General features: G+C 42.4%; 6 protein-coding genes across 6 annotated transcripts in view; 5 read left to right on the top strand and 1 right to left on the bottom strand.

Moving 5' to 3' along the window:
- Positions 1 to 27,972: 27,972 nt before the first annotated feature.
- LOC146551614 (interferon alpha-inducible protein 27-like protein 1) lies at positions 27,973 to 29,342 on the top strand. Its single transcript, XM_085256659.1, has 4 exons — positions 27,973 to 28,042; positions 28,153 to 28,176; positions 28,254 to 28,418; positions 28,739 to 29,342. Exons 1-4 carry the CDS (start codon positions 28,024 to 28,026, stop codon positions 28,852 to 28,854), a joined length of 324 nt encoding a protein of 107 aa, XP_085112785.1. The 5' UTR covers positions 27,973 to 28,023; the 3' UTR covers positions 28,855 to 29,342.
- A 1,529-nt stretch (positions 29,343 to 30,871) lies between these two features.
- LOC146551613 (interferon alpha-inducible protein 27-like protein 1) lies at positions 30,872 to 31,974 on the bottom strand. The gene is made up of 4 exons (XM_085256671.1): positions 31,856 to 31,974; positions 31,691 to 31,720; positions 31,401 to 31,562; positions 30,872 to 31,222 (listed from the first exon to the last, which is right to left on the bottom strand). Exons 1-4 carry the CDS (start codon positions 31,863 to 31,865, stop codon positions 31,140 to 31,142), a joined length of 285 nt encoding a protein of 94 aa, XP_085112797.1. The 5' UTR covers positions 31,866 to 31,974; the 3' UTR covers positions 30,872 to 31,139.
- Positions 31,975 to 33,496: 1,522 nt separating this feature from the next.
- LOC146551612 (uncharacterized) lies at positions 33,497 to 41,615 on the top strand. Its single transcript, XM_085257739.1, has 5 exons — positions 33,497 to 33,692; positions 35,115 to 35,273; positions 40,357 to 40,444; positions 41,008 to 41,015; positions 41,295 to 41,615. The coding sequence occupies exons 1-5, from the start codon at positions 33,549 to 33,551 to the stop codon at positions 41,613 to 41,615; spliced, it is 720 nt and encodes a 239-aa protein (XP_085113865.1). The 5' UTR covers positions 33,497 to 33,548.
- A 1,029-nt stretch (positions 41,616 to 42,644) lies between these two features.
- On the top strand, positions 42,645 to 46,499 carry LOC146551611 (cytosolic 5'-nucleotidase 1A-like). Its single transcript, XM_085257389.1, has 6 exons — positions 42,645 to 42,778; positions 44,629 to 44,724; positions 45,005 to 45,122; positions 45,487 to 45,615; positions 45,719 to 45,903; positions 46,118 to 46,499. Exons 1-6 carry the CDS (start codon positions 42,755 to 42,757, stop codon positions 46,436 to 46,438), a joined length of 873 nt encoding a protein of 290 aa, XP_085113515.1. The 5' UTR covers positions 42,645 to 42,754; the 3' UTR covers positions 46,439 to 46,499.
- Positions 46,500 to 46,727: 228 nt separating this feature from the next.
- LOC146551610 (cytosolic 5'-nucleotidase 1A-like) lies at positions 46,728 to 49,129 on the top strand. Its single transcript, XM_085258229.1, has 4 exons — positions 46,728 to 46,736; positions 48,225 to 48,342; positions 48,707 to 48,835; positions 48,939 to 49,129. The coding sequence occupies exons 1-4, from the start codon at positions 46,728 to 46,730 to the stop codon at positions 49,127 to 49,129; spliced, it is 447 nt and encodes a 148-aa protein (XP_085114355.1).
- Positions 49,130 to 56,678: 7,549 nt separating this feature from the next.
- LOC146551609 (interferon alpha-inducible protein 27-like protein 1) overlaps positions 56,679 to 57,648 on the top strand; it is a 5,149-nt gene continuing 4,179 nt past the window's right edge. Inside the window, exon 1 of the mRNA XM_085256668.1 lies at positions 56,679 to 56,839. The gene's annotated coding sequence lies outside the window, so the exon portion shown is untranslated. The remainder of the gene's footprint in view (positions 56,840 to 57,648) is intronic.

The following is a 57,648-nucleotide window of genomic DNA, read 5'->3' as shown; positions in this document are numbered from 1 at the left end:
GACAGAGAGTTGAGGAATGGCTGCAATCACAGTATTGTAAGATGGTGAAAGATGTACTCTTAGGCCCTCGTGAGAATTTGCCTTGAGGGCATCTTCTTTCTTACTTCAAAACAGGTTCTGTACTTTTAATTTGTCAAGGCAGGTTAGTTTGAGTGACCTGTTTTTTCTTTTGTTGTATGTTCTATTTGCTTAAGAGGAAATTCCTTCTTGCATTCTGTCAGTCTGCCCCAGGGCAGCTGTGGCTACAACTGTAGCTTGCCTCCACCAGTGTGTGAATGTGAGATTGAATGAATAGTGGAATTGTAAAGCGCTTTGAGGGCCCCGAAAAGCGCTATATAAATGCAATCCATTATTATTATTATTATTATTATTATTATTATTAAGAGCAGTGGGTTGGGTGATCTCAACTATGTGTAACGTGACTGTGAAATATGAAGATTTACAGGTTGAACAAACATACACTGGCCTACAAATGTTTCCTCCTGTGACAAATGTCAATGCACTGTATGAAAATTTTTTTTAGACCTTTAGTTCCTCCTACGCCGAGCGGCGCATCGGGCAGCTAGTGATCTCCATCGATGTCGGTCAGCAGCGACTGCTTCAGCTTCGTCCCAGGCAATGTCGACAGTTCTCAGGTCGTCCATAAATGTTCGAGTTTAGTATGAAAATATATACTATATAAATATATGGAAATGTCGCATGATTTGAGAATGAAGTTACAAAAATGTCTGATAACCTTTGTTGCTCACTTTTACCCATCATTTTGAAATAAAATATCATTGTAGAGGATGAAGATGTTTTATCTAATCCAAAGACTGATATGATGCTTCTGTTGTCTTCACAAATTTAATGTGACAAATAAAAACACGTGCAAAGTCCAGACCTTAACTTGACTGTGGTGGAACCTTAAAAGATGTGTGAGTCATCGGGACCACGAGACAAAAACTGCATCCTGTAACTCAACCAGGGTTGCTCTCATGGTCACTAATACAGCAAGTCATTTGGTAAAGGTTAGAAAATAGGGGAAAAAAACCTTTAGTGCTTAGTGGCTGGGACTAGTTTGGGGCACCAACAAAGGGATAGTTTAGTGCAAACTATAATTTCTCCCCATCAGTTTTAACCAATCAGATAAACACAAATTCTCATATAAAACTTTGGGCCAACCAAGAACTGTACAGGGAGTGCAGAATCATTAGACAAATGAGTATTTTGTCCACATCATCCTCTTCATGCATGTTGTCTTACTCCAAGCTGTATAGGCTCGAAAGCCTACTACCAATTAAGCATATTAGGTGATGTGCATCTCTGTAATGAGAAGGGGTGTGGTCTAATGACATCAACACCCTATATCAGGTGTGCATAATTATTAGGCAACGTCCTTTCCTTTGGCAAAATGGGTCAAAAGAAGGACTTGACAGGCACAGAAAAGTCAAAAATAGTGAGATATCTTGCAGAGGGATGCAGCAGTCTCAAAATTGCAAAGCTTCTGAAGCGTGATCATCGAATAATCAAGCGTTTCATTCAAAATAGTCAACAGGGTCGCAAGAAGCATGTGGAAAAACCAAGGCGCAAAATAACTGCCCATGAACTGAGAAAAGTCAAGCGTGCAGCTGCCAAGATGCCACTTGCCACCAGTTTGGCCATATTTCAGAGCTGCAACATCACTGGAGTGCCCAAAAGCACAAGGTGTGCAATACTCAGAGACATGGCCAAGGTAAGAAAGGCTGAAAGACGACCACCACTGAACAAGACACACAAGCTGAAACGTCAAGACTGGGCCAAGAAATATCTCAAGACTGGTTTTTCTAAGGTTTTATGGACTGATGACATGAGAGTGAGTCTTGATGGGCCAGATGGATGGGCCCGTGGCTGGATTGGTAAAGGGCAGAGAGCTCCAGTCCGACTCAGACGCCAGCAAGGTGGAGGTGGAGTACTGGTTTGGGCTGGTATCATCAAAGATGAGCTTGTGGGGCCTTTCCGGGTTGAGGATGGAGTCAAGCTCAACTCCCAGTCCTACTGCCAGTTTCTGGAAGACACCTTCTTCAAGCAGTGGTACAGGAAGAAGTCTGCATCATGCAGGACAATGCTCCATCACACGCGTCCAAGTACTCCACAGCGTGGCTGGCAAGAAAGGGTATAAAAATAGAAAAACTAATGACATGGCCACCTTGTTCACCTGATCTGAACCCCATTGAGAACCTGTGGTCCATCATCAAATGTGAGATTTACAAGGAGGGAAAACAGTACACCTCTCTGAACAGTGTCTGGGAGGCTGTGGTTGCTGCTGCACGCAATGTTGACGGTGAACAGATCAAAACAATGACAGAATCCATGGATGGCAGGCTTTTGAGTGTCCTTGCAAAGAAAGGTGGCTATATTGGTCACTGATTTGTTTTTGTTTTGTTTTTGAATGTCAGAAATGTATATTTGTGAATGTGGAGATGTTATATTGGTTTCACTGGTAAAAATAAATAATTGAAATGGGTATATATTTGTTTTTTGTTAAGTTGCCTAATAATTATGCACAGAGTCACCTGCACACACAGATATCCCCCTAAAATAGCTAAAACTAAAAACAAACTAAAAACTACTTCCAAAAACATTCAGCTTTGATATTAATGAGTTTTTTGGGTTCATTGAGAACATGGTTGTTGTTCAATAATAAAATTATTGCTCAAAAATACGACTTGCCTAATAATTCTGCACTCCCTGTATTGTCTTATGTAGTCTGGAAGATGAGTGGATGACGGGGTGGGTGCAGTTTTCTCTGTGGTGGGGTTGGGTGGACTGTCCCGGGCTCTGTGGGGCCGGGCGGCGCTGGTGCACTGGGCCCCGGCCCGGATGGACCTGGGCCCCCTTTCCCTGGCGGGTCGCGGAGTATGGGGGTGCCTACTGGGGTCAGCGGGGGAGCTGGCCCCAGGGAGGGGTCACTTGCCCCTCCCTTCCTTCCCTCCCCATCTCCAGCTACCTCCCTCTTCCCGCTCCACCACAACCACCCACACATGCAGGGCTTTGGAGTAGGGGTATGTCACCAGGGTGCAGGGGAGGCACCACCCCTCTGTGCCCTTCTGGCTGCCTCTGCCTCAATTTTATCCCACAACTTAGACATTCACATTACTCACACTCTCATTACACATACATGTGTATGTGTAATGACCCTTGGGGGTGGGCACGCTACACGGAATCCAAATTACCATCAGGGTGTACACCTCACCCCTGGCGTCGTTGCCCACCTCTCAATTTTAAATACACGTAGACATTGAGGGCTAGCAGGAGGGACTATGTGCTTACCTGCTGCTCTCTGGCAGGTAGCTCCATGCCCTCCTGGGTTTTAAATGCACCTTAGAACACACATGCATCAACACTACAATGAGCGGGTGGAGGGAGGTTTGGAGTCTTCACACACACCCGTTCTCTGTGACCTGCTGGAGCAGGGGGGGCTAGGAGGAGGAGTTGGGGTCTGGAGTGTGGGGCCTCCCTGCTGCTGCGGAGTCGGGGCGGTCTGCTTCTCCCCACCGCAGGGAAAAGGGTAACACCACCTGGGTCTGGGTGCAGTTCCCCCCTCCAGGGGCCGAGACCCGGTTCGTGAAGTACGCTTGGGGAGTGTGATCGTGTGTACAGCGTCTCTTTATGTCTGTCTCCACGTTGGTTGAGTGTGGAGTAGGTGCATATGAGAGCATGAGGGTGGGAATGGATGTTTGTATCTGTGTGTGCCTGTATGTCTGTGTCTATATGTCAGGTTGGGTATCAGACGCCACCTCTCTGGGGACATCTCAGGCCCTCCAAGGTTTGGAGGCCTATCTCCCCCTACCACCACTTCCCCTGCCAGTGGCGGACTCCCTCAGGTGTCGGTGCGTTGGTGGTTCTTTGTGTCCGGGGATGGGCGTCCAGGTACACACCGGCTCACTCCTTGGCGGCCGCTTATCGGGGCCTGGAGCCTGGGGCTTGCTCGGGCCACTCCGGAGGTGGGGTGCCCCCGGCCCCTCGGCCTGGGGCTCGGTCACTCAGGCGCAGCTGGCTGCCGGCGGAGCTCACGGGCGCGTCACTGCAACTCCCCCTGGCTTCTGCTCCACGGCTGCTGAGTGAGCCCTCATCTGGGACTCTCCTCAGCTCTTTCTGGGACAGTGGCGCAGCTGCCCCTCTGTTGGTCTTCCTTGGTCTCTTGTGTTCTGAGGGCCTCTGGATGTCTGGAGTCTTGATCTCCTCCATACCTGCTTCATGCCCTGGAGGACGGGGCTGTGGCCCCCCCACACTCCCTAGCAGATCGTTACATGGAGAAACCTTTGGAATGCAAGCATGCTGATCCACACAGGTATGCACACAGGTGTACACACGGGTATTCACAGACGCGGACTACAGCTTTCTTGGCTGCTGCCTCAAAGCACATTGTGCGCTGTCTATCTTGCGTGCTGCACAATATCGTTTATTACTTAGTATCTACTGATATCTACTGCTAGCTAGCAGATCATTACATGAAGGAACCTTTTAAATACAAGCGCGTCTTTTAAAAAAAAACAAGCGCGTCCATGCTCACAGGTGTACAAACGGGTGATCACACCCACAAACTACACCCTTTTTGGCTCCTACCTCAAAGCACACTGTGTTCTGTTGATCTTATGTGCTGCACAATAATGTTTAATATTTAGTATTTATTGTCATATTCCCATATATCATTGTTATGTTGTTTATTCTATTACTCTTGTTTTCTTCTGCTTGTTTTCTTTTTTCTTTCTCAACAGGTGATCCAGGTGATCGATATATGCATTTTTTTTCTCTGCTTAATCTGTTGGTTTTTGTCTTTTGCCCTTCTCCCCCGTCCCTCTTCTCAGCTGTTTCTCTTTCCCTCTTTCTTTCTCCCCTTCTTTCCCCCAGTCAAGTCTGTCCCGTATTCAGTAAATGAAAATAAAATAAACAATAAAAGGTGAATCAAATGGACCATTACGGCAAGGCTGGGATGGTCAATTTGGTAAAGTAAATCCGTTGGGCATCTTTCTTTGCCTTTAGACAATAATTCTGATGGCAAAAGGCCAAACGGGACAGGCAAAAAAAAAAGAAAAAAAAAAGAGAAACACAAATGAACTCAGAGACACAGACTGATGCGACAAAACAAGTTAGTAGGTGTACAGCGTAAACTGTAGTCTATAGCACACAGGAGTATTAGCGGGGTGATCGTGGCTCAAACAGTTGGCAGTTCGTCAGTCTTGGTCGTTGTGTCCTTGGGCAAGACACTTCACCTATTGCCTATTGTTGATGGCCAGAGGGGCCAATGGCACAATATGGCAGCCTCGCCTCTGTCAGTCTGCCCCAGGGCAGCTTTGCCTACAACTGTAGCTGCCTCCACCAGTGTGTGAATGTGAGAGTGAATGAATAGTGGAATTGTACAGCGCTTTGAGGGCCCGAAAAGCGCTATATAAATGCAATCCATTATTATGTACACGTTGATAAATTGTCTTATGGCAACTGACAAATTGAAACAAATGAGTGTGCTGTGTGTGTAACAGACATTACCTGTCCTTTTATTAACTGCGCAAGTAGTGCTGGTCATAACTGCTAGCTAACTGTGTAAGGCTGTAATGGGTCTGTAGCTCTGTCACCGTTTTAGTGAACATATTTAGTTTTAAAGTAAATTACGGGACTTTTCCTGCCTTTCTGGAGGGCTTATATTTCACTATGTCCACATAATTATGGATTATTATAATTATGATATTTAAACACACACTGTATTTTAATTAACATACCTTAAGAAACAGATTATATTAGATTTATATTTTAAATAAGACAAAATGCTTATTATACAGCAGCAATATTATTGTATTTCTACAGTTTAAACACTTAATAACCTTTCTGCCTGCACGGAGTGGATAGTCAAACATACAATATATATTTTTTTATTATTTTCTTTTTACTTAATTATTATAGCACTAGGAATAAATAATAAGGGAGGGATTCTGGATGAGCACCACGAGGGAAACTTGTGCCCATAGTATATACAGTATTGTGAAGAAGGTCAAAAATGTCACTGTGTGTGCGCTTGTGTGTTTTATGTATATAGATTTTTTTTAAATTATTACTCATGATATAACACAGTCCAGACATGCCTGGTAAGGATGTTTCTATAACATTTTCTATCATTACTTTATTATGGATTAGGTGCGAGAGTTATTAAGTGTGGACAATTAAATAATAGATTAATGCAATAGCAAATTGTGTCTTGTTCTCAGATAAGATAAGATAAGATAAGATAACCTTTATTAGTCCCACACGTGGGAAATTTGTTTTGTCACAGCAGGAAGTGGACAGTGCAAAAGTTATGAGGCAAAAATTAGAATACAATAAGAATAAATACAGTACACAACTGTACAGAATAGAATAAAATAAAATACTATATACAGTAGAATAAAATAAAATAAATATACAATAAGATAAAAATAGAATACAAATACAAATACTATATACAACTGAGTAAAAATACAACGATGACAGAAAGGATTATTGCACAGATGGACAGCATGTGGAGAGTTATACCGCAAATGAGGAGATGGAAGGAGGAAGAGAGGCAGAGTAAGTTTCTGGAGGATTTATATTTCACTAAAAACTTTCTAATATTCATGTCAAATTTCCCCTTGTGGGACAATTAAAGGGTTCTATTCTATTCTATTCTATTCTATTCTATTCTATTCTATGTCCACATAATTATGGATTATTAAAATTATGATATTTACACACACTGTATTTTAAACAACATACAGTAATAAACAGATTATATTAGATTAATATTTCAAATATGACAAAATGATGATTTTACAGCAGTACAATTATTGCATCTCTACAGTTTAAAAATTTAATAAGCTTTCTCCCTGCACAGTACTTTCTTTTTACTTAATTATTATAGCACTAGGAATAAATAATAAGGGAGGGATTCTGGATCAGCACCACGAGGGAAACTTGTGGCCATAGTATATACAGTATTGTGAAGAAGGTCTAAAATGTCACTGTATGTATGTGCGTGTGTGTGTTTATAGATTTTTCAAATTATTACTCATGATATAACATTGTCCAGACATGGCTGGTAAGGACATGAGGAGGAAACAGTAGGAGCTGTGTGAGGCTAAAGGCAGTGGGTCCCTCAGCAGCTGGATTACAAAGAGCACAGGTAACAATATCACATGTACCAGTTGTTGGAGATGTATTCCAGTATATAAATAATACTAAGCACAACTGGAATGTTTTGCTTCTATAACATTTTTCTGTCATCATTTTATTATAGATTAAGTGCAAAAGTTGTTGTGGATAACTAAATAATAGTTTATTGCAATAACAAACTGTGCCTTGTTCTCAGATGGACAGCAAGAGGAGAGTGATGGATGAGATGAGGAGATGAAGGAGGAAGAGAGGCAAAGAGTGATTCACAGGCAGAGCCAGCCGAGTTTATTTCTCACAGTTTTTTGTTGCCTTATGGTTTCAAGCACCGTCAACAATCTTTGCATTTTGTTATTATCTCATAACACTTGTTTAATCAGCTACCATCTCGCCTATGGAGTTTTTAATGTCTACAGTCTCAGATCAACACAGCCCTGGCCTTCAGCAATATCAGCAGCAGGAGCAGCAGAAACCCCTCAACAGCAACATTGTACCCTATCAGGTAAAACATAGGCTACGTTTGCTTTGCCTTGTCGCCACCTCACAACAGTGATATAGTATGAGGCGATCCCATATTAGATTCTTGATGAATGTGTGTTGTTGTTATTCAGCCTGGTTCAATGTGCCCCTCTTGAAATTCGAACCTTTAAACATCTTTGCACGGCCCTGCTGTGTGATACAGACTGTGGTGCTCTAACCTCCTTATCTGCAGACTTAAACATGGTATTATTTTAATAAAAAACACGATTAAAAAGCCGACTAAAGGGCACTTTACTGTGCTTTTCATAATGATTTCAAGTGTACTCAGAGCAGAGGTCTTTTACCCGAACTTGACTGCTGTGCCACAGTTCAGCTAAGATAAAAAAAAAAAAAACCACTTTACTGATGTTTACTGAGGATTATTGAGCATTTCATTTATTCCTTGCGAAGGCTGCCAGTCACTACAACAGAGATACGTGGCTGCATCTGTGCGTAGCAGATAGTTAAGGGAAAAACTTTGCCGTTTTTTCCGCTGCTTGGAAATGAAAGACGAGATCTGAGAGTTAAGTAAAAAGTCAAATTAAGCACAAACAAACAAACAAACATCTCCTCACACCCATATATGGCTTAACTTTAATGGTTCACTATATATAGCATAGGCGAGCCCCTAAATGGCTGGGAGTGAACATCCTTTACCAGATAAGGAAACCAGAATCTCACATGGAATGTACTTGCAGTTAAAGCTATTGCATACCCTACCTAGATGGTGGGAGGAACCGAAGAATATCTAAACATGCAGTTCAAGGCAAGGTTTACAAATTTAAGTACAATAATGGCAACATTTAACAATTCACTCCAACACTGCCAATCAGCAAATATCAACTGTCAGAAATTGACTTACTGTTTCTCATCTTCTGAGAGAGTATCATGGGTGTTGGATGCACTGTGAAAATTTATCAGTGTTTCTGAAACTGTTCCATGAGCCAGCTGGAAAGAAATGCCAACCACAAATCAGCAAAAAAGTTGAAACATTTAGCATTCCTGAGATGTTCATCTGTCACTGTTATCTTGGTCTTCTGGGTTGCTGTAACCATGATGATGATAATCTGTGAGGTGAAATTAAAAAGGCCAGTCTTCCTTTTAACTATAAACTAAAAGAGAGAAAAACTAAAGAGATGCCAGTTATGTTCAGTTCTGTCTGCAACCCTAAACATGTATTATCAGTCTTCCATCTTTAAAAACCTGTACAAAAAAATTGTCCGGTCCTTATATTGATGGTTAAGTTAGTATTATTAGAGTTGCAAAGTACAAAGTCAAAGCAAGTGGAAAAAAACGTGTTTTTCTTGGCTACGGTCAGTGGGCTAGCCAGTAATGATTTCCTCCCTACAAAGCTGTGGACAAACCACATTTACTCAGGGCTTTCTTGATGTAATAGTCTTCTCCTTCCTGCCAACCACTGTGTCTGTGCGGATCGTGTTCGCTCTGTGTTGTAGCGTCCTGATGACACCCAGTTTATGCTCCAGTGGATGATGAGACTCAAACCTTAAATACTAATCCATATGGGTAGGTTTACGGAAATCTCACAGTCTAAGAAGGCTTGGTGGTGTTCCAGGGTAGGATAACAAAGCCCTCTTTTCCACTTCTTTCATGTACAAGTTGGCCACGATGGGTAAAACTGGGGAGCCCAAGGCTCTGCCTGTAGAACTGACCCTTGAATGTGAAATAGGTGGAATGAAGACACAGTTCCTGTCACAATCTGGTAGTAGGAACTCAGAGCGGTAGGCGTCTCCAAAAAACATTTTATTTACAGCACCAGTGCACGATATATATAGTGAAGGGGAATCCAAACTCCAGGGGAAGCTCTCTCACACTCGCTCACGTCTTCTTGCCCAAACTCACACACGTTCACACGACTCAGGGTCACAGGTACGGGGAGGAAAGTCTGTCGCAGAAGAGAGGGAAGTCACACACAAATCACGAATCACAGGTTCACAAGAGCTGGGAGAAACACTAACGTCTGTAGTACAATCATCCAGCGACGAGAGGATCTGTGTTCCAGCCTCAAATAGTGCTCCTGGGTGATGACCGCTGATTGTTGACAGGTGTGTGGGCCAAGGGCGGGAGCCCACAGTGAGCTCCGCCCAGGCAGAGAAAGAGAGAGAGAGAAAACCAAACAACACATGTAGCCTTGTGGGGCCGGCCGGGCAGGCACGGAGACCATGACAGTTCGAAAAGCAAACACACTTGGTCGATGCTGAGAGTGGTCCTGTTGCTGAGGTTGGGGTCATCCTGTAATCTCTTACAAACTACCTCCAATGCTTCTGTGACCACTGAACGCTTCTGCTCAGGTGGTTCCTGTAATCCGCCATCTTGCGTGCTGTTTGCTCATACTGACGTACAAGCTTTAGGCAGTCCTTGCCAAAGTGGTTTAAAACCTCTTGATGCATGCTCAATCATCCAGGTAAGTAAATCCCCAAAAGTCGATTCTGTTCATTTACATAGATTACATTTGCATGATGACTGAAACTAGCACCACTGAAGGGACAATGGGCTGGGAGGTCAGTTCCTTCATCATGATTATGCAAATTCTCATGACCATTGATCAGCAACCATTGATCAAATCCCACTGATCATTGGCCATGAATACCATTGACAGAGAGTTGAGGAATGGCTGCAATCACAGTATTGTAAGATGGTGAAAGATGTACTCTTAGGCCCTCGTGAGAATTTGCCTTGAGGGCCTTTTCTTTCTTACTTCAAAACAGGTTCTGTACTTTTAATTTGTCAAGGCAGGTTAGTTTGAGTGACCTGTTTTTTCTTTTGTTGTATGTTCTGTTTGCTTAAGAGGAAATTCCTTCTTGCATTCTGTCAGTCTGCCCCAGGGCAGCTGTGGCTACAACTGTAGCTTGCCTCCACCAGTGTGTGAATGTGAGATTGAATGAATAGTGGAATTGTAAAGCGCTTTGAGTGCCCCGAAAAGCGCTATATAAATGCAATCCATTATTATTATTATTATTATTATTATTATTATTAAGAGCAGTGGGTTGGGTGATCTCAACTATGTGTAACGTGACTGTGAAATATGAAGATTTACAGGTTGAACAAACATACACTGGCCTACAAATGTTTCCTCCTGTGACAAATGTCAATGCACTGTATGAAAATTTTTTTTAGACCTTTAGTTCCTCCTACGCCGAGCGGCGCATCGGGCAGCTAGTGATCTCCATCGATGTCGGTCAGCAGCGACTGCTTCAGCTTCGTCCCAGGCAATGTCGACAGTTCTCAGGTCGTCCATAAATGTTCGAGTTTAGTATGAAAATATATACTATATAAATATATGGAAATGTCGCATGATTTGAGAATGAAGTTACAAAAATGTCTGATAACCTTTGTTGCTCACTTTTACCCATCATTTTGAAATAAAATATCATTGTAGAGGATGAAGATGTTTTATCTAATCCAAAGACTGATATGATGCTTCTGTTGTCTTCACAAATTTAATGTGACAAATAAAAACACGTGCAAAGTCCAGACCTTAACTTGACTGTGGTGGAACCTTAAAAGATGTGTGAGTCATCGGGACCACGAGACAAAAACTGCATCCTGTAACTCAACCAGGGTTGCTCTCATGGTCACTAATACAGCAAGTCATTTGGTAAAGGTTAGAAAATAGGGGAAAAAAACCTTTAGTGCTTAGTGGCTGGGACTAGTTTGGGGCACCAACAAAGGGATAGTTTAGTGCAAACTATAATTTCTCCCCATCAGTTTTAACCAATCAGATAAACACAAATTCTCATATAAAACTTTGGGCCAACCAAGAACTGTACAGGGAGTGCAGAATCATTAGACAAATGAGTATTTTGTCCACATCATCCTCTTCATGCATGTTGTCTTACTCCAAGCTGTATAGGCTCGAAAGCCTACTACCAATTAAGCATATTAGGTGATGTGCATCTCTGTAATGAGAAGGGGTGTGGTCTAATGACATCAACACCCTATATCAGGTGTGCATAATTATTAGGCAACGTCCTTTCCTTTGGCAAAATGGGTCAAAAGAAGGACTTGACAGGCACAGAAAAGTCAAAAATAGTGAGATATCTTGCAGAGGGATGCAGCAGTCTCAAAATTGCAAAGCTTCATCGAACAATCAAGCGTTTCATTCAAAATAGTCAACAGGGTCGCAAGAAGCGTGTGGAAAAACCAAGGCGCAAAATAACTGCCCATGAACTGAGAAAAGTCAAGCGTGCAGCTGCCAAGATGCCACTTGCCACCAGTTTGGCCATATTTCAGAGCTGCAACGTCACTGGAGTGCCCAAAAGCACAAGGTGTGCAATACTCAGAGACATGGCCAAGGTAAGAAAGGCTGAAAGACGACCACCACTGAACAAGACACACAAGCTGAAACGTCAAGACTGGGCCAAGAAATATCTCAAGACTGGTTTTTCTAAGGTTTTATGGACTGATGAAATGAGAGTGAGTCTTGATGGGCCAGATGGATGGGCCCGTGGCTGGATTGGTAAAGGGCAGAGAGCTCCAGTCCGACTCAGACGCCAGCAAGGTGGAGGTGGAGTACTGGTTTGGGCTGGTATCATCAAAGATGAGCTTGTGGGGCCTTTCCGGGTTGAGGATGGAGTCAAGCTCAACTCCCAGTCCTACTGCCAGTTTCTGGAAGACACCTTCTTCAAGCAGTGGTACAGGAAGAAGTCTGCATCATGCAGGACAATGCTCCATCACACACGTCCAAGTACTCCACAGCGTGGCTGGCAAGAAAGGGTATAAAAGAAGAAAAACTAATGACATGGCCACCTTGTTCACCTGATCTGAACCCCATTGAGAACCTGTGGTCCATCATCAAATGTGAGATTTACAAGGAGGGAAAACAGTGCACCTCTCTGAACAGTGTCTGGGAGGCTGTGGTTGCTGCTGCACGCAATGTTGATGGTGAACAGATCAAAACACTGACAGAATCCATGGATGGCAGGCTTTTGAGTGTCCTTGCAAAGAAAGGTGGCTATATTGGTCGCTGATTTGTTTTTGTTTTGTTTTTGAATGTCAGAAATGTATATTTGTGAATGTGGAGATGTTATATTGGTTTCACTGGTAAAAATAAATAATTGAAATGGGTATATATTTGTTTTTTGTTAAGTTGCCTAATAATTATGCACAGTAATAGTCACCTGCACACACAGATATCCCCCTAAAATAGCTAAAACTAAAAACAAACTAAAAACTACTTCCAAAAACATTCAGCTTTGATATTAATGAGTTTTTTGGGTTCATTGAGAACATGGTTGTTGTTCAATAATAAAATTATTCCTCAAAAATACAACTTGCCTAATAATTCTGCACTCCCTATATGGACTAAAGCTGGATCTCAAATCATGCGGCAGTTTTTCAAGCAACCTTGACACATGGGACCCAAATTCCTGCTCCACAGTTCCTTTCCTTCCTAATTGTGCAAGCATGCTGACCAGGGAGCGTACCTTTAGTGCAAACATCCTTAGGTTGCTCGAAGGACCACTTGTTATAGTGGACGCCCTGGACCACTATCTCTGAAACGTGATTCGGTACTGTTCCCTGGTAATAATGTCCGGTCAGAGACGGGGAATGATGTCAGAGTGGAAGAACTTTATTTGCCACGAGCCCACATCGAACACACACTATTGCCTAATAATTCTGCGCTCCCTGTAGTGTAAAATTAAATCGCCAACATGACTCATAGCTTGATTCTGGTTTGATTCCTGTTAAGGAAAATACTGAGAAACAGAAATAATCTGGGAAAGAATAAAGAGTTATCACAGCAGACACAAGAGCAGTAGGTGAGATGAGGTGACACACACACAGCAGGAAACACCACATAAATACAAGCAAGTACTTTTCTGAAACAGTTCTTTAGTTTCCACCTGAATAAACAGAAATTTTGGGGGATATATTGTGCTCTCAGGTTCTGCAGGCAGTGAATGCTAAACTTAAGTAGCATTACCCTGAGAGTGAAGAACGTGTAAGATTATACTCACTGATGACGGCCCATCAGAATCACTCAACGAAGTGATCAGAGAACACTGTGTTTGTGGGAGGGAGTGAAAAAGCTCCCACCCTTGAGAAGATCAGCCCTCACATCTTCTTTGATGACCACAAGAATCATATTAATGCTGCATTGGAGGCGTCCACAGTGGCAAAACAGAAGATAGTCATCGGAAGCGAGTCAGTTCATGTTCTCCAAATAGCCTGGTGTTGAAGGTTTTGTGATTTCAGCATTTAAAAGTGGTGTTAAAGAAAAACTGTGATATATCATTTATTGTGTCTTAACTCATCCTCAGTCAAAAGCAATTGAATTGTGTCTAGCACATGTTGAAGGACCATCGTAATCAGAGGGACGTGTCCTTAATCACGTCACAGCAAAAATGAGTGTAACACATTATACTGCATAGGACTTATGTTTAATATACTTTTTATAGAAAGAGTCAGCCAGCCTTTCTTAAGTCTTTAAACTCATTCGAAGTGTCCAATTATACAATTAGAAAATAAAAGGACTGTAACCCGGGAGTGTGATTATCAAAAAGTACATAAAGCTTCTTTTTTTTAAAACATCTCCGAGACTCTCAATCATCACTTCAAATGCCACATTACTCCAAAGGCAGAAAAGCTAAAGACTTGTTCAGCCTGTCTAACACTCCTTTAAAGCTCCATTCAGAACACTTGAGCCATTTTTTTTTTTTCAAAAGACTGTGTGATATAAACAGAGAAACAAGAATAGGAAAAAATGAGGAAACAGTCACAATCCAGTCTGGAGGTGAAAAGTGAAACTAACTAGTTGAGATGAGTTCTAATAAAAATCAGCCTTGTGGTGGTAAATGAGCCTGGACGACACAGGCCGGGTTGAGTCAAACGATGATTTTAATGTACACATGTGGCCGATGGACACTGTATGCAGACAGCATCAGATCTCAAAATGGTGGAGCATTGATCAAACTCTTATAGCCTCTAGTGGCCCCCCACCTAGTCATAAAAGCCTAAACATTCACATTCTTTCTCTCACACGGCGCCTAAGCTACAACCTTGGCTCCCTGTTTATCTGCTCCTGCTGAGATGGGGCAGTATGCTCTGTTCTCTTCTAATCAGACATCATAAAACAATATAATTCTTTCACAATAAATCAGCAGTCTAATGTAATGCAAATCAGTTTAACAAATGTAATAGTTATCAGCTTCTTCTAATTCAGGAGAATAATGCAAACTAAAACTACATAATAATTCACAATCTTTAATCAGGGGTATAACATGGCATAAGGTAATATTATAATCCCACACACGGATACATTTTGAAATGAATATTTCTAACTTGACTGATCAGCTTATTGAGGACCAGCTCACTATGGGAAAACCAGACCATTGCAGCTATCAGTTGGGCCTGACTGGGTGCCCTATTTTCATCTTTTGTGGACTTGTTCCACTTCTCATCAGCGTGTCCTGGTTCCTCAACATCTGAGCGGACCTTGTTAATCCGGGCAACGTCGAAGCCGGCATGGCTGTGGTATGTTATGAGTTCATATTTATGTCTCTCGCTCATAAACATGGAGACAGACATGGAGAAAAACTGTCACGGTCCCCGTGCCTGCTCGGCTGGCCCTGTGTGGCTACATGTTATGTTTTGTCTTTTCTCTCTCTCCTCTCTCTCTGCTCGCTGCCTGGGCGGAGCTCATTGTGAGCTCCCGGCCTCCACCACCTGTAGGCAATCACCTGTGGCTCCTCACCCTGTTTGCTCCCGCTACTTAAGGCAGTGACTGAGAGCACCTCGCCGCTGGACTATTGAATAACGCTCGTCAGTGCTACTTTAGCCTCAGCCAGTTTTGAGCTCTGTCCGTGAAAGTTCCGTGCTAACCCTTGTTCTCTGTATGCAGATTTCTCGTGTTTTGGTTTGGAGACTCTGGACGCTTTTCCCGACCCCGCTCTGCACCCCTGGGAACCCTGGCCCCCTTCTCCCTCACCTGTATATAGTGCACCTGGAGTGTGTAAATAAACCTGTTTTTCTGAGACTTCAGTCTGCGCCGAGTCCTCCCTGCTCCTCCGTGACAGAATAGTCCAGCCAACCATGGACTCAGCGGACTCTGCTTCCTCGGCCCCGGCCCCGATTACCTTGGAGGAGCTACTACACCGGCATGAGCAGATGTTAGTCCGGCTCAGTGGAGAGGTGGCCGCCTTGGCTCTGGCCGTCGCCCAACGAACACCACTAGAGGCGAGCCCCCCCGAGGCGAGCCCCCCGGAGCGCCCAGCCTCTGCCTCATCTCCTCAGGTAACATCAGGCTTTGCTGCAAGCGCTGCTGCACCACCTCTCTCCTCTGTGTCTTTGGATAAGCTGTTGCCCACACCTGAGGCATTCACGGGGGAGCTGGGGAAGTGCGCGGGGTTTTTGATGCAGTGCGCTATGCATTTTCGCCAATTGCCACATGTCTTTTCTAGCGATGAGGTCAAGATCGCCTATTTCGTTCAGCTGTTACGTGACCGTGCTTTGACCTGGGCGCAGGCTCAACTTCAAGCAAACCCTGTAATTACGTATGCTGACTTCCTTTCCAAGTTTAAGGCTGTGTTTGATAAGGGCTCCAGCACAGAAGCCGCCGGTCACCGCTTACTCAACCTTAAACAAGGTAAGCGCAGCATGGCTGATTATTCTGTTGATTTTTGGACCCTGGCAGCGCAAACAAAGTGGGGGCAGGAGGCATTAAGGACCACGTTACTAAACAACATCAATGACGACCTAAAGGACGAATTAATGATGCGTGAACTCCCTCAATCTCTGGAGGCTGTTATGTCGCTGTGTATTCAGGTGGATGATCGGCTGCGTGCGCGCCGGAGCGTGCGGAGGCACGCACCGCGGGAGCCGCGGGCAACAAGAGACCCATCCCCCGAGTCACGAGGAGCCCGTGAGTACAGCGGGGGCGAGGAAGGAGAGCAGCCGATGCAGATAGGACGCTCCCGCCTTTCACCCGCGGAACGTCAGCGTCGGTTCTCCGCTGGTGAGTGCCTGTATTGCGGCCGTAAGGGTCACTTTATCGCCACCTGCCCGGCTCTGGCAAAAGAGCGCGCCCACCAGTAATGGAGAGGGTACTGGTGGGCGACCTGTCTGGTAAACACTCCCATCCACGTTTAACATTGCCCGCAAAGCTCATGATACAGACAGCGATTCACCCTCTTTCTGCATTAATAGACTCTGGTGCTGAGCAGAGCTTCATTGATATCTCACTAGCCACAAAGCTGAACGTTGCTACCACAGCTTTGCCTAATCCGCTCCGTGTGTCTGCCTTATCAGGCCAACGTTTGCCAGACATCACTCATATTACTGAACCCTTGTCTCTCACACTCTCCGGTAACCATACTGAAAGGATTAGCTTCTTCGTGTTCAAGACACCGTTTGCACCACTTGTGTTAGGTTACCCCTGGTTGGTGCAACATAACCCCCAGATAGACTGGAAGAAAGAGCGTGTTACGGGGTGGAGTGTGGAATGCCACATGAACTGTCTTAAAACTGCCACCCCCCCGGTCACTCGGCTAACCACAGTTGAGCCCACAGAGGAGTGCGATTTGTCCGCTGTTCCCTTTGTCTATCACGACCTGGCAGCAGTATTCAGCAAGGACAAAGCAAAAATGCTCCCCCCCCACAGGCCCTACGACTGTGCCATTGACCTCCTCCCGGGGGCGCCGCTTCCCTCTGGCCGCTTGTATAGTCTCACCCAACCTGAGAGAGAGACAATGGAGAAATACATCACCGACTCGCTGGCCGCGGGCATTATGCGGTCCTCTTCTTCTCCTGTGGGTGCGGGGTTTTTTTTTGTCAGCAAGAAAGACAAAACCCTCCGGCCGTGTATAGACTATCGTGGCCTCAACAGAATCACGATCAAAAACAAATACCCGCTGCCCCTTCTCTCCTCTGCCTTTGAACTACTTCAAGGGGCTACAGTGTTCACCAAACTCGATCTGAGAAACGCTTACCACCTAGTGAGGATTCGAAAGGGAGACGAGTGGAAGACGGCATTCAATACACATCTCGGTCATTTTGAGTATTTGGTAATGCCCTTCGGTCTGACGAACGCCCCTGCTGTTTTCCAAGCGCTAGTCAATGATGTCCTCAGGGATTTTATTAACCGCTGTGCTTTTGTCTACCTTGATGACATTCTTGTTTTTTCAAAGACTGTGAAGGAGCACGAAGTCCATGTGAGACAGATTCTCCAGCGCCTGTTGGAGAACAGACTCTTTGTGAAGGCGGAGAAATGTGACTTCCACGTAGACTCAGTGGCGTTCTTGGGGTACATCATCGCTCAAGGTAATCTGAAGCCTGACCCGGCAAAGGTCCAAACAGTCCTAGACTGGCCCAAGCCCCCAAATCGCCTGCAGCTCCAGCGTTTTTTGGGCTTTGCCAATTTCTACAGGCGCTTCATTAAAGATTATAGTAAGATCGCATTGCCTCTCACAAGACTTACTTCCCCGAAGGTGTCGTTTCAGTGGGACCCGCCAGCCCAGGAGGCGTTCGCCTGCCTAAAGGAAAGGTTTGCCACCGCTCCTATCCTTCAACAGCCTGACCTCAACCAACAGTTCGTGGTGGAGGTGGATGCGTCGGAGACGGGGGTTGGGGCAGTCCTGTCTCAGCGCTTTAAAGGTAAACTCCACCCGTGTGCCTTCTTCTCTCGCCGCCTCACACCAGCGGAGCGGAATTACGACATCGGGGACCGAGAGCTGCTGGCTGTGAAACTCTCACTAGAGGAATGGAGGCACTGGCTAGAGGGCGCTGAGCATCCCTTTATTGTATGGACAGACCACAAAAACCTGGAGTACATCCGGTCAGCGAAGCGTCTCAACTCCCGGCAGGCCAGGTGGGCTCTGTTTTTCTCACGGTTTGACTTTTCTCTCACCTACAGGCCCGGGTCACGAAACGTAAAACCTGACGCCCTTTCCCGGCTGTTCACCGTTACGGAGAAAGACCCTGACCCTGAGCCCATCCTCCCCTCCTCCTGCGTGTTCGGAGCAGTCACTTGGGCGATTGAATCCCAAATCCTCGAGGCGCAAGTCACCGAACCCGACCCAGGGACGGGCCCACCAGGGCGGCTTTATGTTCCCACGTCCGTCAGGTCACGTGTTCTCCAGTGGGGTCACACCGCCCGCTTTTCCTGCCACCCTGGACTTCATCGCACGATCTCCTTCTTGCAACGTTACTTCTGGTGGCCTCCCTGATAAAAGACACTAGAGACTATGTGACCGCCTGTCCCACGTGCGCTCAAAACAAGCGTCCCAACCAACCGCCGTCCGGGTTGCTCCAGCCTCTCCCCACTCCTGGCCGGCCCTGGTCCCACATCGCCCTGGACTTCGTCACGGGGCTGCCGTCCTCTTCAGGTAACACAGTAATACTAACCATTGTGGACCGTTTTTCTAAGGCTGCACATTTTGTTGCCCTCACAAAGCTCCCGACCGCACTGGAGACTGCTCAACTGCTCACGGCACATGTGTTTAGGCTGCACGGCATCCCTGACGACATCGTGTCCGACAGAGGCCCTCAGTTCACCTCGCGGGTTTGGAAAGAGTTCTGCACGACCCTGGGCGCAAAGGTTAGTCTTTCATCTGGTTTTCACCCTCAGACCAACGGACAGACGGAGCGTGCCAACCAGGAGCTGGAAGCTGCCCTTCGCTGTGTTGTCTCCCACAATCAAGGCACCTGGAGCGACCAGTTACCGTGGATTGAGTACGCTCATAACAGCCTCACGTCGTCCGCCACGGGAATGTTGCCGTTCGAGGCTTCTCTGGGGTACCAACCGCCGCTGTTTCCTGCTCTTGAAGGCGAGCATGCGGTCCCCTCTCTGCAACACCACCTCCGAAGGTGCCGTCGGGCCTGGCGTACTACCAGAGCGGCCCTGCTCCGAACTAAGGAGCGAAACAAGGCCCTCGCTGATCGCCGTCGGACCTGCATACGCCGCGGGTCAGAAGGTATGGCTGTCCACTCGCTTTGTGCCTATTCGCGCTGAGTCTAAGAAACTGGTGCCCACCTTCCTTGGGCCTTTTGAAATTGACTCTGTTGTCAACCCGGTGTCTGTTCGCCTGAAGCTGCCGCGCAATATGCGCATACACAACGTCTTCCACGTCTCTCAGGTCAAGCCCGTGCTCTCCAGCCCGCTGTGCCCCCCTCTTAGGGCCCCTCCGCCCGCCCAGCTTGTGGATGGTCAGGAGGTGTACGCCATCACTCGTATTATGGACTCTCGGCGCCGGGGACGGGGTTTCCAGTACCTGGTGGATTGGGAGGGCTACGGGCCGGAGGAACGGTCCTGGGTGCCCCGGTCGGCTGTCCTGGCCAAGGAGTTGATCCGGGACTTCCATCGTCGGTATCCGGGTAAGCCTGGTGGGTCGCCGGGAGGCTCCCGTTGAGGGGGGGGTACTGTCACGGTCCCCGTGCCTGCTCGGCTGGCCCTGTGTGGCTACATGTTATGTTTTGTCTTTTCTCTCTCTCCTCTCTCTCTGCTCGCTGCCTGGGCGGAGCTCATTGTGAGCTCCCGGCCTCCACCACCTGTAGGCAATCACCTGTGGCTCCTCACCCTGTTTGCTCCCGCTACTTAAGGCAGTGACTGAGAGCACCTCGCCGCTGGACTATTGAATAACGCTCGTCAGTGCTACTTTAGCCTCAGCCAGTTTTGAGCTCTGTCCGTAAAAGTTCCGTGCTAACCCTTGTTCTCTGTATGCAGATTTCTCGTGTTTTGGTTTGGAGACTCTGGACGCTTTTCCCGACCCCGCTCTGCACCCCTGGGAACCCTGGCCCCCTTCTCCCTCACCTGTATATAGTGCACCTGGAGTGTGTAAATAAACCTGTTTTTCTGAGACTTCAGTCTGCGCCGAGTCCTCCCTGCTCCTCCGTGACAAAATCTTTGTTATTTGGCTTTACTTTTTGAAATTATCCTTGTACTATTTATATTTTTACTCTTTCTTTGATGTTGTTTTTCTGTTATTATTGTTATCATTTCTGCTTTTGCAACTCTTTAAATGTTGTTGTGGAAAATTTAACAATAACCTGCAACACACCCAGTGAGCTTGATTTGAAGTGGGTTTAATAAACACATTGCAATGTGGAGAGAGCATCCCAGTGAAACACCAGGACCATCTCTGAATTGTGGCCACCGCCCTTACATCTTATATACAGAGACACAGACAAAGAACATTCCACAAACTCTTACATGTTGGCCCCTCTCACGGGGGGGGCTATACCTTCTCCCTCACAGAGAGAATTATGACCTTGTTTTCTGCTTGGCCGTCACCTAAAGATTTACATCCCTGATAAGCAGAAGGAGTCCCACTATCTGTTTAATGTCTCCCATTACAATGGCCTCACTGTGTTAACTTTCCACATGCATGTAAAGTAGTGACAGGAGTGCTCTTACTATAGTAAAGTGAGAAAGTGATATTATTATAACTAATGTAATATGATTAAATTTGTGATTAATATATGAGAAAAAAAATCTGCCATCACAATGTTTAACACCTTTTTTGTGAAAATGAAAAATGTCAAGAATTGAACTAATTGGTCTGATTAATTTTTGTTTTACTTTCAGGTCATAAGAAATGACTCTTCTCATTATTCAGACCCAATAGACTTGTCACACCACCATCAAACAATCAAAAATTTTGATATAAATTCAAAAATGTACTGGAAGCCGGTGTAATGTCCACATAGAAGCCCCTTTGGTTTATTTTTAGTGTCCCAGATTACTTTAGCCTGATTAAATGTCTTGCAGATCTTTGTTCCTCTGTAAATTTTAATAGCAGGATTTCTTGTCCTTTTGTTGACAATACTATGAGCATTTAATGATGAGAAACCCTTTACCGGAGAGTGTAGTTTGGGTACAGCAGGTGGGGGCCCAGGCAGCCGAGGTGGAGGCCCAGGCAGCTGAGGTGGAGGCCCAGCTAGCTGAGGTGGAAGCCCAGACAGCCTAGGTGGAGGTCCGAGCAGCTGAGGTGGAGGCCCAGGCAGCTGAAGTGTAGGCCCAGGCAGCTGAAGTGTAGGCCCAGGCAGCTGAGGTGGAGGCCCAGCTAGCTGAGGTGTAAGCCCAGCTAGCTGAGATGGAGGCCCAGGCAGCTGAGTTAGAGGCCCAGGCAACTGAGGTGGAGACCCAGGCAGCCGAGGTGGAGACCCAGGCAGCCGAGGTGGAGGCCCAGGCAGCTGAGTTGGAGGCCCAGGCAGCTGAGTTGGAGGCCCAGGCAGCTGAGTTGGAGGCCCAGGCAGCTGAGGTGTAAGCCCTGGCAGCCGAGGTGGAGGCCCAAGCAACTGAGGTGAAAGCCCAGCTAGCTGAAATGGAGGCCCAGGCAGCTGAAATGGAGGCCCAGGCAGCTGAAATGGAGGCCCAGGCAGCTGAAATGGAGGCCCAGGCAGCTGAGGTGTAAGCCCAGACAGCCTAGGTGGAGGTCCGAGCAGCTGAGCTGGAGGCCCAGGCAGCTGAAGTGTAGGCCCAGGCAGCTGAGGTGGAGGCCCAGCTAGCTGAGGTGTAAGCCCAGCTAGCTGAGATGGAGGCCCAGGCAGCTGAGTTAGAGGCCCAGGCAGCTGAGGTGTAAGCCCAGGCAGCCGAGGTGGAGGCCCAGGCAGCTGAAATGGAGGCCCAGGAAGCTGAAATGGAGGCCCAGGCAGCTGAGTTGGAGGCCCAGGCAGCTGAGTTGGAGGCCCAGGCAGCTGAGGTGTAAGCCCTGGCAGCCGAGGTGGAGGCCCGAGCAACTGAGGTGAAAGCCCAGCTAGCTGAAATGGAGGCCCAGGCAGCTGAAATGGAGGCCCAGGCAGCTGAAATGGAGGCCCAGGCAGCTGAAATGGAGGCCCAGGCAGCTGAAATGGAGGCCCAGGCAGCTGAGGTGTAAGCCCTGGCAGCCGAGGTGTAAGCCCTGGCAGCCGAGGTGGAGGCCGAGCAACTGAGGTGTAAGCCCAGCTAGCTGAAATGGAGGCCCAGGAAGCTGAAATGGAGGCCCAGGCAGCTGAGGTGGAGGCCCAGGCAGGCCTAGGCTAACTAGGCTAATTAGTTGTAGCCAGTCCAAATCACTGATGTTTGAATTAGGTCCAGGATTTAGTTCTATATCACCAGCCAAAAGTAGCATCAGAACAAGTTTCAGAATCTCCAGCGACAGTTGTGGTATATCTGATTGTTCATATTTACCTGGGGGTGGTCTGGCATGACCAAAATCCAAGAATCTTGTGAACAAAAGATGTTGACTCCATTTGGCTGGGAAAGTGGTATAATTATCCAGCTTTCTTGGACATGTCGAACTCCACAGAAGATAAAAATGTATAAAAACAAAAAGACAAGTTGATGTCAAGATCCAGGGGTTTTTAGATGGTTTTTTAGGTGGGTTTTTTGGCAAACGCACAGGACCTGCCAAGCTGTGTGTCTGCACCCTAGCAGCCATCTTGTTTTTTTCATTTTGAACATGCAGTGATTTTGTTGTTGAATCACTGCATGTTTAAGATTCACAGGTACAACACCAGAAGACAAACTACTATTTACAATGGATTGTACAAATGGTGCTATAGTGAGGAAAACCTTTTTGAAAAATCGAGGAGGGAGAGCGTCATAAGAGGAACCTTAGTGAAACTGAGACACAGCTCCTAAACTTTGAAGACAAACAGAAAAATTAGACAGCTTCTGAAAATGTTTAAAGTTGCTTCGGCCTGCTGAGCTGCAAATACAATAACAAACATGAAAAATTTGGAATTGAGTTAATTGAGTTAATTTTGGGATCTGGAAGTTTTGTTGTTTTTTTTTCTAATACAGTGTTAAAATGGGTCAAAGTAAAGGATTTTTAAAATTATTTATCAGAAAAAATTGGCTTTTAGATATGAAAATTCTTTCATGAGTGAAGCTGATCAAAAGCTGAAGGTAGTGGCGAACCCAAATGTTCACATTGTTTATGGAAAAGTGCCAACTTGGTTTAATCAGTGTGAAAGAGAAAATGGGATGATCCACACAGTCATTATTTTCTTAATCACAAAGTAGTTTTGGTCTGTGCTGATATCTTTGGTAAAAGCGTTCTTGACTGATAAGTTGGGATTTAACATGATAAACTTACAGTAGATAAGACAATGTACCACTGGAAGACAGGAGGTATTGTTGCTGAAAATGGGCCTGTGTACACCTGTGTAGATATTCCATTAAACCTCATTCACGATTTATAGTCAGTGTTACTATTAAGCATTTATATTTCTTTAAATTTCAGATTAATTTTGTGTTACTCAACATCAAACTAACCTTTATTTTCTTCATAAATCAAGACATTTCTGACTGGATTCAAACTTCTGAGCTGTAGCGTACATTGCAGTGAGAGTCCATGGTTATTGATTATAGCAGATGATGTAGAGTATCAGGACAGGGACAGACTGTTAAAACGTTATGAGCTGTCTTGCTGCAGAGAAAGTGGAGTCTGTCATCCTTGAAATGCTACCAAGACAGGCAGCTGGCAGGATTGAATGATGCTCTGCCTCTGTGGTCAAGTACAGACATAGGCTTTAAGCAACCATGAGCCACTGATAAGTGTGACAGATCAGTATTAATAAGAATCCAAAAGTGGATTTGTTAAACAGCTATGAGCCACTGATAAGAAAAAACAATGAGCATGCAATAAAGTGGACTTGTTAGGGGGAGATTTTTATCGGAGTTGGAATAGTTTGGCTCAATTTTTGTTAAAATACAGAGCTAAAAAGTTGTCTTTGTTTCAAAACCTTGATCAGATACAGTCAGATACAAACATGCAATATACACTACTGCTCAAGTTTGTTTTCAGTTTGAAGAGTCCTTGTTTTTCATGATTAAAGTACATTCATTTGAATGTAATATTCCATGAAGCTTATGCAAAATGTTTCCACAGATGTTTTTGAAACTAAATCAGTCCTCATAAATCACTTATAATGTTTAAGGAAATATCTACACAACCATACAAAGAACATTTTTAGTAACAATTACTCCTGCTGTAATTCTTTATTATCAGGATGTCCTAAAAACTCTATGAAAAGCCTTCAGTTCCTACAAAATACTGTAGGAAGAGTATTGACAGGCCAATGAAGGCTTCCCTTCCTTGCCTTCCTCTTAATACCAGAATTGAATCCAAACACCTCTTAATGACCTTGTAGTACCATATCACCCTATTAGAGCACTTCGCTCTTGCTCTGCAGGCCTACTTGTTGTTCCCAGAGTATTTAAATGTAGAATGGGAGGGAGAGCCTTCAGTTTTCAGGCCCCTCTTCTGTGGAACCAGCTTCCAGTTTGGATTCAGGAGACAGACACTATCTCTACTTTTAAGATTAGGCTTCAAACTTTCCTTTTTGCTAAAGCATATAGTTAGGGCTGGATCAGGTGATCCTGAATACTCCCTTAGTTATGCTGCAATAGGTGTAGGCTGCCGGGGGATTCCCATGATGCATTGAGTTTTTCCTTTTCAGTTACTTTTCTCACTCAACATGTGTTAACAGACCTCTCTGCTGAATCACACTTGTTATTAATCTCTGTCTCTCTTCCACACCATGTCTTATCCTGTTTTCCTTCTCTCACCCCAACCTGTCACAGCAGATGGCCCCGCCCCTCCCTGAGCCTGGCTCTGCCGGAGGTTTCTTCCTGTTAAAAGGGAGTTTTTCCTTCCCACTGTCGCCAAAGTGCTTGCTCATAGGGGGTCATATGATTGTTGGGTATTTCTCTCTATGTATTATTGTAGGATCTATTCTACAATATAAAGCGCCATAAGGCGACTGTTGTTGTGATTTGGCAGTATATAAATAAAATTGAATTGAATTGAATAGATGACCTAGGGTTTAACCTTTGCATTGTTTTAAATAATTTAAAATAAGACAATGAAGTAATGAACATTTTAAATGCATTTTTATTGAAGCTGGTATCATTTTCGTCTAAACAAACCGCAAAACTTCTGGAACAATGTTGTTTGGACAGGCGAGACCAAAGTGTTTTTTTCTGTCATGGAACAGTTCATGGAGGTCTGAGCAGAAACTTCACTATTGCCTTACAAATTGCTTACTAATACTTTTTTTAAATATTAAAGCTTTTATGAATGTTTGACATGTAGCTATGTTTGTTATTGCTCTTGCTTATTTATTATTTATCCTACTTATTCTATTTACATTTGCACTTTTTAACTTCTGGTAGTTGTTCAGACATAATTGTGACGTCACACCACTGCAGTGACAACAGCAATGGAATGTGATGAAGCCTCACCCATGAACAGTCCTCCTTTACATTCAGGAATCAGATGAATAAAGGATCAGGGCCTTTTCTTTCTTACTTCAAAACAAGTTCTGTACATTTAATTTGTCAGGGCAGGTTAGTTTGAATGACCTGTTTTTCCTTTTGTTGTATGTTCTGTTTGCTTAGGAGGAAACCTCTCCTTGCATTATTATGAATCAGCACAGTGCTGTGTGCTGCAAGCTGTGGTGCTCTAACGTCCTCATCTGCAGACTTATATTAAACACAGTATGATTAAAATTAAAAACAAGATTAAAAATCCCACTAAAGGTCACTTTACTGTGCGTTCATTGTGATTTCACGTGTACTCCGGGGTCTTTCACCTGAGTTCAGCTAAGAAAAAAACACCTTGTGTTGATGTTTACTAAGGATGTTTAGTTTCCCTACAAAACTTTGTACAATGTTTCACAGTTTTGCAAGCAGGGATGGAAGAATACTGTACTCTGAGGAGCTCGAGTTATTGCATGCTAAGCTACATCAGGTATGAAACACCTGTGAAGCACAAAATAAAGAAATGATAGATTGCTTAATAATAACAAACTGTCACTTTACATTAGGCTGCTTAAAAGAGTCACTATCTGTAAATCTATAACTTTATCTATTTTCAAAAAATCCTTAAAAACAAACAATTATAATGTAATCTTAATTGTTCAAGTCTTTGGGGTGTGGGATGTAATACAGGAAAGACAGATGGTACCAACTAGTGTAAAATTTCTTCACATGCTTGAGTCATACCTTGATTCTGGTTTTAAGCCTGTTATGAATAATAGTGAGAAACAGAAACAGAAATAAAATGGGAGAAAATAAAAGGCTTATCACAACAAACACTAGAGCAGAAGGTGAAATGAGTTATAAGAACAACCAGTGATTGAGGAGACAGGACAGGAGATCCTACGAAATGGCAGCACTGGAGATCATGACAGGACACAGTTTCATGAAAGTGTTATTATACTGCATTTAATCCTAATCATTTTCACCTAATCTGGAGTGATGGACTACAAGGATACTTGGAGCATGAGAAGCAAAATGTTGAAAATCCAATGAAGGAGAAATGATAGGAGCACATTTCAACTTCTCATGTTTTAAAACTATCTAAAACTAAGCCTTTTTTTTAACATCTCTGAGATGCTTGATCATCACCGCAAATGACTTCATGTGGAACATTGTAAAGGGATATGTTTTTTTTTTATGTGGCAAAGACGTTTGTGCTTCCACAGCTATGAACCATACTTGATAACCATATTTATTTTATTTCTTTAAAAACTACATCCCTGTGCTCCTCCTTTATCTGGTTTGTATTGTTCCTTTAGAAACGGGAGTGGCAGTTCTTGGATAAAAAGCAAAAGACATACATCAGGTATGTCTTTATATACAGTTAAAAAAACAGTTAAAAACTCTTCTGTTCAAACAAGCCTTTTGTTGATCTACATATTTTATTTTATTTTTTTACATTATTTACATTTGATCTTTTACATTGTATATAATGTCTACTGATTTTATTGTTTATTTTAATATTTTAATATTTGTGTACAGCGCTTTGTGATTGCCTGTCTGCGAAAAGCGCTTAATAAATAAAGTTTACTTACTTACTTACTTACTATATATGTGCAGCTGAGCTCTTGATTGTTATCTTTGAAAGCATGGACATGCAAGACATATGTGTGTATATCTATCTATCTATCTATCTATCTATCTATCTATCTATCTATCTATCTATCTATCTATCTATCTATCTATCTATCTATCTATCTATCTATCTATCTATCTATCTATCTATCTATCTATCTATCTATCTATCTATCTATCTATCTATCTATCTACACCACTTTGTGTTGGTCTTTCATGTGGAATTCCAGTAAAACTGATTCATGTTTGTGGATGTAATGTGACAAAATGTGGAAAAGTTCAAGGGAGCTGAATACTTTTGCAAGCCACTGTATATATACAGATAATAGTGTTCATGCTATTTTTAAAAAACAATATCCTTATGCTGCTCCTCCTCTGTTCATATTTGCTGTCAGGGTGTGTTGTTTTCTAAGAAATGGGAGTGGCCATGCTTGGAAAAAGTAAAAAATCTGCATCAGGTTGAAACATATTTTAGTATCTGCAGTTGAGCTCTCTGTGTCATCTAAGGTATCTTTGAAAGCATAGACATGGACTGGGAAGAGACATGTGAGTCTATATCTTTAGTAATAGTTTTATTCCATTATACAGTGTTTATGAATTGTTATTATTTGCTTATTGCAAATTTTTCTTGATATCTTTTTGTATTTCATTGACAGGTAAGGCAATCGTTACGATTGCAGGTATGCCATCACATTAACCACATTAACCACAGCGTAATTTTGATATGAAAATCTTTAATCTAAACTTTTTTATCTAGGAGCTGGTGGAACTGTGATTCTGACTCCTGCCATTCTGACAACGCTGGGGTTCACTTCAGCTGGAATAGCAGCAGGCTCCATCGCTGCCAAACTGATGTCATACTTGGCAATCACTGGTGGAGGTGGACTTCTAGCAGCTCTCATAGCAACCTTGCAGTCCTGGGGTAAACTGAATAATTTATTATATATTATCTCTCTCTCTCTTTCTCACTAGCTCCCTCTAAGTGCGTGTCAAACAAAACAAACAATAGACATATTTTATTATATTTTCCTAATAGTACCTGAGAGTAATATTTTAGTCCACTTTGGCTGTTGAGGTTTATAAAAGATATGAAACACTATTTGTGCATACATCTGTATAAATAAAGGTTCATGTGTAAAATAGTGTATGTAAATCAGGGTGTGACAATGAAGAATAAAAGCTTTTCTCATGTTGCACAAGTATAACAAACAGCTAATAGTGTCTAATGTGATTTCACTGCAGGTGCAACAGGTCTGTCATGGGCTGCCACTGCATTGTTTGGAAGTGTTGGTGGAGCAGCGGGTTGGATGATCTCAATTGTGTGTAACCTCAACGTGACTGTGAAATATGAAAATTAACACACTGAATAAACACAAACTGGCCTTCAAATGTTTCCTATTGTGCCAAATTAGACTGACTCAATAGCCTGAATTAAAATTTATTTTTTTATGTGTAAATGACAGACACTCCGATTAAAGCATGATTTGAGGACCGAGTTACAAAAATGATTGATAAAGATTGCTGATGACTTTTACTCATCATTTTTTAAATAAAATATCAGTGTAGAGGATGAAGATGGAAGATGTTTTATCTCACCCAAAGACTGATATGATGCATATATATATGAAAAACACCCAGCACGCCCCTGCGGGCGGTTTATCCTTCAAGCTCGGGTCCTCTACCAGAGGCCTGGGAGCTTGAGGGTCCTGCGCTCTTCTGGACAGAGATCTCTGATGTTGTTCCCGGGATCTGCTGGAGCCACTTGCCTATCCAACTATATACTTCTAAACACAAATGATTACATGCAGTATTCTACCATAAATAAACTTATATTATTAAAAGATTATACTGACTACTAAATATAATTTCCATTGACAGGTATAAAAAATGAAAGGTGGTGGATTAGCCAGATGCTGGCAGATGTGTAAAAATAACTCTGATGTTTGGTGGTGGCTATGGCGGAGCTTCCACAGAGGCCAGCAGGTGGATGAGGGAAGGGGAGGCAGGAGGAGGAGAGACCTGAGGCAGCCGCATTTCGTATTGAACTGAAAAGGAACACGATTTGTCCCGTACTTCAGCTAGAATGAAAAAAGACAAAAAGCTGGAGTTATTCTATGTCTTTACCCGCTGATGCCTCTTCTCTCATTCTCTCTCCCTCCTTCTCCTGTTGCTACCTCAATCATGAAACTGATCAATGATCAGCTGATCGGCTTTTCTGACGCAAGTCCCGTCTCTCTTGTTTGTTTATCTCCCACTTTGCGCCAGAAAGAGGAAACCAGCGGATGTCGCGCTAAACAACAGCAGCACGTTTAAGCTTGATCAGCTGTTGTTAGAATTTATTTAATATTACTTGTATCAGCTGATTTTTTCTGCAGCCACGACCGTAAAGCTGCTGGTCATTACCTTTTAGGTGACATGAATGAGTTGAAGGGAAGTTATGAACTGTTTCTGAGAGACAAATAACACCAGGATCCTTTTTTATGTAGCTGACAGCTGGTAACCCTGCAGGGGCGGGTCTAGCACAGTTTTGCCAGGGGGTCAGGTAGGGCATTAACAGGGAAAGGGGGGCACAAAGAAATACTTTTCTTTCTTATTCTCATTTAAAATGTCTGGCTTTTAATAAATAATTATCTGGATCTTACAACTAAAGTTTTTATCTCATGTAAAATGTATAGAAATCATACATATACCAACAAGACAGACATCAAGACAGATATCACTGTCATGACAGCGTTTGTTTTCATTCAAAGACTTTATGGCGTTTCCTATAATACCTGGTGGGCCGGTCTCTAGTCAAAATGCCCGGGCCAACTTTTGTCCCAGTCCAGCCCTGTATATATTAAAAAAACAACTATATGTAAAATAATTAAAGATGTTTTTCTGATTTTTAAAAGAGGTAGTGGTTTATTTAATTGCAACCTGTAATTTATTGCAGTTAACTTTTATTTGTTTAATTGTCTACAAAAGGTTTGAGGTGTGGAATAAATTGCAAAGGAGTTTGAAAACTGGTTTTAGGATGTGTTTATGCGGGGGGACGATTTTCTTGTAAAACAAAGCGAGGTCCTAGCAAAACAAAATTGGTAACCACTTCTGTAACACAACATAAGAACACTGGGCCATAACTCAGCTGGTTTCTATCAAAGACAAATGGCTCACCAGGGTCCATGTCTTTATCTGCGTCTGCGTCTGCTCTGAAACGGGCTGGTTTTTATAGCAAGCAAGGTTTCATTTCCTCAGAAACAAAACTTTATGTTCACAGCTGAACAACAGAGGGCGACAGAGAGCAACACAAACTGGAGCGTGGTTTTGACTGGAATGTTCTTTCTGGCACAAAACTGCTCAGATGTCATTAATGAGAGACATGTTTCAGATGTGTTTGACAGATTAAATGTCAGCAATTTTTTTTCCAACAGTTTATATAGCAGAAATCATTTTGGGCAGACCATCAACGTTTTTAACAAGTTGCACAATTTGACCGTGTCCATGTGTTTCGTAATAAAACACCACAGCATTACCAGCACTCACATTTCAGCCAAGCTTTACTGAAGCATGACGCTGATACTTTTGGTAACTGTTTCTAACAACAGTAATTATATTCTTTGTTATTATTATTTTTCTTTCTGATTATCATAATTTCCTGGTCTCAGATGAGAGTAGCCAAAAATCCCACAGCTCCTCCAACAGAGCCCACGGCTGCGGTGGCGGCCCCAGACAGACCTGCCATACCTGCAGAGAGAAAACAGGCTTCAGAATACCAGACAGCTGATCGAGCAGTTAGATGAAGTAACTGAGCTACAGAGAAGAGAGGGAGGCTTTATCCTCACTGCAACACAGCGACATGTTATTGTTTATAAGGCCTGTCCGGTATATCATACTAAGGGTTTTTTTGTTTTTGTTTTTTTACCTGCTGACTGTAAAACAGCCACCAGACTTCCTGCTGCCACTCCTCCTCCATTGGCCACAGCAGCTGCAGACATCATGCTTGCAGCGTAGGAGCCTGCAGCTATACCAACTGAGGTGAAACCTACAGCCCCCAGGACAATAGGAGCAGAGACCACTGCTCCACCTGACAACAGGAAGAAACACCTGGTTACTGATCATCAGGATGCTTCAAAATGAATACGTGTATGATATGTGCAACTTCTACCAGCCTGAGTGATAATAAATAAATAAAAAAACAAACAGCTGTATTACCTGCTCCAGCTGCGATTGCTATAGCTGTCACTGAAACACAAAAAAAGAAAGCAAAAAACATCTTACCTCAGCTCAGCTGTAAATATTTTGACATTTTCTGTGATGCTACTATCATAAGCTTATATGATGTAGTTATAGATAATATAAAAAGGCAGCTGTACTCACATAGACCCATTATTCCACTCAGGATGAGGAGCCTAAGACTGGATTGTGCCTTATAAACAAGTGGGAGGGTCAGCTGTTATTCCTAGGAAACGAAACTCTTAGAGTGGGCGTCACTGGGTCTGTGAAGTAAACAACGCTTCTTTAGTCATTTTGGAACAAGTGATTCTGAGGTTGGATCTCAGAGGGTTTGACATATTTATTTTTATTTTACTTTTGTTATGCTTTTCATGTACAGTGAAGTATTTCAGGGAATTTGCAAGAGAGGAAGTTGCTTAGTCACCCTGCCTAAAATTAAAAAAACAAAAACAAGTCGTTATGCAGAGCTTGTATGGACTTCACTTGGGTCATTGCAAATGTATTTCTGTGCTATTATGTATGGTAAGAAAAAATAAATACAAATAAATTGACAGTAATTATACCCAAAATTACTACATTGCAGTATTGTATTTTTACAATACTGCATGGGGTGGCTGTAGCTCTGGTGGCAGAGTAGGTCAGCCACTAATCAGAAGGTCGGTGTTTCGATCCCAGGCTGCCTCCTAAAATATCCTTGGGCCAAATATCCTTGGGCAAGATACTAACCCCATGTTTGCCTACTGGTGGTGGTCAGAGGGTCCGGTGGCGCCAGTGTCCGGCAGCCTCGCCTCTGTCAGTGCGCCCCAGGGCAGCTGTGGCTACAATGTAGCTTGCCATTTCCAGTGTGTGAATGTGTGAATGACTGTAAAGTGCTTTGGGATCCTTAGGGACTGAGTAAAGCTATACAAATTTACAATTTACCTAGGAGGTACGCATCACATGACATTATTAACCACATGATTCATTCATTTCATGTTTTTATGTCTCTTTGACCTCCGCGGGGACTGCAGATGGAAACTAGCTCTGACTCCTTCTGTTGTGGCTGAACTGAGGTTCTTTTCAAGTGGAATAGCAGCAGGATCCAGTACTTCCAAACTGATGTCATATTTTGCTATATTTTACGGAGATGCAGTTCCAGTGAGTGTCATAGCAACCTTGTACAGTAGTTCGCAGGTAATATATTTTCTGTTTTGTTCTCTGTCTTTGTTTAAACAAAACAAACAGAGAGAGGAAACAGCAGGAGCGCCTGGTAGATTTAAATATATTCAAATATATATTCAAATGTTTTAGTTGACCTTGAGGTAGAATCCAACAGAAGGGAAAGCTTTATCCTCACTGCAGCATAATGACGTGTGTCAATCTGTGGAACCAGCACCCCAATACAGGAAGTCTGGATCAGCTCTTAGTTTAAATGTCTAGTCATTTATCCTTCGGGCCTTACCCAATACGCAGTGTAGAGCCTAGATGGAGCCGATGATGAAGGTAACTCACCCTGTTCTAACTGCCTCAAAAGCCCTCTAGTTGTTTACTCCATCCTGTTAAAAACAACAACAACAACAACAAACAAATGGGTCCTGAGTAGCCTTCTGGACCAGTTTTACCAGTCACACCTGTTATGGTAGCTCCCCTCTACATCTGTGCATTTGGTAATTAACTGGGTTCAATTTAGTGGCTTCCATGACTAAGTTCCAAGGGTCTGTTACTTTTAAATGACTTGAGTAACTTTTAAAACTTATTAAAGAAACCAAAGCGAGGTGAAGTCAACTTTATCCCTGATGCCCCAGAAAACTACAATGATGAGTCTCTTGAAAATGAAAGATGCATTTTGGAAGATGAAATGAAGAAGAGGGATAAGAACATGGCACTCATCACCCAAAAGATGGACATCACATTCTCTCTCAGGAGGAAAGAAGTTGTGGAGATGCAGCCCTTGGTCAAGGAAATGCAGCTCAGATGGCCAGCTCTCTTCTTGAAAGAACAGGTTAGATAATCTCTTAAATATTTAAAGGAAAACTTCCATTTTTTTTCAGTGTGGTCTTATTTCTAGAATGGAAAACGTTCATTTACTCACCCAGACAAATTTCAAGGCATTTGGAGTTGTTAGAAAGAAATTTTAATCCCAATGTTACGAGTCAGTCGTTTTGCAGGAGAGAGCTGAGTCACGGTTATGGGGAAAGGATTCACTGAGACCACTAAGAAATGCCTGAATTAAGCCAAAAACCACTGTGGGGATTTTTTAATATAAGGAAATAACATTAAAATGTGTTTAAAAGCTCCAAAAAGTTGATTTTATATGATATAAAATTTCTTTTGAACAACTCCAAATGCCTTGAAACTTGTCTGGGTGAGTAAATGAACGTGAGCGCCATTTCTTGTGCCCTTGAGAAACATCTGTTTGTATCACTCCAATATCTTGTAGAAAAGGTTGAAGGCTACCGTTGAGCTAACAATGCTAATGGTAAAATATAAAAAAATAGTTGGCTCTAAAAATATTAAGCTAATTTTGGTATTACCAACAATTCGATTGAAGTGAAATCTATTTACTTGTCAACTTACTGTGTATAATAATGGATTGCATTTATTTTGCACTTTGCTGGGCACTTTACAATTCCACTACTTATTCACTCTCACATTCACACATCGGTGCAGGGAAACCACAGTTATAGCCACAGCTGCCCTGGGGTAGACTGACAGAAGCGACGCTGCCATATTGCACCATTGGCCCCTCTGGCCAACACCAATGGGTGGTAGGGTAAAGGGTCTTGCCCAAGGACGCAATGACCAGGACAGAGAGAGCTGGGGGACAGAACCAGCATCCTTCTGGTTATAGATGAGTTTCCCAACCCCCTGAACCACGGTCGCCGCAATGGCTTGTCTTCACTGGGCATCTAGAATCTTTTGGTGCTGACCCTTAGCAGGCCACAGACATGAAACTCACAGAACAGGATTGAGAAAGTCACTTGCGTGTTATGAAAATATCCAAATTTGACCACAGGATGTTATTCTTACTTCATTCTTACAAAACTATAAAGTTAATGAAATTTTTGCAATGAATTTAAAATACAGTTTACTGATTTATTTCTTTTCTGCAATGCATCCTGTAACAGTTGAAACCATTATTTTGTCTAATCAGCATTTGATTAGGTATTCTATATACTTAATGTAAAATCTGCCGATCAGATTTTTCTTGTTTCTTTTTTTTTAATGCGTCAGTTATAATTTGTACCACCACTACCACTAAAAGGGGGAAAAAATCCAATCAAGACCTGACAAATAGATCAACCGAGACTAAATGTTTTGAAATTAAGCTGTTTTAACCAAATTTGAAAACAATGTCATTTTTATATAATGTACCTTTAAAAGTTTTCTTCTATATTTTTTTTTTGTTGTTGTTGCTTTGTAGATTTGTGCGGAATTCTCACGCATTACCACCAAGGATCTCATGGGGACCTTCATGACTGCCCTCGACACTTACTCACTTCGGCTGATTAAGCTGTATCGAATTAGAAAAGCTGCTTTCCGCAATGACATGGATTCCCTGTTGCAGGAGTTTGATGAACAGGTATTATATATAAAAATGTATTGGTGTCTGTGTGGTGTATTCATAATTGTCTCTGGTACATTTGTTGTATGGGCAGTATGTGTTCACTGTTTGATTGTGTAATTACGTGTTACGCACTGGCAATGCATGCCGGTAGATGGTATACAGGAAGTAAAGAGATGGTCTTACCGCACACAGTGGTCCCGCGTACTTATTCAGATTCAGAGTAAGAATCACACATGGTGTCAGAAGTGCTGTGTGACTTGTAAGACTCCATACATCTGCCGAGTGTGAGGAGAAGGGGAAGGTGGAAACAAAATGCCGAATGACGACGTAGACGATCGTCCGAGGGCAGGAGTTAGCACCGCGGCTAGCACTCCCAGCGCTACGTTTAGCATCCAACCACCGGAGCCCTTTGATTTTTCCAAACCACACGAATGGACAAGATGGGTCCGTCGCTTCGAGAGATTCCGTCAGGCAAGTAATCTGTCTGCGAGCTCGGAGGAAAATCAAGTGAACACTCTCATATATTGTATGGGAGACGAAGCGGATGACGTCCTGAGAGGACTAAAGTTAAGTGATGTAGACCAACGGGACTATGCTAAAGTGAGAGATAGCTTCCACAACTTTTTCATTGTCAGGAAAAATGTTGTTTATGAGCGCGCACGTTTTAATATGCGCAAACAAGAGCCGAATGAGACTGTTGATGCATTCGTGACTGCCTTGCATGCATTAGCAGAGCACTGTAACTACGGACCGCTCCACGATGAGCTGATAAGAGAGAGAATAGTAGTGGGCTTGGCCGACACGAGGCTGTCTGAGCGCATGCAGATGGAAAAAGACTTGGACTTGGATAAAGCTATAAATATGGCCAGGCAGTCAGAAGAAATCAAAAAGCAACAGTCAGCTTTGAGAAGTGAAACAAATGTAATGCATGTAAATGCGAAAACAGTTGACAGAGTGATACAAAAGCACGACAAAACAAAGTTCAACATGTTCAAAAATAAAACTGTCAAAACACAACAGCAATATAGCAAGAGACAAAGTAACAAATGCTACAAGTGCGGAGGCTCTCCACATCCGAAACCTGAGTGCCCAGCAAATGATGCAAAATGTCATTTATGTGGAAAAAAAGGTCACTACCAGCGAGTCTGCAGACAAAGCAAGACAGTGCAAAGTATTGAGGAGGAAGAGGAGCAAGGTTTCTTCCTAGGCTCAGTTTCCAGTGACGGCCAGGCGTGGACAGCCAACATACAAGTGAAAGATGCAAAAATCACTTTCAAACTGGATACGGGAGCAGATGTGACTGTAATAGCTGACTCGGACTTATCAAAGATTTTTGCTAACGAACACAGACCAGTCCTCCAGCAGCCAGAAAAACCTTTGTTAGGCCCTGGAAAAACACCACTGGACGTTGCAGGTTTTACAAAGCTACAGCTCAACTACGGAGCGAAACAGACAACAGAGAAGGTCTATGTTGTAAGAAACCTGAGCACTCCACTGCTAGGCCTGCCCGCCATTACAGCTCTTGGCCTGCTGGTGCGAGTTGACGCGGTTTCAATGGACACTCTGAAGACTACTTACCCTAAACTTTGCAATGGTCTAGGGAAAGTGCAGCGGGCCTATCACATTAAACTCAAACCGAATGCTGTGCCGTACTCACTCAAAACTCCGCGAAGGCTTCCTCTGCCTCTGATGGGAAGGGTAAAAGAGGAACTCCAATGAATGGAAGAGCTTGGTGTCATTACCCGAGTTGAGGAACCAACGGATTGGTGTGCCGGCATGGTTGTTGTTCCAAAGAAAAACAGCCCTAGGCTAAGACTTTGCGTAGACTTTACCGGACTAAATGAGTATGTGTGCAGGGAAAAATATGTGCTGCCATCGGTTGAACAAAGTCTCGGAATGCTCGCAGGAGCCAAAGTGTTTAGCAAACTGGATGCCAACATGGGCTTCTGGCAGATTCCCCTGTCCGATGAGTCTGCCAAACTCACCACCTTCATCACACCCTTTGGGCGGTTCCACTTTAACCGCCTACCGTTTGGGATCAACTCAGCGCCCGAACACTTTCAGCGCATGATGGCGGAGGTCATCGAGGGTCTCGAAGGAGTGGTGTGTCACATTGACGATGTGTTGGTGTGGGGACGTAACCATCAGGAGCACGATTCCCGTCTCCATGCTACACTGCAAAGACTGGAAAAAGCAGGCATAACGCTGAATGTTGAAAAATGCGAGCTCTCCCAGAGCAAGGTTGCTTTCTTGGGTCACATCATAGCGGATAAAGGAATCAGTCCTGACCCGAAGAAAACGGAGGCAATTACAGAAATGACAGAGCCAACTAATGTGTTGCGTAGTTTTCTGGGCATGGTGAATCAAGTGGGCAAGTTCATCCCCCATTTAGCTGAAAAAGACAAAGCCCTGCGAGATCTTCTTTCCAAAAAGAACGCATGGTATTGGGGAACTGACCAAGTGAGAGCTTTCAAAACATTACGAGATGCCCTGACCTCACCCCCAGTGCTCGCAATGTATGACCCCAACAGAGACATTAAAGTATCAGCAGATGCTTCATCCTATGGTCTCGGAGGTGTTCTTTTGCAGCTGTGGGAAGAAGGATGGCGACCAGTGGCGTATGCATCGAGGTCCCTTTCTCCTACAGAACAACGATACGCACAAGTGGAAAAAGAGGCACTGGCATCTACATGGGCGTGTGAGCGTTTTCGTGATTTCCTGATTGGTAAACATTTTTGTCTTGAAACGGACCACAAACCTCTCGTTTCCTTACTGGGAGGACAAGCTCTGGATCTCTTGCCACCCAGGATCCAGCGATTCAGAATGACACTCATGCGTTACTCGTACACTGTGCAGTACGCCCCAGGGAAATCGCTCTGGACAGCAGATACTTTGTCCCGCTCACCTCTGAAAAAACCAATGAACCTGTCAGACAAAGAGCTGATGGAAAGCACAGACATATATGTCGACAGTATTGTAGCAAACATGCCTGTCAGTTCATCATATATGCAAACACTGAAGGAACAACTGAAAAGCGACAGTGTGTGTGCTCGCGTCATGGACATGTGCACCGAAGGCTGGCCAGAACATGCAAAACAAGAGCCTTTACTGCGAAATTACTGGCCTGACCGAGCCACGCTCACTGTTGAAGACGGCCTTTTGTTAAAAGACACACGGCTTGTCATTCCTTCAGCAATGAGAAACGAGGTGCTGGAAAAACTTCACGAAGGACACCAAGGTGTGGTAAAATGTAAAGCTCGTGCACGCCAAACAGTGTGGTGGCCCGGGCTGAGTCAACAAATCTCTGAGATGGTGCTCAAGTGCAAAACGTGTATTCAAGAAAGACACAATAACAGTGAGCCACTCATGCCAACAGAATACCCTGCCCGCCCATGGCTGAGAGTGGGCACAGATCTTTTCGAGCTGGGAGGGAAAACTTACCTTCTCGCCGTTGACTATCACTCTAGATTTGTTGAGATTGCTTTGTTAAACAGGACAAGATCAAACGATGTCATTACTCACCTGAAATCTTTCTTTGCCCGTCACGGCATCCCAGAGGTCCTCATGTCTGATAATGGGCCACAGTATTCAGGTCAAATCTTTACAGACTTTGCAGCAGCATACGGCTTCAAACACATCACAAGCAGTCCCAAGTTTCCACAAAGTAATGGAGAAGCAGAACGTGCTGTGCAGACTGTAAAAAATCTTCTGAAAAAAGCAGCTGATCCTTATCTAGCTCTTCTTGCCTATAGAGCTACACCACTGCAGTCCGGATACAGCCCTGCAGAGCTTTTAATGAGCAGACGTCTGCGAACCACACTGCCGATGCTTCCATCGCAGCTGGAGCCCACACTGCCGGACAACGCACTGCTCGCTCGAAAGGAAAGGGAGAAGAGGATGATGGACATGGCAAACTTCAACAGGCGCCACCGCGCAAAACCTTTATGCAGCCTGTCCCCAGGAGAGCAAGTTTGGGTGACTGATGTCAAAACTACAGGCACTGTTATCCAAAATCACTCTACACCCCGATCATACACAGTGGAGTTACCACAAGGGACTGTGAGGCGTAATCGTGTGCATTTGATTCCTTTAAGTTCACCTGTGCATGAACCTGCTAATGTGCCTGTGTTGCAGAAGCCTCAAACACCCAGTGTGATCCCTGCTACACCTGTTAACACTGATGTGGTCAGAACCAAGTCAGGGAGGCCAATAGTTAAACCTAAAAAGTTAGATCTGTAAGAGAGAAAAAAAAAAAGGTTGTTGTTATATAACTGTGTTATAATGGTTTTGTAGAGCACAGTAAAATAAAGCTAAAAAGAGTTGTTAAGAAAAGAAAAGAACAAGAAAACAAAAACAAAAGGTTAAAAATGTAATGCAGATTGTTTGCCAGATGTTCTTGTATGGCTTTGAAAAAGAGAAAAAAAAGAATCAAGAGGTAGTCTGGTTGGAAGTTCTGTCTTGAGAAAAGTAATATTCTGTTTTTGTTTAAAAGGGGAGATGTGGTGTATTCATAATTGTCTCTGGTACATTTGTTGTATGGGCAGTATGTGTTCACTGTTTGATTGTGTAATTACGTGTTACGCACTGGCAATGCATGCCGGTAGATGGTATACAGGAAGTAAAGAGATGGTCTTACCGCACACAGTGGTCCCGCGTACTTATTCAGATTCAGAGTAAGAATCACACAGTCTGGTTTATGAGGAACCTGAAGTTCCCACTGTAACGAAAGATATTTTAACAATTTTTAACATCAATTTGGTAAATATTTAATCGTTTTCAGAAAGTTTGTCCTGAATAGGATTATAAGCTAACAAGCAGCGCTGTGTGTTTGGCAGATGGCAGGTCATGACAGACAGTTGAACTCTCATCCCACTCATGGCCCTTTTTGTTATACATGTTGTAATAAGTGTGCTACATTTCTTGCACATCAAAATTACTTTAAAAAAACTGACAAAACCATGAGCAATTATCTGGAATAACTAATTTCAACGTCTTATTTCTTAAGGCTGTATTTTTAGCAAAAAAACTTAATGTGTTTTAAAAACAAAATGGTAGGTTTATAAATGAGACTGAGTCTTATTTGATTTCCTTGTTTTAGGTCTCAAACATAGTCCAGCATCGACGAACCATCAGTTTGGAAGGGTTTCCGATATTTGTTCGCGATGACGAGACCAAACTCTTCTTAACAAATTCAAATTCAAATTCAAATTTTATTTGTCACACACACACAACCATACACAGTATGACATGGGGGTGAAATGCTTGTAGCTGTACAATGCCCGACCATTAAATGACAGAAGAAAAGTTTTACAATATTTACAATTTACAGTTTACTACAAAAATTTACAAATTAACTTAGGAATTTACAGTAAAGAATGTGCAAATAGCAGAAGAGATTATAAAGATAAGGATTATAAATTATAGGATTATAGGAAATGTGTGGTGACGTGTGTGAGAGTCCAGTCTTATAGTGACGTTTTTGGGAGAGTCCAGTCCTACACCTGGTTCAGGCCCCGAATAGCCTGGGGGAAGAAGCTCCTCCTCATTCTCTCTGTTTTGGCCTTAAGGGAGCGGAAGCGCTTCCCAGACCTCAACAGTGAGAAGAGTCCATTGTTGGGATGGGAGAGATCCATCATAATCTTCCTAGCTTTGGACTTGCACCGCTTGGTGTAGATGGACAGCAGGTCAGGGAGCTCTGATTGAATGATGCGTTCTGCCGAGCGCACCACCCTTTGCAGATCTCGTCTGTCCTGCTTGGTGCTGTTCCCAAACCAGGTGCAGATGTTTGCCGTCAGGACGCTCTCGATGGTGCAGGAGTAGAAGTTCTTGAGCACCTTCAGTGGCAGATGGAAGTCTCTAAGTCTTCTGAGGAAGAAGAGACGCTGACGGGCTTTCTTAACCAGGGTGTTGATGTGGCAGGACCATGACAGGTCCTGAGTGATGTGGACATGTCTGGTGAGCATGCAAATGTACTCAATCTTCGGTTTTGGTTTTCAGAGACTTGTATGTACTGTTGTTTTTTTTTTTTATGCATAGGATACAGATCCAGTAGAGAGGGCAACCCGAGGTGTTACGGTGGGCATCCTCACTGTTCTGGAGGACTACGTGGGACCCAACTCACAGTCCACAGTAGTCAAAACTGCCATTGTTTTGGAAGCGGACATTATTCTTGATGATCTGCCAGACCTTCCCACTGCCTTTGCCTACCTGTTTGGCCTACTTTATGGGCTTAACATGGAGTTTCCCAAAGAACTCAAGTACACATTTGAAGCTGTGCAACACATTTATATGGAGTTGACATCTACCTGTTCCCAGAGGATAAAAAGCTTCAAAACCAAGTTCTTAACCAAAGTCTAACCTATTTGACAACATGTTCAACTCAAATGCAACTTGTGTAAAACAGAATGCAGCAATTTGCTTTGATTTACAGTTTTTGGTTTTCGTGGTAAGTTGCTCTGAAAAAAGTTAATTTCTGACTTTAAGAAAATGGTAAGGTGCAGAAAGTTCTGAATCAATCTCTTCTGTTCTAACTTTACTTAATGTAGCTTGCATGACTGACTGCAGATTTCATGTATAACAATTTTTTTTATAAAATGTTGAAAGTGTTTATTCTAACTTGAACTGTTTTAAACAATTTTTATAATCTGGTTTTAGGTACTAGTTTTATAACAAATGTGGCGCGATACTGAACTTCAGAGGAAATTAGTGTTGATACCATTACTATTAAAAGACAAGTGGTGGAAAAATTTGTTTGAAAGTTGTTTGCTGCCATCTGATGTTTTGAATCTGTTTGTTAGTGACTGTATCAAGATAGGTTTGATATTCTGCCTGACAATACCACACCTTTAAAATTGAATGAGTAACATTTGTTACAAAAATTTGACTTTTTTGTGTTTTTGGAAGGACTTTATTTGTGGCTGAATGTTGTCAGTAGCCTATGTTAAAAATGGCTGATCTCAAAAGTCAACATTGTCAGTGGTGCAGTTGTGTTTGAACACAAAGTTATTTGAAAATCAACTCTCTAAACATTCATTGGTACAACAGGGAGCACCTCATGGAAACTATAAAAGATACTTTTTCTAAACTTTAGGAAATACGTTGCCAAAACAATAAAATATGAGTTAAGAAAAAGCACAATTATTAATTTTGTAAACACAAAAACATTAGCTGAAACAACTTTGCTCCTAAACTTGAAATTATAAGTTATCCATCAGAACCTAAAAACATAAATGCAGTGGGTTGCCTTGAGTTTTTAAGTTTTCGCAACGTTTTTCTTTTTTTTTTTTACAGTGTGCTATTCAGAAACTAAGGACTTGTCAGATCTTCATCAAACAATCAAAACCAATGGCATGGCAACAGGTTCCACAGGTTCTACATCATGACGTGGCTTTTCTAATTAGAATCAAAAGGAAGAACAGCAGCTACTGTACTGCAGTCAGCAAAAAGAAGAAATTCAAGCTTATTTCTATCTGTGGTCCAATACTTTAAGAAGCACGATGAGTGAGGGCAAAACTTCTACAGTAAGTCAAGTTTAACCTATTAATTTATGCCGGTTATGTAGTAGTTTTAACAACTTAGTGAAAGCTATATGCTCTGTTGGTGGATAATGGTGTGCCATCCTCTAGGTTTTTTTCACTTTATTATTCAATAAAACAGTATTACAGAAAGCTGTTCATTATTAACAAGAAAATATGTCTGTTATAGCAGTTTTTATAAATATAGTGTAAACTTCTGTTAAGTATTCAAGAATAATTTAAAAAAAGATACGCAGCTATGAACAGAGTCATTGAACTTTCTTCCTGTAACTGACACTACAACCAACTGTTGCAGTATACTACTCTAAACCTCTTTTCTTTTGACAAGTTAGGCAATTTCTTTCTTTTGTCATATACAGATATGTGTTAAATCCCACAGCATTAATTTGAATATTATCTTGGGACCAAAACATTTGAATAATCCAAAAAGAGATTTTGGAAAAAATGCTGCAGAGAGGGTAAAAGTCGCTTGCTGATCCACAAAAACTGGGGGAAACTGAGAGGAAGAGACCTGGTAGACCCAAAGACTCCAAACACAAGTTTCTGAGAGTCAACAGCTTGCGTGACGTGGCTCACAGCATCACAGATTAAAAGTGATCGTAGTAAGCAAATGTCAGTTTCAACTGCATAGAGAAGAGTTCGAGTTTCAGCTTTGACGGGTCAAGCTGCAACAAAAAAGTAATTGCTAAAATGTCAGAATAAGAATAAACAACTTGCCTTGGCTATGAAACTCCATGGATGAACTACTACGTCTAAAAAACGTCGAAATACTATTTTGAGAAAAAGGTCAAATGTGGAGATTACAGTTGTTGTTTCAAGACAAACTGTCACAGCTGCTGTAGCCTCTTCGAAGTCCCTTGTGTAGATGAGTTAGTGAAACAAATCATCAGCCATCTTGTGATACAATATACTGTACAGTGCCTGTGAAGGTGTGGTGAATGAGAGGACTTGAATGCAGAGCTCCTTCGGGAAGAACAGTGAGTTTATTTACAGTGAAGTGAAACAACAACAGTTCTATCTATCCAAAATACTGCCACGACTGTACTACCAAGCTTTGCTTAATGCTCCAGCGCTGGCTGACGCCCGAGCACACTGTTAAATAGACAGCACTAGGATGGCAGATAATTACTGGCAGCCGGTCAGATCCGGTTAGCTACCGCAGGTGTGGAAGGCGTCAGTGCTGGAGCGCTTCTGAGAGTGCGCATCTCCGTCAAGACGTAAACAAACACATAGGGAGGAAGAGATAGAATAAACACAAAAACACAATGGGCAGGACTGTTAGAGCATGACACTGCCAGCCATTTCATTTTGTACAAACCAACTCTTCTGAGTTTGTGTTTTTCCGTCTGACCATCTTTTAAACGTCCTTATTCATCACAACAATAAGTGTATGTGTTGAACATGTGTTAAACAGAAATTCTTTTTTCTCACTAAAAAACAGTTCTGTGGGATGATTCGATTGATTCCTGTTAGGAAAAATTGTGGATAACAAAAACAAAGTGGGAGAGTATACAAGAGTTATCGAACCAGACACAAGAGCAGAAGACAAAATTTAATGGCAGTATTGGAAACTGAATACACTGAATACAAGGAAAATTCAGTCATTTTCATTAAGGTCTTATAGGCAGAGAGAGATTGAAGGTTGAAAACATATTCATAAAAACCCCCCACACAAGTACAGATAAAGCATTAAAACCAACTAACTAAGATACATGCTGTATTAGAGGTCAAATAAGATTTTCTTTTGACAATTTACTTTTAAGATATGCAAAAAAAATGTCTTTATTGAATTTTGGGAGTATTAGAATACTCAGAACATTTTTTTTCTCCTTCAGCTTGAACCAGAGATCCCTGTCACCATTGCCATGTCTTCAAGACTCTTCTTCAAGCAGGAACCGCAGGACCATGGCCCTGCCTTCGATTTTGTCAAGGTCATATATTATGAGGGGAAAGCACACACACACACAACACACACACGTGCGCACGCACGCACACACAACACAGACACATGCGCACACACACAACACAGACACACACACACACGCATGCACACACACAATTTCATGTAGTGGTTAGACGTTAATGACTGTGGAAGATGAGAATATACCACATAAGAGAAAGCGCCACAAAAAACCTGCACATACATACTGCACTCACACAGTTATTTAACATTCACTTCATTTTAATTGCTCTTTCTTGTTGTGCTCTCAGGCTCTGAAGGCAGTCAATGCTGAACTTATAAACCATTATCCTAAGAGTGAGGAGCTCTTTAAAGTCATCCTCATCGATGACAGCTCATCATCAGACTTTCTCAATCCCATGATCCATGGTGAGTTAATGATACCTCCAAACACACTTATTATTAATTCAAATAGATGGGTCTTATAAGGAAACCTCTAACTCTCTGACTCTACCAGTCTTTCTAAATAATTCAGGCTTTATTTGTACAGCACTTTCAAAGTTTTTCACAGATCACTGACAGGCTTACAATAAGAAAATAAAACAACTAAAAACAAAATAGAATAAAGTAGAATACACTTGAAAGTGTAAGTACTTTTAAAGCAAGTCAATAAAAAAAATAATAGATATAAGTAAGTAATAGTAACACTATTGCTAACAGTACTCCTGATGAATCTAAACAGTTTTGGGGAAACAGATTGTCCAGCAGACTTTTCATTCATTCTTATTTTCAGGGCTGAAAGATCTCATCACTATTTTATCTGTGACTGAAGATCAACTTGTGTGTGAGCTAAAAAGAAACAAAACCCACCTGTACCTGTCTGATGAACCAGGGTTGAAGGTTCAGGAAGCTTTGAATGAAGGTAAAAGTGTTAAATGTGGTGCTAATTTTAAGATGAAGTGCAGTTTCTGCTGTTGTACTTTAATGACTCTGTGTGTTACTGTGAATGAATGTCCCTACATCAGGTGTAGCAGCTGCTATCATGTTCACCCCAACAAACATCATCACAGAGTCTGAGAATCAGCTGCGTGTTGCCTTTGATGGCGACGCTGTCCTCTTCTCTGATGAGTCAGAGCTCGTGTTCAAGAGTGGTGGACTACAAGAATACTTGAAGAATGAGGAGCAAAATGTTGAAATTCCAATGAAAGAGGTATAATAGAAACACATTTTAACTTCTTTAATGTTTAAAAAACACCTTATTTAACTCTGTGGTTATAGTTATGTTGGCCTTCAGTGATGTCATAAACAATACATATTTTATCGTAGAAAAGAACATTTCTGCTAGATTACATTCAAATAAACTGATATCAGCTAAATTATCCAAAATACACTTTCCTGCTTTGACTAGTTTGTCCTTTATTCAGGGACCATTCAAAGGATTCTTGGAGGTTTTAATAAAACTGCAGAAAAAGTTGCAAAGCAAAGACCCGTGCAAGAAGTTTCCCATTCCCATTCGTACCTACCTGGTGACATCTCGAGGGGCAGACTGTGGCGGCTACCGAGCTTTATACACTCTGCGCACCTGGGGTGTGGAGCTTGATGAAGCTGTGCTTCTGGGAGGGAGTAAGAAAGGTCCTACACTGCAGAGGATCAAGCCTCACATCTTCTTTGATGACCAGCAGAGACATGTTGATGCTGCATTGGAGGTCGGCACAGTGGCATGTCTGGTGCTCTCACCAAACTAACAATAAATAGCAATCTGTTGATTGGATTTTATAACTGCTGGAAATATGTGAACTTGAAAAGTATGTTTCCATAATGCTTCATAAATGCAAATAAATTAACAAACAAACATCTTTATCTCATCTGTGGTCTGTTGTGTTTTTTTCTACAGTATCAATGTTTTATAAATTTTGAATTCTATCAAATGCTTCTTAGTAAATCAGCTGTTTGTGAAAATCAGCTGATGGTTTTCTTTTCACTGTTGAGTGAAAAACAAACCACTTCAACACCTGAATGAGCAGATCAGAAGGGATGGCAGAAGTGATGAAAGCATTTTTTGTGACATTATGTTCATAAAAAATATTTTATGTAAAAAAAAAAGTCTGTACTATGTGATAGAGCTGCAATAGCAGACTTGGATTTCCTCACACAGAAACAATATTTCAGGATGAAGATGCAAAGTATTATTATTGAAATATGTGCTGTTAATCAAAAGAGAGTAAGTAAGGTTTATTTATTAAGCACTTTTCATAGACAAGCAGTCACAAAGCACTGTACAGAAAGGGCTTAAATAAACAGAACTTCAGGTACTCAGTCAGACAATAAAGACAATACAAAAGGTCAAATGTAAATTAAAGTTTAAGATTTAAAAAAAAAGAAGTCCATCTATAAGCCCGTCTATTACAGTGGCTGTGATCAGAGTTACGTTACATCAAGTGAAATAGAGGTGAATTTGAAGTTAAGCTGATGATGCTTAGATTCCTTCACTGAATTCCACCTTCACACCAACTTTATAGTGTCTAGTATAAAGACATAAACAGGCATTAAAAGATACAAAGGCATTAACAGTATACTGAGTATAGAGGATGGAAATCGGCATTGACAACTCGTGAAAAATACAGAATGTCTGTACCTTTGCAACCTCTGAAGGTTTCTTGCTTTGATAAGACAGGCTGGATTGTTGATCTGCAGGACGGGCACCTCTATACAGGAAGTCTGGTTCAGCTTTTTTATTGAAGTCCAAGTGTATCCCCTGCTTTCCCTCATATGATAAACCCTGAGAAGCACTATAGGTCAGATCTTATCAGTCACACCAGTTAGCAGCAGCTCCCCTCTTGATCATTGCACTTGTTCACCTGGGATGATTTAAGAGGCCTGGAAAGAAGGCACCAAGGGACTGTAACATTAGAAGGTGGAGTAGCCTGTATGAGCTTTTTAAACTAAAACTGTCACGGCGGGCGCGCCGGTGTGAAGAATGAGGTAGACCCAAGAGCAGACACAGTGAAGACAGAACTAGGTTTCCAAAATAAGGCAAGCCTTTATTGTGGCTGAAGGCATAACAAAAACACTAGGGAACACTGAAACTGGGAAAACTAAGAAGACAGAGAACACTGTGTAAACTAAAAAGGCTAAGACACTCTGTGAAGGAACTATGGAAAAAACTATAAACACAGAGTAACTAAGCAGGCTATGAAACAGTGTCACAACAAGGGAAACTACGAAAATACGAGGTGAGGATAACAGACGATCTGACACTGACACAAAGACACACACGCACGCACGCACACACAACACAGACACATGCGCACACACACAACACAGACACATGCGCACACACACAACACAGACACACACACACACGCATGCACACACACAATTTCATGTAGTGGTTAGACGTTAATGACTGTGGAAGATGAGAATATACCACATAAGAGAAAGCGCCACAAAAAACCTGCACATACATACTGCACTCACACAGTTATTTAACATTCACTTCATTTTAATTGCTCTTTCTTGTTGTGCTCTCAGGCTCTGAAGGCAGTCAATGCTGAACTTATAAACCATTATCCTGAGAGTGAGGAGCTCTTTAAAGTCAAACTCATCGATGACAGCTCATCATCAGACTTTCTCAATCCCATGATCCATGGTGAGTTAATGATACCTCCAAACACACTTATTATTAATTCAAATAGATGGGTCTTATAAGGAAACCTCTAACTCTCTGACTCTACCAGTCTTTCTAAATAATTCAGGCTTTATTTGTACAGCACCTTCAAAGTTTTTCACAGATCACTGACAGGCTTACAATAAGAAAATAAAACAACTAAAAACAAAATAGAATAAAGTAGAATACACTTGAAAGTGTAAGTACTTTTAAAGCAAGTCAATAAAAAAAATAATAGATATAAGTAAGTAATAGTAACACTATTGCTAACAGTACTCCTGATGAATCTAAACAGTTTTGGGGAAACAGATTGTCCAGCAGACTTTTCATTCATTCTTATTTTCAGGGCTGAAAGATCTCATCACTATTTTATCTGTGACTGAAGATCAACTTGTGTGTGAGCTAAAAAGAAACAAAACCCACCTGTACCTGTCTGATGAACCAGGGTTGAAGGTTCAGGAAGCTTTGAATGAAGGTAAAAGTGTTAAATGTGGTGCTAATTTTAAGATGAAGTGCAGTTTCTGCTGTTGTACTTTAATGACTCTGTGTGTTACTGTGAATGAATGTCCCTACATCAGGTGTAGCAGCTGCTATCATGTTCACCCCAACAAACATCATCACAGAGTCTGAGAATCAGCTGCGTGTTGCCTTTGATGGCGACGCTGTCCTCTTCTCTGATGAGTCAGAGCTCGTGTTCAAGAGTGGTGGACTACAAGAATACTTGAAGAATGAGGAGCAAAATGTTGAAAATAAAATGAATGGGGTATGATGGTTTTCTTTTCACTTTTGAGTGAAAAACAAACCACTTCAACAACTGAATGAGCAGATCAGAAGGCATGGCAGAAGTGATGAAAGCATTTTTGTGACATTATGTTCATAAAAAAATATTGTGTTATTATATTATGTAAAAAAAAAGTCTGAACTATGTGAAAGAGCTGCAATAGTAGACTTGGATTTCCTCACACAGAAACAATCTTTCAGGATGTAGATTTAAAGTATTATTATTGAAATATGTTATTTTAATCAAAAGAGAGATGAGTAAGTAAGGTTTATTTATTAAGCACTTTTCATAGACAAGCAGTCACAAAGCACTGTACAGAAAGGGCTTAATTAAACAGAACTCCAGTTACCCAAACAGACAATACAGACAATAAAGACAATACAAAAGGTCAAATGTAAATTAAAGTTTAATGAGATAAAATTGTTCTTGGACTCAGTGGGACAAATCGTTTCACTTTAAATTGATGTCTTCATTAAAGCCTTAGCAATATTACAGTATATCTTAATACACTGTATGATTATGTAACCATGGTTTAAAGCCTGTAGTCTGTGCAGCCCCAGGTTCTCCTGCCTGTCTTTGACCTTTGAATTTTACATTCACATCAGTCACAGTGAATATCCTTGCCCTTGACTCAAACTGTGGATCTAGCCATGTGTTCATTTTGAACTATAGCTTGGCTGAGAGCGCAGAATTAAAGGAGATTAGACACCCATCAGTATTCCTTTGGCACAGAGTGCTGTTAAAGTGTTTCACAGACATTATCCATCTGCTGTCCCAGAATCTAAATGGTGAGAAATGAGACAGTATATTGATAAAGAGGCTTCTTAATGTCACCCACAGGTGTAGAGGATGGTACAAGAGAATACACCTCAACTTTTTATGGGGGATAGAGGTCTTGGTTTAATAGTGCCTTTACAATTTTTCTCATGTATTTTCTATTCAGATTTAATGAGTTTTCATATGCACATATGTCATATCAGGAAAACCTGACGCTTATTCATTAGTCAAAGTCAAATTGTTTGCAGTATCCACTCACCTGATATTCTGCTGCTGGAATGCACTTTTATAATATTAATATTTTATTTTTGAAATCTTTGTTGTTTGTTAAGCTGCACTGATTCGTGGAAACCGGAACAACTGTACCCAGTTTTCCCGAAAATTGGACTGGTTGGTCAGCAAACTGGAAAGACTGGAGTCTTCATCAGGTATGATGAGAAACTTTCAGTGGAAAAATTGAGGAGAGGAAAAAAAACTAAAACGATTAAAGATTTTTGATAGGCGCAAAGGACAAAAATGTGCTATCAATAGGGATGGGTATCGTTTAGGTTTTATCCGATACCGGTGCCAAACCGGTACTTTTGAAACGGTGCCGGTGCTTAAACGGTGCTCGAACCGGTGCTTAAAGAATGGAGAACACAAACTTTGTCCAAAAACCTCTCATGTTTAGCTGTTTTTTTTGTAAAAAGATAACAATGTTGGTCTTCTCTGCAGCTATAGGGCATATATGGTATCACTCTTGGCTGGAAGCAGTGCTTAAACAATGGAAAAACACAAACTTTGTCCTAAAACCTCTCAGCTGTTTTCCACTTTTTCTTTGGGCATTTTAGCCTTTTTGGCCAGGGTGAAGGGAGTATCTGCCATCAAACAAGAAGACAGCCGCATGTAGCTATGATGATGTTTGCTAGTTCACCTTACATGCATTAATGTAATAACGTGGTTAGCCTACTCAACGTAAATTACACACGAACAACATTAAGCTACTCACACAGAGAAGAACGGCTGCTGCTGCATCATCATCCGTCATCATTTCTGCTACACTGGCAGGGCTAGGGGCCAGGACTCTCCTCTTCGGGTTCATGTTGCTAACTCCTGGTCCGATAACAGGCACCACACCCGCAGTAGATGTGCTCGGTGTGAGGTCTCGCAGCAAGCTATCAAATACGGCGCATTTCTAGGCTTTTAAAAAAACGCTATGCGTCGCCAGGTGTTTCATCAGATTTGAGGTGTTACCTCCTTTGCACAGTATCACCTTAAAGCACTTGTTGCAGGCTGCTGGGTTTGCATCTTTTGCTGTGAAGTACAGCCAGACTTTTGACCGCTTCGCCTTGGGCGTTTTTAATCTGTAGCTCTGCTCTAAAAGAACGTACGTACCTGGACCTGCCTACTATCCTCGGAAAGGTAAAATGATTGGCTAGAATCCAAAGCGTATGACATCTCAGGGAAAAAAAGCACCGAAATAAAGCACCGAAATGTGCACTGCTTTTCGGTCCGGTTACTACCGTTTGTGTCAGAACCGGATACCGGTACCCATCCCTAGCTATCAATGTTGGGATGTGGTCTAAATGTTTCTTTTGTTAAATGACAAACATTTTGTGTAACTCTATAGGTATTCTGGAAGTCCTCCACTGTATCTTGGTAGAAAGCCCAGAAGCTCTGAACATCATCCAGAAAGGTCACATTAAATCCATCGTCTCTCTGCTCTACAAGCATGGACGCAACCACAAGGTAAGCAGAAATATTAGACTAGAAAAGGTACAAGAAAGGAGCTTTTTGTGCCAATGCCAGTCTAGTGCCATATCTTCTAATTTTAGAGAAAACAACCTGGCTTCACACCAAACATTTCACAGGTTCTTCCTTTGTCCATGCTCCTTGTGGAGTATAGACAATTCACCTTGGCAGTTTTCACAATGCTCTTGATGGTAGACAGACAGACTGCTTTGGTTTTATGCCTTGGCAGAGGATTTCTTGAAGTCAGAGTTGAGTTAGGATTGCCAATGCATACATAGAATCATCAATCACCACTAAAAATGCAGAAGTGTGGTTTGATTTCCCCTATATAAGGTTTTTACATGATAAGTTTATATTTCTACAGCTACCGCTTCTTTAATGGGTCAATCCGGAAGTGCCAACACAATCATTGTCTCTGGTTTTTCTCAGAGCAATCAACAAATGCTGTTCGAATTTGCATCATGAAAACACTTGGCTAAGAAAAATACTCCACTGTGTCAGTGCAAAAACACAACTGGCTCAGTCGTTGTCACATTTTGGCTGTTGGTTGGTCCTTTGCGGGCAGAGGTGGGAGACATATTTCCTCGTTGTGGTCTAGTCCAAATTGGGATCAACTTTGGTGCCAGTTGCTCTGTTTTTTTTAAACACAAACACTAAACACTAAAGACATTTAATTGGATTATAAAACCTCAACAACTGTTAAAAAAAATTAAGCTGTCAAACTGGGTTTTAAAAACTGTACTAAAATCTTTATCATGGTTTCATTTGTTCCAGCCGAGTGATGTGTATACAGTGTTTAAATGTCAGTTTCCTAATATTTACACTGTCACTTGTTAGAAGACATCAAAGAGCTTTCTTGTAAACAGCAGTTGCTGATCATGAATGGCAGGTGGAGGACGATAGTTCTGCTTGAAGGCCCTCTTGCGCACTGTGAATGTGCTCCAAGCATCACAGCTTGCAGAGAATCTGTCTGAATAACTAATCATTTCCTCTCGGAGCATGTGAAACGCTGACACACTGTGGATGTGTGACATATTTTCACACAAAAAGGAAAAAGTGTCTGACACAAGTGTCTTTTTCTCTGTCAGATCCTGGATGTCCTTTGTTCCCTCTGTGTATGCAATGGAGTGGCAGTGAGAGCCAATCAGAATCTGATCTGTGACAACCTCCTTCCCAATAGGGACCTGCTGCTTCAGACTCGATTGGTCAATGATGTTCAGAGGTAGAGAATTTAGAGTATTGCACCGCTGCTGGATGCAGTAGCCCCAGTATACACAGCTGATTAAAGAGTGGAAATTTGGAGTGACAATTTCAATCCAGTGTTGACTTTCCCTGTTTTCATTTCCAGTATGAGACCAAATATCTTCCTGGGCATAGCTGAAGGTTCAGCTCAGTATAAGAAGTGGTATTATGAGCTGGTCATTGACCAAGTGGACCACTTTGTAACCAATGAGCCGACCCACCTGAGGGTAGGCTGGGCCAACACTAAAGGATATGCTCCATACCCTGGTGGAGGAGAAGGGTGGGGAGGCAATGGATTTCACTGCTGGTAGATCTCATATGTGGTTGAAATTCAAAACCCATGTATGTAAGAAAATATAGAGATAATGTATATTTAGTCTAGATGCATACAATCTTAAGGTTCAATGCTGTTTTTATCCTACGTTTAATCTACCTGACAACAAACAGTTTATGCACTGATCTGGATGATTCATAGTGAGTAGGGATGGGTATCGTTTAGGTTTTATCCGATACCGGTGCCAAATCGGTACTTTTGAAACGGTGCCGGTGCTTAAACGGTGCTCAAACCGGTGCTTAAAGAATGGAGAACACAAACTTTGTCCAAAAACCTCTCATGTTCAGCTGTTTTTTTGTAAAAAGATAACAATGTTAGCCTTTTCTGCAGCTATGGGGCATATATGGCATCACTCTTGGCTGGAAGCAGTGCTTAAACAATGGAAAAAAAACACAAACTTTGTCCAAAATCCTCTCATGTTCAGCTGTTTTCCACTTTTTCTTTGGTCATTTTAGCCTTTTTGTCCAGGGTGAAGGGAGCATCTGCCATCAAACAAGAGGACAGCCGCATGTAGCCATGATGATGTTTGCTAGTTCACCTTACATGCATTAATGTAATAACGTGGTTAGCCTACTCAACGTAAATTACACACGAACAACATTAAGCTACTCACGCAGAGAAGAACGGCTGCTGCTGCATCATCATCCGTCATCATTTCTGCTACACTGGCAGGGCTAGGGGCCAGGACTCTCCTCTTCGGGTTTTTGGGGGATGTTGCTCCGGGTCCGATAACTGGCAACCCACCCGACGTGCACGGTGTGAGGTCTCGCAGCAAGCTATCAAATACGGCGCATTTCTCGGCTTTTAAAAAAAAACGCTATGCGTCGCCAGGTGTTTCATCGGATTCGAGGTGTTACCTCCTTTGACAGTATCACAGTATCAGCTTAAAGCACTTGTTGCTGCTGAGTTTGCATCTTTTGCTGTGAAGTACAGCCAGACTTTTAACCGCTTTGCCTTGGGCATTTTTAATCTGTAGCTCTGCTCTAACTGAACGTACGTACCTGGCCCCGCCTACTATCCTGGGAAACGTAAAATGATTGGCTAGAAGTGTATCACAGCTCAGGAAAAAAAAAGCACCGAAATAAAGCACCGAAATGTGCGCTGCTTTTCGGTCTGGTCATATCATACTGAAGCTGAAGAGAGGCTGAATCTGTGCAGTGGTTAACTATAAATACAAAACAAGAATGATGTTGTTGTTGTTGTGTAGGTCTGTGGAACTGTGAAATTGAGTAACCAGATAGCCATTATCACTGATTAGGTTTCCATTGTCTGGTTCTATTCTTTTCCTGGAAACTGCTAGGCAGTGTCTTCTTTCAGACATCACACATGCCATAAAAGAGATATCACATGACTGACTCTTGTGTCCTTAGTTCAAAACAAGGTGTGTTGAATACAGAGTTTATAACTTCTAAACTCTATATTTACCCAACATATTTTCCCCCAACCCCTTTCCCCTAAACATCAAACTAAGAGGAAATGATACAGTAATTACAAGGTAATGTTTTTACAGCTTGCCTCCAACAATGAAAGTATTACATGAAAACATAAAAAAAACCCCACTTAAATTAACATTTTAACGAGTCTACATTTAAGCAGTTTTTTTGGTAGGCACTACACCAGGGTGGGCAACTCCAGGCTTCGAGGGCCAGTGTCCTGCTAGTTTTAGATATCACTCTGGGTCAACACACCTGAATCAAATGATTAGTTCATTACCAGCACTCGAGGTCTGGAGTTGCCTACCCCTGCACTACTCCCTGTCACTAGAATGAAACTAACAGCACTAGAATTCAATGAAGTAATGCTACAGACTCAGTGAAATCAATCACATTGAGAAACTTCAGAGATCTGTGTCTGAATCATGTTATTTTGTTTATTTCATTTTTCTTTTAAGATCTTGTGGTTCGGACTGAGATGATTAGCGGTCTGGTTCTGGCCCATTGGCCTTATTCTGTCCATGTGTCGTGTAATTACTAGGAACCATGCGCAGTCAAAGACAGTCTTACTGCAAAAAGGCAAATTTGATGGCCCTGGAAAGCTGGAAAAAGCACAGTCTAGCTTTTAACTTGCTCTGTTATCTCGTCTTTATATAATATAAACTTTTAAATTTGTTCCATGCTACTCTGCACTACTGCAGTTAGGTAACTCCAAGTTTGTGGAATTAAAAAAGGGTTATTGAAGGACTTTGACCTGACAGAACCTTTTGTGAATAATGCAGGAGCCTGCTGTCCCCTCTTTACTTTGCTTTTTCATCTTTGGGACACTGATATAAAATTCCACTTTCCAACCTCTACCTGTTAGACTTCTCTTTTACATCTTCTGAAAAGCCTTGCAACGTTTTGAATGATTTTGATATGCATGCCGTACATATTCAGTTTGCATTCAAACGGAAAGCGCCAGCTGATTGCAGTTTTTTTTTTTTTCTTTCTGCATAAGAAGAAGGAACCAGTCAGTAGTTTGAGTCCATATCTTTGTCCTCTTGGTGCTTCAGGGGTATAAGTCTCTTAGTCCCTCTCTTTTCCAATCTCAGCCTAACAGCATAAAAACTATTTCACCTCACTTCCCTTCTAAATCTGCTAAAAGACCCATCACCTCCCCTCATCCATTTCATGACATTCTTGTTAAAGCACTCACCACCCAACTCCCAACCTCTCTGCTCACTTCTCTTCTCCTTGCCCATCATCCTGCCCTACATTTGCAATGACTTTGCAGCTGTAACAGCCATCCATCCTCCCTATCTTTCTCTGCACACTGTTGTCTAGGCCGAATCCCAAGGGCCGTGGCCTCCATTAACCAGCACCTGCTGAACTCAGACGATGTGGTCAGCTGCTGTCTGGATTTGGGAGCTCCCAGTATGTCCTTCAGGATCAACGGGCAGCCTGTCCAGGGCACGTTCGAGGACTTCAACACAGACGGGTTCTTCTTCCCTGTAGTCAGTTTCTCTGCAGGTGTAAAGTAAGGCTCTGCATTTATAATTGTGTTTTTGCTGAGGCTCTTGATGAATTTGCACCTTATGAACTTTTGTAGGTTCACACAAAAACCAATGGCATAGCACCAAATTAAAGTAATTTTGTTACTGTGCTGCAGCTTCCTGGTATCTTAATTTTTATCTTAATGAGACAGAACAGGTCATACCAAAAGGGGAAAAATAAACCTGAAACCATTTCTTAAAATGTTTTCCTATCAAATGAAGTTATATTTGGTTTAAATTTATGTGATGTGTTATGCTTTATCTTACATTTTATCCCAACAGCATACCAGTAAACATTGAAATAAAAAAATAAAAATAACCAAAGAAGAACATTTAAGTCTCTACTGCAAGCCTGATATTATGTAATGCCAGAGATGTAGACGGATGTTAGCTGAAGTTATTTACTGCCTTTTACTGTCATCATCACAGGGTCCGGTTCCTGCTGGGCGGTCGCCATGGAGATTTCAAGTTCTTGCCACCTGCCAGTTACTCTCCGTGTTATGAAGCACTGTTGCCCAAAGAGAAGATGCATGTAGAGCCTGTGAAGGAGTACAAGAGGGACCACGATGGGGTCCGTGATCTGCTGGGAACCACCCAGTTCCTCTCTCAGGCCTCCTTTATTCCCACCCCTGTTGACACCAGTCAGGTGAGATGTTAAAGTGATGTTACACCCAAGGAAATTAAAAGCAGCGGTGTGAACGCTTGTGTTGAATATACAGTAAAATTATATTCTAGTTCTTTTGGTTGGTTTGCTCTGGTTCTAAAAAGTGTGCTATAAAATGTCCATGATGGGTACATGATTGCTGCTGTTTCTCTTCTGCTCCTTCTTGTTTGAGTGCTGTTTAAAAAGAAGACAAAGCTGTTTACTAGCCCTGCAGCGGTTTCAGGGAATTCATTTTGTGTTACGCACCTGTAATTTAACATTCAGTGCTGCAGAAGTGGCTCTGAAGTACAAATGGAAAATAGGTGCTGACTTTCTACCGCAGTGTAACAAAAGGGTAGGAAACTTGGCATAACCCCTAGGGATCTAACAATTGCATAGACATGAGGAAGAACGGTTTTCATCTTTTTGAATCCATCAACAAACAACTTAAACATAAACAATTACAAAGAAAGAACAATACAGTATCCACATCCTAACTAAAGAGTAAAACAGTGAAATGTGGATTATTAAATATTAGGTCTCTCTCCTCCAAGTCTCTGTTAGTACATGACTTAATAATTGATCAACAAATTGATTTACTCTGCCTTACAGAAACCTGGTTGCAGCAGGATGATTATGTTAGTTTAAATGAATCAACACCCCCGAGTCATTCTAACTACCAGAAATCTCGAAGCACAGGCCGGGGGGGGCGGTGTGGCAGCAATGTTTCACACCAGCCTATTAATTAATGAAAGACCAAGACAGACTTTTAATTCATTTGAAAGCCTGATGCTTAGCCTCGTCCACCCCAG

The sequence above is a fragment of the Mchenga conophoros genome, linkage group LG19, assembly GCF_057382185.1.
Source record: "Mchenga conophoros isolate Kocher_MC1m ecotype Shallow Benthic linkage group LG19, M_conophoros_male_GT1.1, whole genome shotgun sequence".
NCBI classification, from domain to species: domain Eukaryota; kingdom Metazoa; phylum Chordata; class Actinopteri; order Cichliformes; family Cichlidae; genus Mchenga; species Mchenga conophoros.
Note: the sequence above shows the minus strand (reverse complement) of the source record. Positions and strands in the feature narration are given on the sequence as shown.

Coding starts and splice junctions, on each gene's coding strand:
- LOC146551613 (XM_085256671.1), bottom strand. Junction 31,563..31,690: donor AGCAATCGCAGCTGGAGCAG/GTAATACAGCTG, acceptor TCCTGTTGTCAG/GTGGAGCAGTGGTCTCTGCT. Junction 31,223..31,400: donor GGCTGTTTTACAGTCAGCAG/GTAAAAAAACAA, acceptor TTCTCTCTGCAG/GTATGGCAGGTCTGTCTGGG.
- LOC146551614 (XM_085256659.1), top strand. Junction 28,177..28,253: donor GGCAATCGTTACGATTGCAG/GTATGCCATCAC, acceptor TTTTTTATCTAG/GAGCTGGTGGAACTGTGATT. Junction 28,419..28,738: donor AGCAACCTTGCAGTCCTGGG/GTAAACTGAATA, acceptor ATTTCACTGCAG/GTGCAACAGGTCTGTCATGG.
- LOC146551610 (XM_085258229.1), top strand. Junction 48,343..48,706: donor TCTCAATCCCATGATCCATG/GTGAGTTAATGA, acceptor TCTTATTTTCAG/GGCTGAAAGATCTCATCACT. Junction 48,836..48,938: donor TCAGGAAGCTTTGAATGAAG/GTAAAAGTGTTA, acceptor TCCCTACATCAG/GTGTAGCAGCTGCTATCATG.
- LOC146551612 (XM_085257739.1), top strand. CDS start 33,549: ATGAAGAAGAGGGATAAGAACATGGCACTCATCACCCAAAAGATGGAC. Junction 33,693..35,114: donor CTCTCTTCTTGAAAGAACAG/GTTAGATAATCT, acceptor GTTGCTTTGTAG/ATTTGTGCGGAATTCTCACG. Junction 35,274..40,356: donor TGCAGGAGTTTGATGAACAG/GTATTATATATA, acceptor TCCTTGTTTTAG/GTCTCAAACATAGTCCAGCA.
- LOC146551611 (XM_085257389.1), top strand. CDS start 42,755: ATGAGTGAGGGCAAAACTTCTACA. Junction 45,123..45,486: donor TCTCAATCCCATGATCCATG/GTGAGTTAATGA, acceptor TCTTATTTTCAG/GGCTGAAAGATCTCATCACT. Junction 45,904..46,117: donor TTGAAATTCCAATGAAAGAG/GTATAATAGAAA, acceptor TCCTTTATTCAG/GGACCATTCAAAGGATTCTT.